General features: G+C 38.5%; 1 protein-coding gene across 1 annotated transcript; it reads left to right on the top strand.

The window, feature by feature from the left end:
* The first annotated feature begins 48935 nt into the window (after positions 1 to 48935).
* LOC145002812 (uncharacterized) lies at positions 48936 to 50182 on the top strand. The gene is made up of 6 exons (XM_078962003.1): positions 48936 to 49093; positions 49174 to 49365; positions 49441 to 49548; positions 49621 to 49690; positions 49778 to 49876; positions 50090 to 50182. Exons 1-6 carry the CDS (start codon positions 48936 to 48938, stop codon positions 50180 to 50182), a joined length of 720 nt encoding a protein of 239 aa, XP_078818129.1.
* Positions 50183 to 72089: the final 21907 nt, after the last annotated feature.

Below are 72089 nucleotides of genomic sequence, written 5' to 3'. Positions count from 1 at the left end.
TGTCGACTTGGTGATTACTGTAGTGAGCTGGTAAAGTTGATACAGTTACGACATCAATTTGTTATAACTCTCTCAACTTCTTAACACCCAACAATTATAATCTGAAATATATATTTATTTCATTTATTCATTTAACTCCTATATATCATCTATACCTTACATTTTTAATCACAACTCAATACTTTTATAATCATTATCAATTTCAATTAAAATGTCATCATCATCTTTGTATTCATCATTGGATGATCGGGCGCCAAATACATCGTTGTTTGTCGCGAAAATGATGAAATAAACAACCAACATTTTAAGAAATGATGACGTTGAAAGTTCACGCCCGAGAAAGAGAAACGTTCTTGCTAAACATAACAAATGTTTATTTGTCAAACTTAACATTTTATGTATTGGATTGTATTTGTAATGTTCTTGATGTTGCATGGTTGTTTTGGTAAGTTTTATATGATTATTTTGTTAAATTATTTTGTTCAAGGGTTGTTTGTGTGAGTCTGCTATTCTGGAGGGGCAGTAGAATAATTTTCTTCATATAGTTTGTAAAAGAACGCAGACTTTGGGTCGGTTCTTAAACCGACTACTTAAGCTACTTCGAAGGGGTTTGCAGCTCATTCGAGTTATTTACTTCACAAATATATCACGTGTCCCCTCTTGTTTCTCTCTGATTCACTGTAATTAGGGTTTGTTCATCTTTGTATAAATCATAATATATTAGGGTTGAGTGTTAAGTTATGAGAGTAGATTATGATGATTGTAGTGAGGTTTGTTATGCAAGTACTTGAAAACCATTTGTCTATTTATCCTTCATTGATATAATAGATGATAATGTTGATAATTGTAATGCCTGATTCCCGGTACATATTTAACTTAATTATTTATTCATCTTGGAAGGGCTACTGGACAAGTTGGTGGCCTAAACTCGTCGAGTAGAAGGCAGTATATGGGTGAGTTTTAAATGAGCTACTCGACGAGTCGCGGTCTTGACTCGGCGAGTAGGAGAACATGGATGAAAACCCTAATCTTTAGGGTGTGCACCCTAACCTCCACCCCAACCTCTATCACCTCCAAAACCTAATCTCGAAACCGTAATCCACCTTAAGTGTTCTTGAGCTATTTCTTGCCATTTTGAGTATTATTTGTTCCTTTTGAAGCTTGTGGAAAAATAAGAAGATAGAAGGATCAAGAAGGAAGAAGTAGATCCATGAACTACACTCCATTTTTTGAAGGTTTTGGTTCAAGAACCTTGGTCCTTGGGATTGGGACATCCCAAGTGACTTATATCTCAGATATGGGATCTAGAAAGGGCTCAATAGCATAAAGGTGCAAACTTTATGACCATGGAAGCCCCATGCAAGCTTTTAAGCAAGTATATGGACTATTTAGCCCTAAAAGACCAAGAATGGAAGGAAAGCTCGGGACTTTATGTGCCCAACAGATGTTAAAAGCCTAGATCTAGTATATTGTGCCTTGGTTTAGGGTGTTATGGTTTGCGGACCAAGATTTATGTTTTAAAGAAGTTAGGGTTTGGGATAAAACCCATTTAGAAGGACTAAGGACAAGTAAGTTGGAAACTTTACCCTTAAGAGTGTATTCCCAATATGTAGATGAAGTTTGAAGCATAGATCTAAAAGGTAGGAGCTTAATCCTTTGGGATGGCTCAATCAGACAGGGGAACTCTGCGAGTCCAGGGAAGGACTCGATGAGTTGAAGCAGGCTGTCCCGATCATTATGACATGAAGAACTCAATGAGTCTGTTAAGGGACTCGACGAGTTGACGCAGTTGACACGAGTCTGAGCATTCCGGGGACTCGATGAGTTGGGAGATAACTCGATGCATTGGGTTGACTGGGAGTTGACCTTGACTTTGACTTTGAACAGGACATTGACTTTGACCAAGGGTAAAATGGTCATTTTACCCTAATAAGATTTATCCGATTTTGATTAAGTGTTATTATGGAATTGATAGCCGGAGAGTCTCCGGAGCAGCAGACAGGGATTCCTCACTCGAGTTTTCAGCAGTCAGTCTTATGAGGTGAGTTTCCTTCAGTAGGAACGGGTCTAAGGCACCAAGGACGACGTGTAGCATGATATGTTAGTAGCTGAGTATGGGTGAGGCCCGTAACTCATAGTAGCCGAGTATGGGCGAGGCCCGTATCTCATAGCTTAGTTTGAGTATGGATATATGTCTGATTGATAGATTTAGTTATACTTGTCTGTCTGGTACTTATATGTTTGTTTAGTAGCTAAGTGTGGGCGAGGCCCGTATCTCATAACTTAGTTTGATTATGGATATATGTTTGATGGATAGATTCAGTTATACTTGTTGTCTGTGTGATACATGTATGTTTGTTTAGTAGTTGAGTGTGGGCGGGGACCGTATCTCATAACAGCTCAGTGTGGGTGGGGATCGTATCTCATAATATCCGAGTGTGGGCGAGGCCCGTCTCTTATAGTAGGCGAGTGTGGGCGGGGTCCGTATCTCGAAGTAGCTGATTGTGGGAAGGGCCCGTATCTCAGAGTCAGCGGAGTATAGGTGGGACCTGTATCTCCCAGTTAGCGGAGTATGGGCGGGGCCCATATCTCCATGAGTGTGGGCGGGGCCCGTATCTCTTAGTTGCATGTTATATGTGTATGGTATGTGGTAGTTTGGGGAGACTCACTAAGATTTGTGCTTACAATTTTCAGTTTTTTTTCAGGTACTTGTACTAGCAAAGGGAAAAGCTTAGGATGATCGCATGGCGCACACCACAGTTTCAGCCTGGGATTGTTTTAGACTTTGATATTTTCTCACATGATTTTGATACAGTATTTAACATGATGTTTTGAGATACATGGTTCTTGATTTTCTGTATAACGATGGATGATTTATGGTTTTACTATAAGATTTAAATTGAAATTTTTGTGCTGTATTTTTGGGATGTTTCAATAATGCTTGTTTCTTTACGTTTTCACATGATATCAAAGCGATGGGACTCCGATCTTATTTTTCGATGATCATCTGTATTTTGACTACTTGTATGACTTGAAATGTAGTTTTCACATCTTTTTCTTTTAGATTGTTATTTACTTAAAATCTTTAGTTCGTTGACCCTATATGTGAAAATATAGGGTACTAAGTTTTCGATCTATGGTTTTCCATTAGATTTCTTCGTAAATCGAAAACAATAATTGTGTACTTTGTTATATCTGTAAGATTCTGGTACTGCGAGTTCTTTTGTGATATTGCATATTTGTCTTCGAGTGGGGATCCTTAGTTGACGAGCTTCATAACAATTCTTTTCTTCAATCGGCCAATCCCTTCTCTAAAATAACTCTCCTAAGAACATATTTCATTACTGTTAACTCTTGTAGAGAAAGAAGTAATAGGATTCGATCTTTGTTGTTTCTTCGACTTATTGCTCTGTGAGCATTTATTGTTCCTTTCTACTCTTATTCTAGTTGTAGTTGTGGGAGATCCTGGTTGTCTTGTGTACACCAGTTATGTTTGTTGTTATTTGATTCCTCAAATGTTTTTTTACTCTATAATTCTTGTCTTTGGCCCCAACATACCCTGGTGACCTTCTAGATGCATAAGGATGACAGTTATCTGTATTTTCCTTATGTGTTTTCTTTGATTGCTTTCTTTGATTACTATACTAGCTATTTGGTTGATTTTGTATCTGCATTATGATTGGACATACTCCTAGTGAATCTACTAGTGGTTCTAAGATTAACCATGTGAATTATGATGATCCTTTATACATACATCCATCAGATAATACATTTACTACAATTATAAATTTCAAACTAACTGGGACCGTAAAATTTTGTGTTAGGCACAGTTCTATGACTAGAAGCCTTAAGGCCAGGAAAAAATTAGGATATGTTGATGGTACTGTAAAAAGGGATCTTAGTGATTCAATCACAAAAATAAGAACGTGCTAACATTGTTGTTTGTTCTTGGACCCTTGGGTCATTGTCTGAATCAATTTACTCTAGTGTAACACCTAGTTCTTGGTACGTATTCAAACTTCTAGATTATTCAATTTTGTAGAGAAACTCGATGATTTAGTAGCCCTAACTTGTCATGTTAAGATGTTATGGACCGCGTGTTTTAAGTGATCAACTCGACGAGTTGTCTGGAAGAAATGAAACCATAATTTCGGGGTTATGCACCCTATTTAAACAACTTAAGCTCCATAAGTTGGCCTCATTTATGTGACATCCCCAAATTTCTCGGCCAAAAAAGACAAATTTAGTTTATGCTTTTGAAATAAAATCATAGTTATCTTTTAAAAGATGTTGCGAAATTTGTCCCCAAAACAAAACATGATAAAAATTTATCAAAAAATTTCTTAAAGAAATATGTATCTTCATTATATATATCAAAACCTCGGGATGTCATGTTCTGATATAGACTAAAAGCATAAACAACATATCTTAAGCCTTACAACAATTATTTACCACTACTGGCCTATGATCTAAAAATCCCTCTTCATCATCCAAACTATGCTCTACGTCCACTACATGTAATATAAAAAGCTAAGTGGGTTAGGCTTGGGAGCCTGATTAGCATATAGGGGTTTCAACCCACAAATAATAAATTTATTAATTTCATCAACCACAATAAATTTATTTATTATGTTTAAACATCAAACAATCATCCCAATTTCCCACCCCATTATATTCTTTACTCTTAAGGACCCACCCTAAGAAATCAACTATTCCTCGTTCATTCATTCCTAAGGATTAACCTAAGAAATAAGCACGAAGTCCATCTTTGCCTATGGCGCAGCTGCCAATGTTATTTATTAGGCACAACTGCCAACAACATTATTTATTCTCTAATTGGTTATTTATTAGGCGCAGCTGCCAACAACATCATTTATTCTCTAATTGGTTATTTATTAGGCGCAACTGCCAACAACATCATTTATTCTCTAATTGGTTATTTATTAGGCACACCTGCCAACAACATCATTTATTCTCTAATTGGCACAACTGCTAATGTTGTTTATTAGGTGCAGCTGCCAACAACATCATTTATTCTTTATTAGACACAATTGCCAATGTTATATATTAAGCGTAGCTGCAATAACATCTATATCATCTTTCATCCCTCATTCTTTATCTACCCACGTTTTCCCCAACATATTTGTAGATATAAAATACATATATAGTTTAGAATATGTATAAAACAATATTTCATCTACCCATGTTTTACCCAACATATTTGTAGATATAAAATACATATATAAAGTTTAAAATATGTATACAACATTCATTCATCATTCATCTCAAATAAACAAACAAAATAAATACATAAATCATGTATTTTATATAAAATACTTCATATATATGTGCAAGATGAAAGTGACTATACACTCACTTGATTTAATGATAATCAGGCAATACTTCGTTTCTTAAAACGATCGTTTCTGATGAAACCAGGATGTTTGCTCAAAAACCGGACTTTACGCGGGTAGAGTTTCGACTGGAAAAACTCTTTTCTTGGGGTCTTCGGGTGTTGGGGTTGATACCGGAGCTTCGGGGAGTTTAAAAGTAGCTAGATAAGAAGTAGAGAGTGAGAGGAAGTAGAGTTTGTAAACAAAACGCGGAGGTCTTGCTTTTTATTTATAGGCTGAAAGTTCAACATTCACGTCGTGAACCATGTATGTTCACATCGTGGCTTTGATCCTGGTCATCCCCTAGGCTTGTTGTGTGTCTTCTAGGCTCGATTAGTGTCCGTTTGACTCCTCACGTCGTGAGAATTATGGCTCACATCGTGAGTCCTAAATGTAGACTTGCCATCTGCATTCTAGCCTTGAAAAGTGGCCTTTCGACTCCTCACATCATGAGAAAAGAGGCTCACGTCGTGATTCCAATCAGATTAGGGTTTCTGACACGTGTCTCAGACAACTACATCTTCAAAAGGCCATAACTTTTGCATACGATCTCTGTTTTTGACGTTCTTTATATCCATTCGTAGGTGGAGTGTAACATCCCAAAATTCAAGGCCAAAAATTTCGTTTTGATTAAGTTATAATAGAAAACCATCAGTAATAAAACATTCGTATTCATATCTCATGTCAAAACCAAAGTGTCAATAATAAAAGCATTTTATCGTAAAACCATATCAGAGTGTAATCCTAAAGATCTCATGTGAGGAAAACATAGTGTGATGCGTTGCGATCCAACCGGCTCCTTTCCTTTGAAAACGAGTACTTGAAACCAAAATGTAAACCGTAAGCACGAAACTTAGTGAGTTCCCCCATCATACCATGCGACAACCCGAAATTTCCATTAGGTCAAACCCTAAAAGTCAACCACTTCATATCATAAGTTAATGTAATTATTTCTTATTTTTAAGAAATATAAAGTTCGTTTGATTATTTTAATATTATTTTTAAACGAACGGGTGAAAGAAAGTGTCGTCTTGAGTTTTAAATTTTTAAAACCGCAAACACTTCGCGTATTAGAATCACCCAATCAAACTTTTATGTTTTGGGTTGAGAAATCACCCAAAAACGTGAACTCATACCTATGTATGAGCTTACTCCCCAAAAAGTCTAGTTATTGTGTTTACTCCCCAAATGTCAAAAGAGTAAACTCCAAAAACTCTCTCAAGTATCATCCTAGATTTAATTCCAAATCTTCAAAGTTGTAAGTGTTCTAACCATTTCAAGTTAGTAAAACACTTAATCTAGTGTTTGTACATCTATTCATCCATTCATTTATGTATTTTGTCTAGATTTCCAAAACACCAAGAACACCAAGAACACACACTAATGTTCTTGGCCTTTTAGCTCAAATCAAGCCTTCTAATAGTAAGTGCTTCCATCCTTGAGTGTTATTGAGCTAGTATTAAGTTTAACCATCAAGAATTTATGCCAAGAACACATGGGTAAAGGTGTTCACGATCCAAGAATGTTCTTGGGCCGTAAACACAATAAATGGCACCAAAGTGTGCCTAAGTCCCTTGTTTAGCCCTAGTTTGATGTTTAAGCCTTCCATGAATTGATTAAACCTTCCTTTGATGTATCTAAGCCTTGAAAAACACCAAAATCCAACATTTATAGGTGTTTACGGTTTGGGGATCTCCCAAAACCGTAAACACCCTAAAGTGTGTCTAAATGGGTTATTTTCCTTCCTTAGGCTTAGAAACTAGCACATACACTTACCTAATTGTGTTAGGGACTTGAAAACATGGCTATACACTTCTCCATAAGGGTTTACGGTAGTAAACCCAAAGGAAAATGCCATGAGGCCGTAAACTCCTCAAAGGAGGTGTTTTGTTGCCCTAGTCCATTCCAAAGGCCAAACCACTTAGTAGAAATGTTTCAATAGGCTTGCTAAACCACAAAAAAACACTTGGTCACTAGGACTAGAGTTTACGACCGTAAACTCTAGAGTTTACTGCCATAAAATCCCTAGGTCTTGACCATCAAAACCGTAAACTCCAAGAGAGTTTACCCTTGGACTCCAAACATACTAGTTTTGCCCTACTAACACTCGGATGCAATCCTTGTGATCTTTAGCACTTGAAACAAAGTGTTTTCATGTTCTAGGGTGTATCAACTTGATTTATTAGTCATAAATTGGCTAGTTAGTTATATATATGTTCATGATATGATAACTAGGCTCGTGCGTGTGTACAAGTCTTCATTTGTCACCTAGCACCGTACCCAACACTTCAATCCAATCCATTCACCACAAGTGAGTTCATAACCCTTTAACTAACCTTTGAAATACTTTTAAATGTTTTAAATGCTTTATGGGGGGGGGGGGGAGGAATACAAGTTGAATACTTATAGTTATTACATCAATCACATGTGATTAATAACTACAAAACCAATGATTTTACTACTATTCAAACTGTTTATCAAAGTTGTTTTACTTCAAACTGTTTTACGAACTCTTTTACTTATCAAATGCTTTTACTTAAACTTTGTTATACTTATTATAAATTGCATGCCCGTATATGTATAGTTATATAAGAAATGTTTAAAAGGCTTAGGAAAGCCGCACGCCCTATTTCCTTTTCCTCGATTTGGATGTGGTCTGGTGGGATATCGGGTAGCCGTCCGAAGGTCGTTTCAATATTAATTATATATCATGTGTACATATATAGACATAAAAGTGTGTCACACCCCGCTAAAGCGGAAACGCAAGGTGTGACAGCGATAACGGTTTCAATGCAAAAGATAAAGATACATCACCATAGCAGTATTTAAAAGTTTACAACCCATAGCTTCAAAAGAAACAAAATACAAGTTTTTCAACATAACATTGTTCAAAATATAGCTTCATAATAGCTTCAACACGATGCAGCATGCTCTATGATGATGAATCTTTACATCCACTTACTAATTACTTCCTGAAAAAGCATGTAAAACGAGCGTCAACTATGAAAATAGTTGGTGAGTATCACAAGTTTATAAAAATCGAGCGTATAATAAGGCTTTTCGTAAATACAAGTACATTGCTTCAATGATAAACAAGTTGATTGCTATTAATGAATACAAGTTTATTGCTATAACGAGAAATGAGTTTGTATGTGTATGAACAAACAATGAGTCTCAACCAAACCTATGACTGAAGCCCTATCGAGATCTATGCTTATCGTTCCATAGATGAATATGGTATCATGCACTCCAGCGATTCGGGCGAGTGAGGAGTTGTCAATTCCTAATAGCGCTATCCATAACGACCATTGGCTCAAAGAGTTAATGGTTAGAGATAAGGGAAGGGCCTTAGTACGATAAGTTCTCATGTTCCGTGTTGCATAGACATACATAAAGAAACATAGCAATACAATAGCAATCATGTTTGATACAATTCAATTTAAATACAACATGCAAACAGTAGTTTTTCTAGACATGCTTTTCCACCCCAAAACATAAAAACCGAAAATAGGGGAGTGCGTGAATACTCACGATGTTTTGTGTAGACACAAGCGGTACTTCGGGATGCACCAACGTCTTACTACCGGGATCCTACGACATCAAACACACGCACTAGTGAGTTTCCATGTCGATATCTAATGCTAATATACTAAACTCTACATATAGGGAAATGCCAATTTATGTTTTAGTATTGGATTTTATATCAATTAGTTACACTTTTTCTGAAGTAATGAAATTCTATATATCGGGCGATTAATTACAACCTTGGAATATAAACTTTCCAAAATTTTAAGTCCTTATTACAACATAAATTCACGAAAATAGCATTCGAGGGATAAAAATTCTCAAACTTTTTATTTAACTGTTATTACACAATACTAAGCTGGGAAAATTATAAAAATGGATTTCCAAGCTGTTTAATTATATTTTATGATTTTTGAGCATTTATTTCAATAAAAATTGAAATAAATAGAAAACAGTTTCCAAAATTACCCAAACTTTTTATTTAATTGTTATTATACATAAATAGGCTGGGAAAAATATAAAAGATATTTTTCAGTGGGTATTTCTATTTTTCCTTGCTTTATTCCTTTAAATAGTCATTAATTAAAGAAATAATATTAAACAGTTAAAATAAATCACCATAAATTTTTGTAACATCATTTACAGTATAAATATCCTGGGAAAAATATCAAAAGTGGTTTTCATAATGTATAAACTGGTTTTGGGTATTTATGTATATTTAAGTGTATTTTAGCGCAATTAACTTTAGAAAATAAGAGAAAAATAGTTTACAGTAGAGAAAAATATTCAAAATTTTTATGTAACCTCCTACTCTATAATATTATATCCTGGTAAATTTTCATGAATTTTGGATAATCAGAACTATTTCTCCCATTTTTAGACCATTATAATTACCAAAAATTGGGAAAAATAGTAAAACATGATGGAAAATCTTGAAATTATTTTCTGGAGTCACCCATCACAGGTGAGGTATGCAAAAATTGTTAGATACAATTTTCACATCCTATAAAGTGGTTTTGTAATTTATCATGTCCTAAATAAAAGAAAATTAGAAATCATATGAAACAGTAACAAAAATTGCTGAAATTTGGTGAGAGATCATTATTCCCCATAAGGATCATCCATGAATTTATTTAGGATTTATTGACCTCTGGAAGTATTTTATATGATTTATGCCCTTGGTTTTAGCAATAATTCTAATAAATCAAAGAAATAACAAAAGCTCTTGAAATTTTCCAGATTATCTCATGCATGCAAGGGATTTCAAAAGGAAAAATGTAAAAAAAATGTATTCAGAAGAGAAATGAGGGTAATGATTCCAAACAATTTAAGAAAAGTTGCATGCAATAATGCATGAAGTGTAAATGTGGCTGAAGTTCATGAATTTGTGTAGCCCATTCAGTGAGGTTTTAAGCCACGAAATTTCAACCATAATTCACTAGATATGTTAAGTTTCTAAGGTATTTTTCCTCAGATTTATGGTTGGGTTTAAGGCCATTGTTTAAGCAAGATAAAAATAGTAATCACAGAAAAAGAGCTGTATGCGCAACCTTTTTGTAAAATCTGCTAAAAATCGGATATTTAATATTTTACAGTGAGACCAGTTGGGTTTGAAAGTTAACTCGTGGAACTAACCAATACAAAAAGAATATCATGATTTGGTTAAGAAATGACTGAGTTATGACTGTTCAAAGTCGAACAAAGTAATCTGGCAGATTGCATGTTTGCTTGTGTGCATTATTAGGGTATTTCAACAAGAACATCATGCATGTCTTTGGTAAGGCCCGATTTCTAACACATGCATGGAATGAATGAGCATCCAAGATGTACTAGAAATGGTTTAAATGCTTTTGTTCATGCATGAACACAAAAGAAATGGAGAAGAACATGAAATATTAGGTTTTGATGTCACATGATCATATGTGCATCTTTTCCACTCCTTGCATGGGTTTGATCCCGGATTTTCACCATCTCTAACACATGCATTGTGTTATGGTGAGAATCTACAAACCACAAGGGGAGAATAAAGATTTCTAGCCATGGAAAGGCATAGAATCCGAAAAGTAGAGAAGACTAAGAAGAAAAAGAGGTTTAACCATGAAACTATGGAAGAAGATGTTGTTGTTTACCTTGGTTTTGACCTTGAGAGAAGTAAGAACACTTCAAGGGCTTCAAAATCTCGAAATTTTGCAGAGAAATGAGAGGATTTTCGTGAGTTTAGAGAGAGGGAAGAAGAGAGTGAAGTGTGTGAAGAGAGTGAAGTGAGAGAGTGAAGAGGGAAGAGGTGGAGTAAGGGTTTAAGCTTAATGATTGTGTTTTGGGGAAGAGAGAGGGCATGGGGAGAGGTGATGGCCGGTTTTTGCATGCATTTTGGCCTCCTCTCTCCTAAATTTTAAACTTTATAAACTTCCCTCCTATATTTTATATAAAAACATTCATTTTTATAAAATGTTTATTAAGCAATTTGATTTATTTAAAAATCTTGTTTTCAACAAATAATTTATGATTAATACTTGTAATTTATATTTCTAGTTCATTGGTATAATCCATAATTTGACTAATAAAATTTGATATTAGGAAGTTTATAGCCAAATTTTATAAAGTTTTTAAGCTTTATAATTTATAACTTTGGATTTTTGGCTCTTTAGGGTTTTTGGAATATTGTTTGATATTCAACAACATGTTGAAGTATAATTAGAATGTTTTAATTTATTTTTAGAGTTTTATACCCTATTTCAATTATAATAAAGCTTGAAGCTTTATTCTAATTATAGTATTGGCATTTCCTATTGTAGCTAAGCAACTTACTAGAATTGTAAGTATCAAGTATATTAGTCCTAAACCTTAGTTGTATCCTAGTTTATGCAAGATTTTTGACCTAATTTATACTACTAGGTCATGGCATGTTGTGCATGAATGGTTATTATAAAGATGCATGAGTCCAAGAATGACCTGAATTGGCAGTTGTCACAAAGTGCTTCCATATTCATGCATACTAGTTACATCATTAGTAAGTTACCATCGGGGTAGCACAGGATCATACTTATACTATTGCTAGATCAATGAGTCAGTTCATTCATGAGTCAATACTTATTACTATGAGAACATATACAACTATACTAGAAGAAGAACATATACAACTATACTAGAAGAAGAACATATACAACTATACTAGAAAGAGAACATATACAACTATACTAGAAAGAGAACATATACAACTATACTAGGAGAGAACATATACAACTATACTAAAAGGAGAGCATATACAACTATACTAGAAACAGAACATATACAATGATACTAGAACGAGTAACATTACATTACATATACATGAATATGTTAACCATTGTGATCTGAATCGAAGCATGACTTCAATGTCATGGCCCGTGTTGTAGCCAGAGTCTCTTGAAGGGAGAGCGTGAGTTTGCGTATAGATCTATACTGGATTGACTATCCTACACCTTTCTGCTAGCTACAGCCGGACCTGCAGGTCTGCGGGTGCCAAATGTCATTTCATTTTATGACATACATTTGTCGTTGTTTATCCAGTCGATAGTACGGTACAATTAATCACATGATACCTTAATATAAATCCGGTTTAAGGTAGTTAGTACAGTAGTAGTTCCTATATTGCAACACTACAGTACTATAATAATTTACCCTTTACATATATTTAGTGATTATTTTACTTAAACATTAATGTACAAACTATATTTTGTTAATGATAGTTACACTTGGGAAATTACACACTTTCACAACAAATGAACATACGAAACAATTAAGCCTTGGAAGAAGGCTAATTTTAATAGAAAATATAGGTTTTTCTAAGAGATTCAAACTATTACAAACACTTACAAACATTCACGTACTTACATTTCCAATGTTTACAAACTCGTGTTTATAACTACGTTCAAACATTTTGATACAAACACCGACACTAAAATACTTATGAACTCACCAGCTTAATGTTGATAAACTCTTTCAAAATAACTTGTATTCTCAGGTCATCAGTAGATAGGTACCGATGCCAGCTTTTGAGAAGATGGAGCACATTCAAGACTCATCTTATTATTTTGATTTACATTTTTGGTGTCTATAACTGTACGAAATACGCTTGTATTAAAATTATATATTTAATGCAATGGATGATGTTGTTTGCTTGTTTATTGTTATACTGTGTTGTGATACTTTACATGACATCCTCCGCCCCAGAACGTTTCCGCCGTTCTTCGTTTTGGGGTGTGACATACCACATACCATACAACCATATAATGAACAGCTAGAAGATACGGGCATCGCCCACACTCATGGAGGTACGGGCCTCGGCCACACTCCACTAGCTGCAAGATACGGGCCTCGCCCACACTCCACTATCTCTGAGATACGGGCCTCGCCCACACTCAGCTACTAAATCATAACATACAAGTATGTACAATCATATAATGAACAGGTAGGAGATACGGGCCTCGCCCACACTCATGGAGATACGGGCCTCGCCCACACTCCGCTAGCTGGGAGATATGGGCCTCGCCCACACTCCACTATCTCTGAGATACGGACCTCGCCCACACTCAGCTACTATCACATATATCATAACACAAACATACTATCAGACATACCTGGGGTGTCAGAACTACCCTTCGGTCCTAACAACCGAACTTGGGGACTATTCCCCTCCTACTACCACTATCACATATAACATATCATGCCAGCATATAAACATATCATCACATACTGTCAGACATATCTGGGGTGACTGACCTACCCTTCGATCCTAACAACTTAACTCTACTACTATCACATATAACATATCATGCCAGCATATAACATATCAGGTAGTAGCAAACCTAGATGATATCACAAAGACAATAATCTTATATACAACTCCTACTGGTGGGCCGACATTGTGGCCGTAGACCCACCGCTACTGGAAGGTAACTCACCTCACACTGCTAAAGTCCGGAGACACAATCCCACACTTGCTGAAGTCCCGCAGACATAATCCCACACTTGCTGAAGTCCCGCAGATTCGACCCCAGCTGCTGGCTGACAGATTCCCGAACTGTCAACACCAAAATAAGACCCAATTAATAATTGGGTCCCAATACATAACCATAAGTATATTCTTTGGGTAATTACTACATTACCCCTAACTTGGCTTATTCAAGCCCAAGGCCCTATCCCTAGGCACTATACATGGTCTCATTCTAAGGCCCAACATCATATAATCATTAAGGCCCAAACTATGTCCCATCTATGGCCCAATTTTCCAAATTGGGCCCAAGCCCCTTACATGGGCCTTACACTAGGCCCATTAAATTACTCTAGACTATTTGCTTGATCTTGGATAGCCCATTTAAGTGAAATTAGGTTTTCACATAAAATGATGATTAGGGTTAAGTTTCCTACTTAACCCATTAAGGACTTACTCCATTAAGGACTTAATCCATTAAGTCCAATATTGCTTAGATTAATCTTTTCCAATGATTATTATTTAATATCTCAAGTTATTAAATAATTCTCGTGTGTGTGACCCGATTAATTCTTAAAGTTAGGTTTTCATTGGCATTAGGGTGTTCCAATCCAAATATTAGCCCATTTATCAATTTGTTGGCCTTTTATGACAGTTAGGGCTTTATTGGGCCTAATAAGCCCACTAAAATCTTATTAAGCCCATATGGGTTTTATTGGGTCCATTAGAGTCCATTAAGCTTCATTGGGGCATTAGAGCTCCTTTGAGCCCATTAGGGTTTCTAGCAACCCAAACGAATCTATCACAAGAGGCAAAGCGCACCGTCGCCCGACACGGTGGCCGGTGGTGGCAGGAGGCGGTAGCCACCACCTCACGGTGGTGGTTTTTAGTTTCTTTCTCATCATTCCATTTCAAATTACATTTTACAAGGCTAAATGTCAAGTAAACACACACACCTACTAACACACACACAAAAAAACACGGTGGTGCATGGTGGCAGCCACCACTCCACGGTGGTGGTGATGCCTTGTACTTAGAACTCCGGCCAAACACACACTAATGAAATCACACACACAAAAAATTAACCCATACATCAGCAAACCCAACCGTTATGGCATTCCTTGAAGTGGCAGCCACCATGGTCAGCTGCCATGGTGGTTCGTTACAGCTCCCATTCGATAGAACCCACACACAAACGAAAATTAGCACAATACAGTAGCATCTAAACCCGCTTGGGAACTACGAACTCAGCCACACCAACTAAGGAATGACTACACCACACACACCTACACGTCCTTACTCGGAGATAAACATAACCACCCACCTTACGGTGGTGTACGTAGAAGACAACGACACTGGAAGGCAGCCACAACGACATCTAACGGCGATGGCTAGCGGTCACGAATAGGAAATAGCAACAGGAGAATGGATGAGGAGGATGAGCAAAGACCACCTTGGACTGAAGCACCATTGACCACCGGCTAGCGGCGCCTCCGTCTTCAACTGTGGGAGTGCGAGGGGCCGACAATGACACAATAGCGAGATGTGCCTTCGCCGGTAGCCAAGCCATGACGGCATCTCGATGGTGAGGCAGCAGGCGGCGTCATTCGGAACTCCATTTGGTCATCGACTGCTGCTGGGGAGAAGTAGAAGGAGGTGTGCCGGAGATGGAAGGTGTAAGGTGGAGGGGGTGACGATTGTAATATGATTTAGGGTTAGGGTTTCTTAAACAATATATACCCGATGCCTTTCCAAAGTTGCTGCCAATGGTAGAAATGGCCCCTCTCCAGAATTACATTGTCAAACTAAATCCCATATTTTACCCTTGACTTCACAAATCTTTACAATTAGTTCCTCGAAATTACACCTTGCTTAATAATTTTTTATTTTAGGGCTATATTACGATCATTTATTTATTATAAAAAAATAAACGAGTGTTACATGGAGACGTACTCTACAACTTTCATTTAGGTCACTAAGGCTAAAAAGTACTCTATCATAAACTCATTTTTTATGATTCCCGGTGTCATGGCGGTTTTGTCGTGAAACTTCGAAAAGTCATAACTTCTTCGTTATAACTCAGATTACGGCGTTATTTATATATTCGGAATCCTTGTCACAACCATGACAGCTTGGTTAAGACTATTCATTCTAAATAATCTTCTATCAAAAGGTCATTTTTGACCCTTATCATCTCCAAATTGACTAGCTTGGATCTACAGACGTTACAATTATCTCCCCTTTAAGATGATTACGTCCCTGAATCATCAACGAAATAGGGCTTGTATAATGGTTCCATATGTTTTCTCTTCAACCTAGGTAATAACCGTGACTTCTTTGTTCCTTCGAACGAGTATCTAACTTTTTGACTTCTTGAACGCATGCAATGTTCAATCCTGCACATGCTCCGCGTATTATGTCGGACAAGATTTGATATGACCACTAGGGTCAGATTAACAATCATCTCCTTAGTCGTTACCGAAACGATGGTAACGATATACTTGAATAAAACAGAATCAATTACTAGCTTCTTGGTAACCTTGTGACTTTCCCTGATCCAAGCATGAGTCTTGTGCTTCTAGAAGTATTGGCCTGTACTACTATTCAAACCTACTCATACTAGTCGCAAGTATTGTCTCGCGGTTGTTTTTCCAAGTCACCATTTAAAAACTTCACATAATCATTTGACACATCAGGTAACAAAACGAAGGTTTATATTATTTCTTGAAATGATTACAAAGATATTGTAGTTTAACCTACATTATGCCTCTTATAGGCTAAACCACCGAATACTATCTACATGGCTACGTTATATCTCGATTTTGGAACATATAGTCTTTACTCCTTATCCCTTGTAACCTCGCCTGCTTCATTAAGGATTATCGGGAATGCTATTGCCTTTGGTTTCGGAGGTACGTTTAACTTTGTAGCCCATTTCCTCTTTGGTGGTCTTTCTTGTAGTGCCCTTCTTTATTACATTCATAAGACACCCTTTTATTGAATGTACATTCATTGACGTAATGCCCATACTTTCCACATTTGAAACATGTCACCTCGGTTCCACATTTTCCTACGTGTTTCTTCTTGTACTTATCGCACCACCTTGCTTCACCTCCTCCTCCTCCAGACTTCGAGAATTTTCTCTTCTCGTTGGACCTTGAAGTTCCTTCAAACTTCCTCTTCTCACCAGCTTCAACCTTACTGGCGGTTCTTCCCTTGATCATCTCTTTAACAGATGTGGCAGCCCAGATAACTACCTACAAAGTATGTGCCTAATGCACTGGCACCGCATACTCCCATTGAAGTCCCGTTGTGCACCTGTCAATTTTTGTTAGCTCATATGGGACAATACGTAAAGCAAACTCCATTTTGTCTTTAAAGTTATTGGTGTATTCGTCAATGGACATGCTTCCTTTATTTAGTGTTAGAAATTGGTTTTCCAGCTCAAGCAGATTTTGGGCCGAACAATACTTGTGTTTGAATTGCACCAAGAACTCTGCCCAAGTCAGTTGCATTGGCTCATTAGGGCTTAGGGTCTTTCCGAGAGTGTTCCACCATCGAACAGCGCCACCTCTGAACTGACACACTGCAAATTTGGTTTGTAACTTGCTTGCAACCACATGTCATAAAGGCTAATTCCATTTCTGAGATCCAGTCCATTACTCTGAAAGGATCTTCTTTTCCAGTGAAATTTGATGGCTTGCAAGTCATAAAATCTTTGTAATTACATCCATTTTTCTTAACTCCTTCCTCTTTGTTATTCCTTCTATCAACAAACGGTTCAATTTGACCAACAGATTTACTGTAATTTCCCTCCTCTGATTGATCCTCATTTAATTGAGGTTGTTCAACAGGCATTGAAGATTCATTCCTGTTGTTCAACAATTGTTGCCTCATTTCCTCCCTTTGTTCAGCTATCATTGCCTGAATCATGGCTTGTACTCCAGCCATGGTGATGGGTTCTAGTGCATCTTCTTCAATAGGCACATGTTCCATCACTTGGGGTTGAGGTTGTTGATTTCTATTTGCATTTCCAGCTCCACTTCGGGTTCTTTCTATTATGATCTATACACCAAATTAGGTGAATTTAGATCTTCATTCATGATAGATACCTAAATTCTTCTTCTCACTCCGAAACGTTTACATGCTAGTTCTAATATCGTAGTCATACACTTAGAATCCTGAACAAATAAGGTTTCCAGATCCGGTTGGCAACAGACCATATATCCGAACAAATAATATCATATATGGCAAACATATAACATTTAGAAAATAAAAGCATTTTAGGCATCTTCCCTAAAATATACTAGTGCTCGTGTCTAAAATATGGTAAACACTCATCTCACGATCATCACTTAGCATTCTAAGTTTAAGTCTAGAAATCTTACCAATTATGACATCCCCAAACTTCTCGGCCAGAAAAGAGCGATTTTGTTTATGTTTTTGAAATAAAATCAATGTAATCCTTTAAAAGATGTTGTGGAATTTGTCCCCAAAACAAAACATGATAAATTATCAAAGCATTTATTAATGAAATATGTATCTTCATTATATATCAAAACCTCAGGATGTCATGTTCCGATACAAACCAAAAGCATAAACAGTACATCATAAGCCTTACAACAGTTATTTACAACTACTGGCCTATGATCCAAAAATCCCTCTTCGTCATCCAAACTATGCTCTAGGTCCACTACCTATAATATAAAAAGCTGAGTGGGTCAGGCTTGGGAGTCTGACGAGCATATAAGGTTTTCAACCTACAAATAATAAATTTATTAATGTCATCAACCACAATAAATTTATTTATTATGTTTAAACATCAAACAATCAGCCTAATTTTCCACCCACATTATGTTCTTTACTCTTAAGGACCCACCCTAAGAAATCAGCTATTCTCGTTCATTCATTCCTGATGATTAACCTAAGAAATAAGCACGAAGTCCATCTTTGCCTATGGCGCAGCTGCCAATGTTATTTATTAGGCACAACTGCCAACAACATTATTTATTCTCTAATTGGTTATTTATTAGGTGCAACTGCCAACAACATCATTTATTCTCTAATTGGCTATTTATTAGGCGCAACTGCCAACAACGTCATTTATTCTCTAATTGGTTATTTATTAGGCACAGCTACCAACAACATCATTTATTCTCTAATTGGCATAGTTGCCACGTTGTTTATTAGGTGCAGCTGCCAACAACATCATTTATTCGTTATTAGACACAGTTACCAATGTTATTTATTCAGCGTAGCTGCCAATAACATCTATATCATCTTTCATCCCTCATTCTTTATCTACCCACGTTTTCCCTAACATATTTGTAAATATAAAATACATATATAGTTTAGAATCTATATAAAACAATCTTTCATCTACCCATGTTTTACCCAACATATTTGTAGATATAAAATACATATACAGTTTAAAATATGTATAAAACATTCATTGATCATTCATCTCAAATAAACAACTAAAATATAAACATATAGCACATATTTTATATAAAATACTTCATATCTATGTGTAAGATGAAAGTGATTATACACTCACTTGATTTAACGAAAATCGGACAACACTTCGTTTCTTAAAACGATCGTTTCTGATGAAACCGGGGTGGTTGCTCAAAGATAGACTTTATGCGAGCAGAGTTTAGACTCGAAAAGCTCTTTTCTATGGGTCTTTGGGTGGTTTGAGGCTTGCTTCGGGTGTTAGGGATGATATCGGGGCTTCGAGGAGCTTAAAAGTAGCTAGAGAAGAAGTGGAGAGTTAGAGGAAGTAGAGTTTGTAAACAAAACTCGGAGGTCTTTCTTTCTATTTATAGGCTAAAAGTTCGACATTCACGTCATGAACTATGTATGTTCACATTGTGACTTTGATCCTGGTCATCCCCTAGGCTTTCCGTGTGTCTTTTAGGCTCGATTAGTGTTCGTTTGACTCCTCATGTCGTGAGTATTAAGGCTCACATCGTGAGTCCTAAATGTAGACTTGGCATCTGCATTCTAGCCTTGAAAATTGTCCTTTCGACTCCTCACGTCGTGAGAAAAGAGGCTCATGTCATGAGTCCAGTCAGATTAGGATTTCTGACACTTGTCTCAGACAACTACATCTTTGGAAGGCCATAGCTTTTGCATACGATCTCCGTTTTTGACGTTCTTTATATCCATATGTAGGTGGATACATACTCTACAACTTTCGTTTAAGTTACTAAGGCTAAAAAGTACTCAATCATAAACTCACATTTTACGATTCTTGGTGTCATGTCGGTTTTGTTGCGAAACTTTGACAAGTCATAACTTCTTCGTTATAACTCGGATTTCAACATTCTTTATATATTCAGAATCCTTGTCACAACCAATAAAACTTGGTTAAAATTATTCATTCTTGATGATCTTATATCAAAAAGTCATTTTCGACGCTTATCGTCTCTAAATTGACTATCCCGGATCTACGGGCGTTACCATTTCCAGCCTTCACTGTCCTACACCCTATCCTTAACACCCTAAGGCATCTTTGAGTGATTGTGAGCCGTTTTTAGTGATTTATGTGTGTTTGAATCCATTGGAAGAAAGGGGAGATTGGAGATACAAGAAGGAGCTGCTAGATCTCGAATCCTTGCTTCATTTTCAACATCTTTATGGTAAAAAGTCTCAACCATGCTTTGTGGTTGCTTAGATCTTCATCTTGGTGTTCTTTTGCTTTTTTTTGTCCAAATGAAGTGGTCATTGGGAGTTGGATGTCCCATATGGACAAACCCTTTCAGATCCAGGGTCTTAAGGAGCTTTCATGGCATAAAGGTGCCAACTGTATGGCCCTAAGTGCTCCATGTACCTTCTAAGCCCCTGTTTTGGCTTCTTAAGATTCTTTTGGCGATACATGTGAGTAAAGTTGAAGACTTTATGTGACCTTTTTGACTTTAAGGTCTAGATCTATGTTCATGAGTTCTATCATGAAGATATGGTGGTTTTTGGATTAATGCATAAGCCTTTTAAGATTAGGGTTTCAGCTTAATGCCTTTGGGGGTGGTTCTTTATGGGTAAAGTTGGAAACTTTACCCTTTTAGATGCATTATCAGTCTAGATCTGGAAGATATGGCTTCAGTTTGATGAATAGTGGCTTAATGCATTAAGTGGGTTGGCTGATCGAAGAATTCGATGAGTTCTTAAGGGAACTCAGCGAGTTGGGTTGGGGTTGTCTTGATTCTGTTGAAAAAGGAGGAACTCGACGAGTTGGATCGAAATATCTCGATTATGTGCTTGATGGAAACTCGGCGAGTTGTGGGATAACTTGACGAGTTGAGTCAACTCGGAGCGTTGAATTTGACTTTGGCCAAGTTTGACCATTTATGAGTTTTAAAGTATGGATCGGTATCTAAGGAATTGTTTCTGTTTAGGGATTGAGTAGAGCTGTTTCTGGGGCTGGGGATTTATCCAGTTATCTTTCAGCATTCGAGGTGAGTTTCCTTATCAGGTTTAGCGGGCCAAAGGCACCAAGGCCAACCCATGTTTACATTATGTTGTTAGTGTGCTAGTTGTCTCCATGACTCTTGCATGTGCTGTTTTTATATGTTTTTCCGAGTCAAGGCCCGATGTCGGGCAGGGCCCGATGGATATCTGTATGCTATGTATCTTTGTGATTTTTGCATGTGTATGTCTTTATTTGATATATGTTATTGTATGTTGGGCGGGGACTAGTTTACCGAGATTAGCTCGATGTCGGGAGGGACTCACTATTTGCTTATTGTATGATTTGTATGTGGTATTTTGGGGGAACTCACTAAGCTTCGTGCTTACAGTTTTCACTTTATGTTTCAGGTACTTCTGGTTCCAAAGGGAAAAGCTCGGGATGACTGCATTGCACATACCATTGGGATTTTGTTATGATGTTATACACTGATTTATGACAATTGTTACACCGGTTTATTTCGAATATTTGGATGGTATGGAAAATACTATTTTATCTATTATTAAAATGAAATTTTTGGGACCATACTTTTGATGTTACAAGTTGGTATTATAGCCTTGGTTTGAGGGATTCGGGCACATCCTCTGGTGTGTCTAAACTCAAACTAAGGATTTGGTGGAAATTTTCAAAAGAAAATAATTTTTTTAAAAGGGATTTCAAAAGGGAAAAGGGTGTGGTGCATGCAATCAGCCGAGCTCAACTAAGTTATCCCAAAATACCCATGCATGTTTATAGATGATATGAATTGTGAATTGTAAATCGCATGCTAGAGTAGGGCTAAGGATCTAGGAGAGATACATTTTATGTCTGTTATATGAGCTTATAGATTTGCATGCTAGTATTGATCAGTTAGTGATAGGATGACCTGATTAGGTTATGCTCAGTTTTGTTTACTAGATGCTCAAATGTTGCTTGCTTTGTGCTCTTAGGAGTTCTTGCTAATCTCAGCTAGTTAGTAAGCGAATATGCTAAGTTACATATTATGGAAACTAAATAATTTCAGAAGGTTAGGTTTAGCTCTATTGTGCCGCTCTTTTCTGAGTCCAACCGTTGTTGGGAGAGACCTCTCATTCGAAGAACTATCTAGTTTTTGTAATATGTAATTGTATTCGTGAGCTAGTAAGAGGTGGTTAGCATGAGTTCCTTCTGCAACTGATGGCAGAGAATGGAGTGGAGTCTGCCCTAGGAGAACCTAGGATGAGATTTAGTGTTGAGAGCCCTAGATGCGAGGGATATGTTGGTTATAGAGTAACTTGGCTGAATGAAGGAACTTCTTGAGGAAAGTACGAATAGATGTGAAAGATAGTATTGGCATATACTACTGGAAGCAGAGCATCCGTACTCGATTCAAAGAGGGCTATAATGAAGCTAAGGAGCTTGTGTAGTTATGATTTCCCCTTGTGCACTGATGCTTGTTCTGATAGTTTTATGGTCTATTTTCAATATAGTGGTATTGCGAGGCAGGCCAATGGCTAGTTCTAATGTCGGGGAGGGATCAGGCACGGGTTCTAGAATCCGTGACAACTAGACAAGGGAGTTAATATCATTTGATATTACATGCAGTATCCTTGATCAGATTCCTGTGATTTTTGGCTCGGTCAAGGAGGGCCTTCTGGAGCTTCTTAATGATAGATTGAGCACTTTTTGCGTTGATATTGTGGCTTTGATTGGGACATGCTCTATGACCTTCAGGGAGTTTCGGGCTTGTGGAGCGCCAGACTATCATGGGACTAGGGACCCCATTGCGAGCAGTAGGTGGTTGGCAGATGTTGCCAACGCCTTCCGTACCATTTGTTGTCTCGAGTGGGACACGGTCAGACTAGCATCTTGCCTCCTTAAGGACAGGTCTTGTGATTGGTGGGAGGAGGTAGGGCATGTTGTGGTAGGTGATGCTATTGATTCGATGACCTGGGGTGATTTATCTACCAGGTTCCGAGCTGAGTTTGCACCAATGATCGAGGTGCAGTAGCTGCCGTGAGAGTTTCAGGACTGAGACGATGACTGAGATCACCACTATGTTCAGGGAGAGGGCACTTTTGGTTCCATAGTATGTGGCAGATGAGGAGATGAAGAAGGCCCGGTACGACAAGATGTTGAGGAGCAATATCCGGTAGTTTGTGAGCCAATGCAGCTGCAAGACACTGGAAGACATGATAGCGAGGGCTAGAGAGAGGGACATTTGTTTGGAGATGGAGAGGAAGAGGAAGCCAGATTTTGTTGTGAGTGTTGAGGGGTCAGGAAAGAGGCCTAAGGTATCTGATTCTAGACATAGAGGCTAGCAGGGTCGTAAACGCTATGGCAAGTGCGGCAAGTTGCACGAGGGGACGTGCAGTGGGGTGGGTTTTGGCTACGTCAAGTGTGGCCGAACTAGTCATATTAGCTTACATTGTACTGTTACCAACCCCGTAACTCCGGTATCTGATTTGATTTGCTTTTAGTGCAATCAAAGGGACCACAAGAAGGCCCATTGTCCGAGTTTGGCTACGATAGGACTGATGTCAGCACCCACTCCTGCGACATTGAGGATTACTGATGGCCGTCAGGGTCAGGCAGATGCGCCAGCGGCGAAGAGTACGACATTCCAACTGACGACAGAGGAGGCACATGCAGCTCTTGACGTTGTGACAGGTATGTATCTTCTCCTTATCTCTTTATTTATATTAAATTGTTGCTTATGTTTCTGTGTTTCATTTTAGGATCGTTCCTCGTGAACAATATCTCTGCCTTGGTATTATTCGATTTGGGGGCTACCCGATCTTTTGTATCTCTTACGATTAGCAAGAGATTTGTTAGGGCTCCAGAGGAGCTGGATAGTCCTCTTGATGTGGAGATTACTGATGATAGGATGGTTAGGGTCGCGAGAGTTCATCGGGTTTGCATTCTTCAATTGTTCAGCGAGCAATATCCATTGGATTTGGTTCTCATTCCTTTACGCAGGAACATGGTTATCGTGGGAATGGATTGGTTGAACCCCATTGGGGCAGTAATCGACTGTGAGCAGTAGTTGGTTCGAGTTAGGACCCCTAGTGGTGGAGAGTTGGTGATTCAGGGTAGTGAAATTGAATGATATATGGCTAGACTTCTAGCCAAAGGCTACAATCAAAGAGAATGATTAGATTATCAAGAGACTTTTTCTCCAATTGCAAAAATTGTAAGTATTCATCATGTAATATCTATTTCTATTAAGAATTCTTGTCCTGTTTATCAATTGGATATAAATAATGCATTCTTATATGAAGATGTTTATGAGGATGTGTTTATGACACTTCCTTAGGGATATCACACAAAAAATGATACAAAGAGTTTGTAAATCAGTGAAATCATTATATGGGCTGCAACAAGCCCCTAGAAAGTGGAATGAAAAGTTGTGTACATCTTTGTTTAACTTTGGTTTTCAATAGAATATTAATCACTATTCTTTTTTTTGTTAGGAATATGAATGATTTTTTGATTATATTGCTTGTTTATGTAAATGATATAATTTTAACTGGTAATGATATAGATGAGATAAATAGGGTAAGGATTTTATGAAAACTTAATTTTTGATAAAAGATATTAGAAAACTGAGTTATTTTCTTGGAATAGAAATAATAGATATTGATAATGGTGTCTGCATCAATCAAATAAAATATTGTCTTGAATTACTTCATGAATTTGGCATGCTTAGTTGTAAACATGTTAAGACTAAAGGGTTTTGAGCATTCTAACACTCCTATGGTGTACATGCAACCCTAGATGTTTTGGATCTATGTTTTCTCTATTATACATGCATACATTCAATATTCCAAAGCATCATCCTAACTAGCATACACTGGAGTATAAACAACATGAAATACAAGTTAGATAACATACCTTTTAGTGTAGTTGAAGCCTTGGACCTTTAAGAACTTAGTTCCCCAAGTGTTGCACCTCAAATGGAATCACACATCACCACCAACAAATGGAGGAACTTGAGAAGATGTCACTTGCACTCATAAAACCGGCTTGCCCTCTTGTGTTTCCACTAGTCACTCCTTAGTGCCACTTAAGTTCCAATTTCATGAGCTAGAGGGGTTCTTATATAGTGTGGCAAACTAGGGTTACACCTGTAAACCCTAATGACTTTCCATATCCCTCATGCTCCATGGGTTAAAACTTCCATGGAGTATCCATGGGTTACCACATGGGTAGCCCAACATGAAGAACTATAGATCATAAGCCCACTTTATTAGAATGAATGATTTACCAAATCAACTCCTTATATTTAATTAGTCTCTTTTGATCACAAAATTAATTCCAAATTAATTCTTGATCAATACTAATTAAATAGTATTATTTCATATTAATATATTAGAACTTATAATATATTAATAAAACATAAATAACCTCTTCTCAGTTATCCATCCTTCAGATTGTTCTGGTGCCATACAACCCAAATGGACCATGCTACTCTCGGGTCAATTACACACCAATAATAGTTATGGGCTTAGACACTTAATCCAACAAAGACACCATTAGAAGCTAATTTTTTGTTAATCGAATTTTGGATAAAAATGATTATCTTCTTGATGATATTACTGAATTTCAAAAGTTAGTAGGTAAATTGATTTATTTGACTGTAACCATGCCTGATATTTCATACTGTGTTTAAGTTCCGAGTCAGTTTATGCATAATCCTAAGAAATCTCATCTTCTAATTTGATTCAAATTACTTAGATATCTAAAATATAATCCTGGTAGGGGCATTGCTTTAACAAAGTTTGGTGATTTTGTCTTATCTAGATATGTTGAAGTTGATTGGGAAAAATGCTTAAATTTTGGAAGGTCTGTTACGGGGTACCAAGTTTTTATTGGTTAATCCTTAATTTCCTTGAAGATTAAGAAATAATCCACTGTTTCTCATTCTTCCATTGAATCTGAATATAGAGCTCTGGGTTTTATAACTTGTGAAACTTTGTATTTTAAAGCTTTTGTATGTGTAACACCCTATCCTGAATCGTTACGCATTTGGGTGTAGGTGATGTAATGTAGATGATTCGGGTGTTCAGATTTTGTATTGGAGCCAAGGAGTATTTTGGTAAAATAGTAGCAGACTTTTATGAAATTAGATTTTTTTCGGGAAATTTTATGGCAAGTATGAGTTGATAAAAGTGTAGAGCTTCTTGTTACATTTTCATGGATATAATGATCGATGAAATATGATTTATAACGAAGAAGTTATGGCCTTCAGAGTATTTTAGGGTTTAAGAGGAAAACCTAGTACACGGGGAGTACATAGCGAGTATGTAGGGCGTACTAAGGCAAAGGGAAGTATGCTGGGGGTACATTGGTGTATGCTTAACGTACCCAGAAGGAATGATCGCGAAGTCTCGGCCTCGTATGCTGGGTGTATGAGGAGTACGTTGGGTGTACGAGGGGTGCTAAGTGTACCCTATTTAAGCATCTTAAGTCTTTAGGTTTGGCCTATTTACCAGCCCCTAAACCTCCTAAAACCCTAAATCGACCACTTAGTCTCTTGGTGGTGTTCTTGAGTTATTAAGAAGACTTTGGTGCCCATTTTTCCTTTGTGAAGGAAGTAGAGAAGGTTGAAGTTGCCTTGCTTGGTGAAAAAGTTTTGGATCCTGAATTATCATCTATTGGGAAAGCTTTATGAGGTATCAAGTTTAAACCTTGGCTTGTAGATGTTTAGATCTCCTTATAACTTATTTTGTTATGCTTTTGGTCCTTCTTGGGTTGATGGAAGAGTTAAGACGTTTTGAGGGCTTGTCCTTTTAGATCTGAGTTTGTATTAGATTCCTTAAGCATAAAGGTGCAAGATTTATGGGATTTTTGGTCACATGCATGCTTTAAGTCACTTTCTAAGTCCTTATTCAACTTAAGAGCTTCATTTAGCCATGCATGAATGTAAGGTTAGCAACTTTACGTTATAATCCAGCTCAAGGAAGTCAGATATATGTTTTTGGAGCTTTGTCTTAAGGGATTAAGTACTGAATCAAGTTTTAGGCTGAATAGGGTGAGTACGTTGGGCGTACAAGCTAGTACACTTAGCGTACAAGCCTCCAAAGTTAGTATGCTGCACGTACATTTTGAGTACGCCCCCACGTACTCGGTCTATTGGGTCTCGCTTGTTTGGGCTATATTTTAGGCTTGGTTGCTTGGGGAATTGTTGGTCCATCTGAGAATAAGTGTTCTGGACTAGGGAAAAGTTATTGAGCTTTAGGGTAAGGCCATGTAAGGGTTTGTGCTTAATTTGGAAAATTAGGCCATAAGTGGGCTTTGGATGATTATTTGGTTTGTGGGGCTCTTTTATTGTGTGTTTGTGTCTTAGTCTTGGACCAAACTAGTTGAGGGGTAAAATGGTCTTCTTATCCCATATAATATATGTATTGTTGGATTTGGATTGGAACCCAAATGTTAATCGGGTGTTATTTGATATTGATAACTCTGGGAATTATCGGACCAGCAGCTAGGGATTATCAGTGTGATTCAGCAGTGTGAGGTGAGTCTCATCAATGCACTATTGGGTTGAAGGCACCAATTCCAACATATTGGTTTATGTATTATAGGAATATCAGGGGTAACCCTTGGCACTTGTATGAAAGACCAGGTTGTGGCTCTTGGAAAATCTATATGCAAGACCAAAGTTTGGATTATGGCAGTTAAGTAGATAAGTAGTTGTAGATTGTATGCTAAATGTCTTTGTGATGCTTGCATGGAAGACCAGGAGGTGCCTCCTGGCACTTGTCTGTAAGACCCAGGGTTTTGATCCCCAACTTGGCAAGGAAAGACCATGATACAGCACGTGTCATAATGGCAAGACTATGGTTGGCACATAGCATCTCCTATTGCATGTTTGATATGTATGACTCGTATGTTATGTATGGTATGTGGTATTTTGGAAACCCACTAAGTTTTTTGCTTACGGTTGTGTTTATGGTTTCAGGTACTTCCGGTTCGAAAGGGAAGGGCCCAACTTGATTGCAACGCATAAACCTATATTTTCTGCAGCCTTGAGATTTTGGGATTGTACTATGATAACTGTTTTTATTATAAAATATCTTTAAGGATTTGTTTAAATGTTAAATTGGTGTTTTGATTGTTTAAAAATGAAATTTTACCCTCGTATTTTAGGATGTTACAGTATGATTTGGGTATTAATGGTTTAACTCATGTAATTTTTTTTGTGACAATGATTTTGCAATCAAACTTGCACATTATCCTGTTTTCCATGAAAAAAACTCTTTGAAGTCGATTTATATTTTATTTGTGAGAAGTTTTTCAGTGATTTATAAAATTTCTTAAAATTAGGCCCTCTAATCAAAATGCATATATCTTGACTAAGTCTTTGGTTAGTTTACAACATGAATTTCTTTTTAGAAAAATTGGTCTAGTTGGTCCTTTTAACAAAAATCAAGTTGGTCAACTTGTTAAGATTGAACGGGGTGTTAAAAATAACAAATGTTTATTTATCAAACTTAACATTTTCTATATTGGACTGCATTTGTAATGTTGTTGATGTTGTAGGATTGTTTTGGTAAGTTTTGTATGATTAGTTTGTTAAGTTATATTGTTCAAGGGTTGTTTTTGTGAGTGTGCTATTATGGAGGGGGAACATAGTAATTTTCTTCATATAGTTTGTAAAAGAATGCGAACTTTGGGTCGATTCTTGACCCAACTACTTAAGCTGCTTCGAAGGGATTTGCATCTCATTCGAGTCAATGCATTCTCTTCTTTATCCGTCAGTCCTTGTCATTTTTCCTTTCCTTTTTCCCTATTTTTTCCTTTTGGGTCAACTTGGGAAAAAACTCTTCAACGGGTCCTTCATAGGAAGAATCAGTTGACTCATCAACTAGGTGGCCTGGTTCATATTGAATATTATTTTGGTGTTGTAGATGGGAAAAAATTGGGTTTCTTGAATCGACTCAAACAAATCAAGATCGAAATTTGGACAAGGTATGGGTTGGGATTGGAAATTAGTTTGGGGTTGGTTTTGGTAAAATGGCATGGGTTGAGATTTGAATTGAGTAGAGTATGGATGTAATTTGTAACAACCGATAGTTCCAAGGTATTATTTAATTATTTAATCATTTATCTAGTTGTTTAAATATGGAAGTTGTGTGGGCTTAGTGGTATTGGTCCGTATTTAAGTGGGCTTGCTGAGGCTGTAAGCTGGGCGTAAGCCTGGTGTACACAGGGCATAGTGGTCCATTAAGGAACGTGAAGGCATGAATGTACGGTTAGCATACGAAGAGGTATGCGCAATGTACGTGATCAAGACCAAAAACCCTAATTTTTAGGGTTCAAGCCCTATATAATGTCATTAAGTCCCATGTGTTAGCCTCCTTATCAGCCTCTCTTTTACAGAAAGCCTAAAATTGACCCCTTTATCATCTTGGTGAGTTCTTAACCTTGTGGAGTGCATTTTTGGTAGTTTGGTGCATTGGAAAGAAGAAGAAGAAGAAGTTGGTGAAGGAGAGTTGCTGGAGTTACGCTTGAAGATCCGGGTTATCTTCATCATTTGGCACACATTTGAGGTGTAAAGCTCAGAACTTGCTTTGTTAATGCTTAGATCTTCTTTGTTTACGTTTTTGGGTCTTTTTGGTCCTATATATGAGATCTTGTGAGTTATTGTCATTTCTAGAGCTTAGAGTTGCTACTCTTGGTGTTCACCTGGTCCTTGAGTCATAAAGTTGCCATCTTTGAGGCTTTGAATCATTCATGCATGAGTTTGGATTCATTTTATAGGATTAGTGTTTGATATTTTGAGATTTGGTTCATTTGGGGCATGCAAAGCCACCAAGTTTACAACTTTATGGTTTAAGACACTTCATATACTCAGATCTGTGAGTGGAACCCTAGGTCTTAAGGATTTAAATGCTTTTTGGGTTTATGGCTTAATGGGTGAGTACGATGATTGTACAAGCCGATACACATAGCATACACGCCATGTAGCTTGTACGCTTAGCGTACAGTTGAGTACGCCCAACACACTAAATGGATTTGGGTTTCGTGTCTTTTTGGCCTTGGATGGGCTACTTTCTTGGATTTTGTGTCTTGGGCCATAGTAGGCCATGTGGAATCGAATCTTTGGGCTAGGGAAGCATTATTGGGCCTTAGTCTGAGGCCCATGCGAAGGGATTGAATCTAATTGGAAATTGGGCCATATGTTGGGCCTTGATGGAATGTTTAAGTTTTAGGCCATTGGACTGTGATTTAGGGTTTCATTCTTGGTGTAACATCCTATTTCAGGTCGTTTTCATTTTTGAATAGTGATCAAGGATTGGGTATTAGTAGGGTTAGAATCCTTGAAGAAGTTAGTTATGGGCTCATTTTGGAGGTGGATGCTATGATTTGGAGCTAATAGGGTAATTCAGTATTATCAATTGGGTTTTTATAGAAAGGTGATGTTGTTCGGAATTCCTTATGGTTGGTATGATTAGATTATAGTGTAAAGCGTATCGATACCTTTTCATGGATATAGGGATAGTCAAAATCAGAGTTGTATCAAGAAAGTTATGGCCTTCGGATGGTTTAGGGTTTGGGGAAAACCCTAGTACGCAGAGCGTACCGTACCTAGGCAAGGAAGGTTACACTAAGCGTAACTAGAGGAACACACAACATAAAGGTAAAGTTGGGTCGGGGTGCGAGACCTCGTATGCTAGGCTTACGAGGGGCAGATTAAAAACCCTAATTTTTAGGGTTGTGCCCTATATATGCATAATGTTAGTCATTTTTATTCATTTCCACACCAACCTCCATACCCTAGAAACCCTAAATCGATTTTGTTTCCTCTTGAGGGCGTTCTTGAGCTCTTGGAGGGATTTGGTGCTCTTTTCTGCTTTTAGGAAGGAAAGAATAGGATTTTGATATTGCTTGGCTAGATGGAGAGCCCTTAGATCTAGAGCCATATTCTTGTGGGGAAGCCATTTGAGGTATCAAGTTTCAATCTTGTCTTGTGTATGATTAAATCTCTGCATTGCTAGTTTATTGTGATTTTGGCCTTCTTTTTGAGTTAATGGATGAGCTAAGTTGTTTAAAGGTTCATCCTTTCAGATCTGAGTTTGTTTTGGTATCTTTGAGCATAAAGATGCAAGCTTTATGTGTATTATGGGGTCATGCATGTATTAAGTCACTCATTAAGTCCCTTTCTAGCTTAACAATTTTATTGGGTCATATGTGGACGTATAGTTGGCAACTTTACATGATATTCCAGCTCAAGGTGGTCAGATTTGTGGTTTGGGAAGCTTTGTCTTAATGGATTAAGTGGAAATAAGGTTTAGGCTAGATAAGATGAGTACGCTAGGTGTACAAGCAGGTACGTGCATCATACAAGCCTCCAAGCGTGTACGCTTCACGTACATGCTTGTACACCCCACATACTCTGTCTGAGTGGGTTTGTGTAATTGGGCTTCGATTTGGGCTATATTTGGGCCTGGTCGCTTGGTGCTTTGTTCGGTCATCTGGGAAGGTGTGTTTTGGTTTAGGGTTAAGTAATGGGCTTTAAAGTAAGTCCCCAGTAAGGGTTTGGGCCTAATTTGGAAAATTGGGCTATTAATGAACCTTTGTGGATCTTTTGGTCTCTGGCCTTGATGGGCCTGCTTAGTTGGGCCATTTGGTGTCCTAGTGCTCAGGATTAGCCTTGCTTAGTTATTGATTATGGTGTTGGGTTGTTTAGCTCAGTTCGAGAGCCATTTGGTAACAACAGCGACAATGTGGGATTACTCGCGTAGCACTTAAGGTGTGTCTTCTCACTATACTCACTTGTATGGAAATGCATGTGTGGCCGGAGGGTCTTATTCGTGTTATTGACCGGAGGGTCTTATTCATGTTATTGACTAGAGGGTCCTTTACATATTGTTGACCGGAGGGTCTTATTTGCTTATACTGATATATATATATATATATATATATATATATATATATATATATATATATATATATATATATGTATTATTATGCATTCTGTATTTGTGACTTATGTTGTTATAGTATTCTATGTATATGTTGAGTTATGATTGGAGGGTCCATACCATGACGTGAGACCGGAGGGTCTTCACTGCGACACATGATCAGAGGGTCCTTATCAAGATTTACCCATGAGAGGCTAATTATTTGTCTATGTGGTATTTTGGGGAACTCGTTAAGCTTCGTGCTTATAGTGTTTATTTAAATTTGTTTCAGGTACTTCTGTAGATCTTGGAAAGGCGGAGGCATGATTGTACACATTCGTTGGCTTATGATATGTTATGGATTTTGGGATACTTTGATATTGTTTTGATAATAACTTATAATTTATGTGATGACTTGAATTTATGAGTAATGTTTGGTGAACTAAAAACGAAAAATTTGTCTTGGAGTTTGAGGTGTTACAGTTTAGTATCAGAGCCTTGGTTTGAGAGATCCAAACACATCCTCGGGTATGTCTGGACTTAAACTGAGGAGTTGATAATTTTTCAAAAGAAATGAGTTTTCATCACACGATTTTCCAAGGAAATTAATGAGTTTTGAAAGCTGGTCCGAAGTGGTGTGTACAATAAGCCAGAGCCCGAGCGGTGATTTCCCAAAATACCCTTAGTTGATTATGTGTTGTTATTATAAACTGATAGAATTAGATGCTAGTTTAGGGCTAGGAATATGCTCAGTATGGTATGCTAGTGCGCCTGCTTAGGAGAGATGCCTTTATGCCTGTTATGTGAGTTGGTAGTGTTGCATGCTTAAGATTAGTGATCTCTAGGAGTTGTGAGTTCTGTGATTAGAACGGTTGGGGTTGCATGCTAGTGTGGGCTAATGTGTTGTTTTGGATATCTTGGTTAGGTTATGTGCTAGTAGAAGTTGCTTGATGCTCGAATGCCGCTTGCTTTGTGTTTTTAGAGACGTCCATTAAAATCAACTAACTATTAATTGAATACGTTAGGTTGCATGTTACAAGGATTAGATAATATTAAAAGGTTAGATTTAGCTCTATTGTGCAACTCTTGTTTGAGTCTATCTGTTGTAGGGTGGGATCTTATAGTTGAAGAATTATCTAATGCATTTAACATGTAACTATATTTGAGGAGTAGTTAGTACGTATTAAAGGGAGTTCCTTTTGCACCTGATGGCGGAGAGAGGAGTGGAAAGAATCCTAGGAGAGCCTAGGAAGTATTTTCTGTTGATGAGTATGTTGTTTAGCGGTGAGTATTTGCTGGAGGGTGGGTATGTGGAATTAGGTTGGTCGATAGTGGAGTTGAGCAATTACTTAGAAAATCTGGAATGATTCTCGAAGAAGGTATGGATAGATATGGATGGTAGTTGGGCCTATACTACAGAAAGCAGATGATCCATATCCGAAATGAGGATAATTCTAGAGGTTATGAGAAGCAGGTTGAGGGAAGATAACATGGTTTAGGTACCATGATTCGTGGAAGAGTGTGTTACTCTCTTTACCGATTATCCGGCTATGGTTGTTCAAACTGAAAATGGGTCGGGTGATTGTTGGGCTCGAGGGCCGTGTCGGTCAAGTTTGGATGGAGTAGTCCATGCAAGGAAATTGAGTTTAGGTCTCGAGGAATTTGACTGGTGAGGTGCCAGTTGGAGTCACATGACTCAAAAGGAGGTAGAGGTGATGCGATGTTGAGGATTGCAGTCTGAGTTGAGTGATCGGCTGATGGTTTGTGATGTCATTTTCTATGACAAGGATCACATTATGAGAGAACCCCTTCTCCAAACTTTACAATATTATTACTCCAAACATGCTATATACATATTCATAATATAGTTTACAAAAGTCTAGATACAAACCAACTATTGAGATTTTTACAAAGTTTTATATATATTACATAACTTCATAAGAATTTATACACTAAGTACAAAAGTGATAATATTAACTATTCTACATCTTCTAAAAGTACATGACTATACGGAATACTTATCACCTACAATAGTTAAACACTGAAATGGATAAGCGGGTGACGCTTAGTGAGTTCAAAAATAGATACAATATAACACTATGCCATATATATATATATATATATATATATATATATATATATATATATATATATATATATATATATATATATATATAACAATATGACATAATCAAAGAGGGAAAAAGCACTACAAAGGCATATGTGTATCATATGATAAGCTTTCCATATCAACCAATGATTTGATTTAAAGATTTACAATCAATGAGATACATCAATTTCAACGTGATATACATCAATAAGACTTCAGCCCAAGTCGCACATAAAATAAACAATTTCTGATTATCATTTTGCTAGAATATACAGGCTTTCAGCCCTACCTAGCCTGATGCCAATACCAAAAGTGATACGGGTCATTCTCTACATGGCCAAAGTCACAAAGCCAATACCAGAAGTGATACGAGACATGCTCTACATGGCCAAAGGCATAAATCCAATACTAGAATAATACAAGACATGCTCTACATGGCTAATGGCTCAATGCCAATACCAAAAGTGATACGAGACATGCTCTACATGATCAACGATATAAAACCAAAATAACACAGAAAAGCACATTGAACATATAACACATAACATACAATTGACCCTATATTGAACTCACCGTGAAATAACCGAATGATAAAATGATAATTTGGGCACCACTTCGTTTCTAAAAATGAATTTATTTGACGAAACCGGGAGTTTTTGTTGAATACCAGGCTTTGTGCCAGAAGAGTTTCGACTGAAAATATTATTTTCTCGGTGTCTTCGGGTGCTCCGGGGCTTGCGTCGGGTGGTAGGGTAGTTCCCTAGGCTTCGGGGGGTGTTAGGAGAGTTTGAGGGATAAAAGAGAGTTAAAGAGTATGAAAATTGTAAACAAAATTCAGAAGGCTCTCTTTCTATTTATAGTAGTTCGAAGACTCTTTGTATGCTGGGCGTAATTCTAGTACGCGGGGCGTACTGTTTGGTATGGCTCTATGCTAAGTGTAAATGAAGTACGTTGCGCGTAGAGTGATGTGTGACGTCTGATGTGTCTGCATGCAAAGGAAAGGTGACGTGGCTGATTCCTGACCTTGCTTCCGAGTACGCGAGGCATAGTCTAAGTACGTTGGGCGTACTGCTTTGGATAAGCTTCGAAGTTTGTGTCTAAAACTTCGGGAATTCATATCTTTTGCATACGGGCTCTGTTTTTTTACTTTCGTTATATCCACACGTAGGTGAAATTATACTCAACAACTTTCATTTATACTTCGTCGGCTAAATTTGATTTCATTTTAATTTTATATTTTTAACAGGCCGGGACACGAAAAGTCTGTTAAAAATTCATAACTTCTTCATCCGACGTTCGTTTTCGTCTGTCTTTTTACCGTGAACTACTATTGACGAGATCTTTGATTCTCGTTTAGGTTGTGTCATCTAAAAATTGGTCGATCTATAATTCGAATTTCGAGCTGTACACTGCTATGCCGAATCTTAGAAAAATCATATCTTCCTCATACAAAGTAAGATTTGGACGTTCTTTTTATGAAAGTTCTCAGTTTAACGAATGCTATAACTTTCATTTATATCAGTAAAGCTAAAAAAATAGTTTATCGTAAACTCACTTTTTACATCATACGACGTCGTGTCGGTTCTGTCGCGAAACATTGATAAGTTATAACTTCTTCGTTATAACTCGGATTTCGATGAGGTTTTCACCTAAACGTTTCTAAAGAGATAATTTAGTACTTTCTATAACATTAGTTTTACTTATTTCCAACTTAAATGTTATTCATTAATTTCGATAATTAACTTTTTGATCGGAATCATATAAGACTTCCCATCACTTTTCGAAAGATTCTAAACATAGTTTTACTTCAAATCTCATAAAGCTATCTTGTTAGAACTCAACGCTCAAAATCATATATTATATAATAATATTCTCTTTTAAGCTATCAAGCTTACAAAACACGATAATTATACAAGGTTATTAACGTGTATGTTACATATTATTCTCGCTTTCCGTATTGGACGGAAGGGAGAGCGAGCTTCCTGTTTTAGAGTTCGGTGGTAAACCTCATGGGGTAGCAGATAGTTGCAGTATTTTCACCAAGGGATTTTGTAGTATGTCTATCTTGAGGTGTTTCTTATGCTGTAAGAAAGTAATCAGTGGTGGCTGTGATAGATGAGGATAGGGATATGCCTTATTTAGGTATAGTAAGGCGTACTTTAGCCACAATTCCAGGTAATCAGGAAGAGTATATCGGGACGACGACCCTTGTTGTCATTGCTGCGAGTCGACCGTAAGAGTGAGGTCGCCTATTTCTATGTCGATTCTTGCGATGGGGGTGTTGGTTGAGGATTCAGAGAATGAAGTGTGTGATTGTTCATATTTCCCAGGTGAAGTGTCAGTGCTATTTTAGGACTGTCCAAAACATATTCTTGTGCAACTATATGAGATTCTTAGAGATTGGAGGAAGTTGCTTTGGGAAGTTTACGAGGTCTCCATCTGAGATTCAGAATGCTTAGAGTTGATTGGTCTTTACCTGGAAGGTCATCGAGTGTTGCGTGGTACTCTCCAAGAGTCATGTATGGTATATCTGGTGAGACAATTTGATGTGCAGTATGTTTGGAATGCCAATGGGTGGTAGTTCGAACCCTAAGTGGGGGAGGGCTGAGTATTCTGTTGAAAGCATCTTCAGTCTATTCGAGTTGCAGCTTCAGAAGATTGGGTTATAGGGATCGGCGGTCCGGGTTATGAGACTTAGGTCTAGCTGTGGTTAAGGCAAGGTGCAGAGCGATATGATGCATGTTGTATGTGCACGGGAATGAATGATCATCTTCAGGATAATTTTCATCGAGAGTAGTATAATGCTTAATATAGGTAGGTGTGTGCACCTATGAATGTTTGGTCATGGAGCACGAGTCCATTGAAATCATTATGGTGATGGGTTGATAATGAGATTGTGGGATGGTTTGGTAATATGGCGGTTATGAGGGTGTAAAAGAGTGGATGGAGCCAAGTGGGGGTAATCACTTGGGGCTGAATGGAAAGACCGTGGGGTGAGCCCATGGCGAGTGAGGGAGTGTTGTAAGATAGAGGGGTGTCGTAGCATTCACTAGCCAATGGGGGGAGTTTTGTAAGACTACGGGGAGCCGTGAGATTCATTAGTCAGTGTGAGATGCTGAGCGGTTTTTGCAAATCAGGAGGATTAGGGTGTAAAGCATGCGTAGTTTTGTGGATCTTGGGTCATGAGTTGAGTATCAGGTTAGATATGGGTGGTTTCAATTTTTGTTGTCAGATCAGGCTCTTGTGTTTGAGTTTGGCTCTATCTGTGTAGGGGATAGGCAGGTTGGGATTTCAGATTTTCAGATGGATTTCAATTTGAGTGGTCATGGTTTCCATCCGAAGTATTAGACCTGGGTGGGTCGGTTCATTAGCTGGGGGAGGTCTACAACATGCATGGAATTAGTAAGTGTTAGGCAACAGAGGTCGGAGGTGATGTGTGACTACAGATCGGTTGTAATATTTACTTGAAGTAAAGCAAACTTAGTGATTACGTGTGCAATGTGATTGATTAAGAGAGCTCTGTTGGACTGAACAACTATTGGAGTCATTTTGACGGATGGGCTAGGTTAGCCTTTAACGGTTCATCTTTTGGTTCGGGAGTCAATCTTGTATTCGGATTTTGTGCTAAGCATTGGAAAGTAGTTAGGGCTTATGTTTGTGAATATTTGTGGATAGTTTCGGTAGGGCTTGGTCATTCAGTTCGAGGTCAGAGCTGAACCATCCTGGGTTTGGTATTGGAATGGTTCTGTCTGACAGGAGGTCAGACATAGTGTACAATTTCAGCTTCCATGCGGATCGGCAAGTTATTCTTTTAAAGTATGAGGGTAGAGTATTATGGTTCATTCTTCTAATGGGTTTTGACAGCAGTATCGGTGGTTGGTCTTCGGTGCAAGGTGGCCCCTTTGTTTCTTTTGGGTTTCGATCAAGATCGACAGGTATGTCTAGCATAAGTGTTCTGCAGCTGATTGTGGTCAACGACTTGTTTCCATCAGTCGCATCAAGATCATCAGGGTTGGAAGTATTTTGTTTGTTTTGTTATTCAATGAGGATTTAACATGGTGATGTTTTTCATGGGAGATGTATCGGGGAGTCAGACCAATATATAATTCAGGTTTGGAGAGGTAGAAATGGTTCTCCAACAACTAAAGGTTCATTCTTCTTTGAGTTGGAAGTTTCTGTTGGGTCCATTTTTCTTCGGGAGATCGTTTAATGTTCTAAATTTTCAGTTGCGTTTATTACACTACTAGAAAAAAGGCCTTTTACGATGCGCAAAATACGACGCTCATTGATCTATGTTACGCAAGAGAGAGTGACATTAGAAAAAGGTCATCTCTTCAAAAAATTTAAGTATATATGTCGCGTTTTATTGAGTGCCCTTAGAGTTAGTGTCTAATGTAAAAAACTTAAAAACACGGAGGGCACTTAATGTAAAATGTGCGCCGTCTCAAAATGTCGCATTATAATTTTAGTGAAAGGCGCGCATCTCTTCACAAAAATCGAGGTTACTAATAAAATATCTAACACTCACTATTCATCAGTCACTTCACTCTCTACGATTCTATCCTCGACTCGTCTCCCCTTGCAGACAACGTCTCCTCCTCCGATCGTTAGGTTACTTATGTGGCTGATTTCGCCTCGCCGACGACCGTGGGCTCAACTGACATCATTGGAGACTGCTTAAATTTACGTGCCCTAGGTCCGATTAAGGTGTTCCTGTTGAACCGATTTAGGCGAAGTGAACTTCTCGGTTGGCCAGAGAACGTTGTAACAGAAGAGAAAGAGCAGAAGAAAGTCGACACAAGGAGAAGAAGCGCCTGGTAGCCATGAATCTGATGCTAAGTTGAACACATTCAAGGGTTTCTCACCTACTGAAGCTTCTCAAGTCGAACACAAGGTAAAATCTCAAGCTTCTCAAGTTATATGTAATGTTTTTATCCCCTTCTTTCATCTTGAGAACATTTTCTCTGCTTTTTATCCCAAACTTTCACCTTGTCCTCAAGGTGAAGAAAGGATTGGCTAACCGTGTATATATAATGTCAGTTGCCTAAGACAAGAGTCGAAAAATCCCTCAAAATACTCTTAATCAAACTCCCCTGTGAGATGTTTCTCTTCAGGTTCTTCGAACCCTGGTCTGGTAGAACGTAATTTTTTATGTTTTCTGATTGTACTTATGAAATTATGAAATTGTGTGGTATCTTTCATTTCGATTGGGGGTATGTATGGACGATTTGTAATAGGGATTGAGATTATGAAATCATGGTTGAAGCATTCATTAAACCCTAAATGTAGATGTCTGAGTCGAGATTTATTTTTGAACTGTTGAGAAATTCTGCAAGGACACTTGATCTTCTCAAGATCATAGATAAAAGTTCTAAGTTGTTTCACTTAATTAGTCAAAAAGCATATTATTTTGGAACCAAAAGACTTGTTAGAGCATATTAAACATTGAAAGTGTATGTATTTATGAAATCAGCCATTGATTCATTTTACATTTTGATCATCACACAACCTCTTTGATAGAAACCAAAATCCAATAACAGATAAATGAAACTCAAATATGAGATATATAGATCTAGGAAGCTATTGGTTACTAAATGGAAATAAGAAGAAATCAGAAAGGAAATCCAAATGATTATCCTCCTGCCCTAATCAGAAAAGTTCTCTCAAGAGAAACTTACTGCCCAAGCTAAAGCCGATACTCAAAGTTACAAAATACTAAATGATTCAATACTCTTAAGAATTAAAAATCTATACAAAGCTTGCCTGTTTGTTTAAAGCATCCAAAGTTTCTTCATTGAGGTCATTACCAGCAGTGATTCCAGTCTTTCCAAACCTCGGAACTCCAAATTCCATTCCAATTGTTTCAAAGAACTTTCTTTTCTCACATGAAAGATAAGCAAGATCACCAAAATCCAACCGAATTCCCCTTGCTTTATACCTATACAAATAAATACATCAATTAACATATTAATTATTATCATTAAAGTTTAAACCTTTTGTATCATAAAATAGAAAAAGACAATAATACCCTAGATCATTTAGTGCTAGAAGAACAACACAAAAGTTAGGAACACCACTCTTCATCACTTAGGAAAAAAAAATATTTGATAAGTGTTTGCTGACATGCAACCTACGTGGCATGTACTTGGCAAATTATTAAAAGGTTAAGGTCATATAATAGCTCACGTATTTGTACTTTCTTACATATATTTTTTTGTTAAAATACTTCAGGCCTGAAGTATTTTATGCAAAAAAAATAATCCCTGTCAATTTTCATCACATACAAAAAATTTCAGGAGTGAAAATGTAACACCCAACGCAACAAAGACCCGATTACCCTTTGCCTAATGCCTACCTTTTCTGATGACTACCTTCAGCATTTTGTTTTGTTTTGTTTCAAATAGGTGCATAATTTTCAAAAAAAGACAAACACAAAACTGCTGTCTAAAGAAAAATTTGATTTTATTGCAACAAATCTTCTGACTACAAACAAACAAAACATTCATCTCATCTTGTTAAAAATAAAGTCGATTCTTTTCTGTACACCTGTATCAAACCACTGCCATCTGTAACTTGAAGCTTCTCATTTAACATTGTCTTGTATTCATCATCTCTATCTTCTAAACCACACATTAGTTCAACCTGTTCAATACAAACACCACATCATTTGTTGGTAATCAACATAAATTTATGATGTTGTGTCTTGTCCTAATGGGGCCCACATCATTAGAGCATATTAAACATTGAAAGTGTATGTATTTATGCTTCTAACTATTTTTGCTTGTAGGACTATTGGCAAGAGGATTAAAAGTGCATTGATCTGGGTGGTAACTACACCAGTATGTGGCTTGGTGCTGTGCATCTTACACGGTTAGTATCTCCTCCACTTATTAATTTATTCCTACAAGAAACATTTTCACTTATGATCAAATGCAATTAGGAGTAGAACCTACTTTTAGTCATTTAGAAGGTTGATCTCCTTGGTTTCCCATGCAAGTAGGTATGATGGGCACTGCCAAAAAAATTAGCTTACATGGCAAAAATTACTATTCTAGCTTTGCATTTTGTATACTTATAATAGGATTGATGAATGAGATGTTTCTAGGCTTTGACATAATCTGACTGTGGAGTGTTTCATGGTCACACTAAAGCATAAATGGGCATGATTTCTGAGTTGACAGCATTGCTTGCTTTATGAAAACGTGATATTTAGTTACTTTAATGAAGTCTTTTCAAGAAACTTACAACATTCGAGTTTTAGAAAGCTCTTAGGCGATTTTAACAACTAAAAAGTTTTTTTAATTGGATTTATGAGTGATTGTGCATTGCAATATGCATATAGTTACAATGAGTTACAATTTTTTTGTTACTTGCTGCAGGCTCAAAGGGTGATAAAGCAACAGTTTCTGCTATAAATTACACTGATATTCCACATACTCAGGTAAGAAAAGGTATTTATTTTTAATCTATCTATTTTTTAGGGTACATAAAGGTATTTATTTTTAATCTATCTATTTTCTAGGGTACATAAGTTTTTTATTTTTCATTTTCTAATATAGATTCTATTATATTATTTTGATTAAAAATTCATTTTTGTGAATATTCGTTTATAACATATAGCTCAACAGAATGAGATTAAAAAGAATGTCATCCAAAAAGCTTCTTGCTACTCTACAAGCAATACATATAACACCTGCACCTCTTCTTTTCTAACAGATCCATCATGTTCACCCTTTAATATGATTCATACAAATCAATTCAATCATATTATAACAAAAACAATAATTAATCTATAACTAAAGTTATTACAGATAATAAAAACAACCTTGAGAAACAGAGAGTTTACCTTTCACAGAAACAGATAATAAAAACAACCTTTTCTAACAGATCTTTTATAGATCTTAGGTACTCACCCTTTCACAGGATTCATACAAATGAATTCAATCATCTTTAAATAATAATAAAATGATAATTAATCAACGTGTGATGAAAATTTTACTAACCTCAATCTGCCACATTAAATCAGGAATGGAAACAAGTAGAAACATCAACTCATTAACCAACAAAGACAGAAGAGAAAGAAAGAAAGAAAGAAACAACAAAGAACAGCCATACCTATAGGAAGTTCTTATGCAGTATTAATCACAATTAACATCAAACATAAATATTTATACATTTTTAGAATATAACTGTCAACTGACAGTTAATACCTAATTATGGCAGTTACTTTCTATCTAACTAACACAACTTTCACTAATTCCCATTCTTAAAAATAGGTGAAACCAAATATCAAATGCATGTATTTATATTTGTAAGATTGGGCTTGGAGCAATCTGTATTTATTAAAGAAAATATTACAGTTAGCTAATTACATATTGAAAAATAAAGCTAAGTTTAAACAGATTGACCACCCAAGGGTAAAAAGGTCAAACACATAAATTATGAAGTAACGGGTTTGCAGGTGGTTTTGTGTTGGACACCTGTTTAGCCCATTTCTAACTTTCAAATTTCTGCAAAAGATCATATTCAAAGTTTTAAAAGTATTTCTAATTTTCAAATTTTTGTAAAAGTTCATAAAATTTTATAACAAACACATAAAAATATTCAAACAAGCTGAAAAAGTAACTGGATGCTGAAAAAGTAATTGATAACCTATACAGTTTTGGTCCCTGCTTCACTTTTGTCATTGTACAGTTTTGGCCCCTGTACAATTTTTTTGTCCCTGTATAGTTTTGGCCCTGTACAGTTTTGTTTTTGCATAGTTTTTATCCCTAAACATGCGTAATCATTATTGCTTTATATGGTAAATAATTATGTAGGTTGGCAACAAATGTTTAATGGATAAATCATGGATATCCTCTAGTAGATTATCAAATGCATATGATGAAGGTGTGAATGCTTTTCTAGAGTTTGCACAAACTAATAATCCAAAGTTAGATGTTATTCCATGCCCTTGTGTAAATTGCATCAATTTGTGTCACCACTCAATTGACAATGTCCGTTATCATTTGTTTGCCCACGGCTTCGATGAGAATTATAAGATTTGGTCTTTCCATGGAGAAAAACAACCCAATAGTGATTCTAGATGCCCTAACAATTCCATTCCTCCTGATGCTATTTATACAAAGGATATGCTTCATGATGCCTTCAAATACGTAGACGATGAACCTGATTCGTTGAAATCACTTCTTGAAGAGTGTGATAAGCCACTTTATGTAGGGTCGAAGTATAATGCACTTAGTGGATTATTGAAATTCCAACATTTGAAGGGTCAATTTGGATGGTCTGATGCTATTTTTGATGCTTTGTTGTCTGTCCTAAAAGATATCTTACCATCAAACAATACCATCCCTAGCTCGATATATGAGTCCAAGAAGTTGCTAAAAGCAGTAGGTCTACAATATGAGAAGATTCATGCATGTGAAAATGATTGTGTTCTATTCTGGAAAGAACATAAAGATGCTTCTCAATGTCCAACTTGTGGCACTTCTCGTTGGAAGAAGAATTCCAAAAACGTACCTTCAAAAGTTTTGTGGTATTTTCCTATCATTCCTAGATTTAGAAGAATGTTTTCAATACCACAAATTGCACATGACTTAACTTGGCATGCACAAGGTCGGGTCAATAGTGGGAAGCTTACTCATCCTCGCGATACCCCTTCTTGGAAGCTTGTTGATAACACGTGGAAAGAATTCGGACAGGAAAAACGAAATCTTAGATTAGCCTTGTCTGCTGATGGTATCAATCCACACAAGTCATTAAGTTCCAAGCATAGTTGTTGGCCGGTTATCCTAATAACATATAATCTACCCCCTTATTTGTGTATGTCAAGAAAATTCATGATGTTGACTCTGTTGATATCCGGGCCAAACCAACCTGGTAACAATATTGATGTCTACTTGGCACCATTGATAGAAGATCTAAAGCTCTTGTGGGAAACTGGCGTTGAGACTTTTGATTCTCATAAGAAAGAATACTTCAATTTAAGAGCAATATTACTTTGGACTATAAGTGATTTTCCCGCGTATGGTAATCTTTCGGGTTGTGTTACCAAAGGTTATTATGCTTGTCCAATATGTTCAAAGAATACTTGTTCACAATGGCTGCCAAAGTCCAAAAAAGTATGCTTCCTTGGGCATAGAAGATTCCTACCACTTGAACATCCTTTTCGCAAAAGAAAAAACATTTCAACAATCAACAGGAGCACAATTTTATGCCACAACCATCATCAGGTGAAGAGATTTATGACTATCTGGCGGGATTTGAGACTACATGGGGTAAGAAGATAAAGCCAAAGAAGGTAGGATCAAAGAAGATAAAGTTAAAGAAGATAAAGTCAAGGAAGGGAGCGTCAAAGAAGGAAACACCAAAGAAGGAAAAGACAAAGAAGAAAAAGAAAGTATCGACAAGAGATCTAAATTTTGGCATAAGAAGTCAATTTTTTTTGAACTTGAATATTGGAAGAAGTTGCCTGTTCGCCATCAGTTAGATCTCATGCACATAGAAAAAAATGTGACCGAGAGTGTTTATGGGACAGCGTTGAATTTGCCTCACAAGACGAAGGATGGATTAAAAGCACGGCAAGATCTTGAAGCGTTGGGCATCAAGACTGAATTACGACCTGAACCAAAAGGGGATCGACATTGGTTTCCGCCTGCCAAGTACACATTGAATTCCGCAGAGAAACATCTATTTTATGAAACCCTGTCTAACATAAAAGTTCCTTATGGGTATTGCTCTAATTTCAAGAATCTCGTGTCGGATGATGTTTCAAAGATGAATGGTTTGAAGTCTAATGATTTCCATGTACTAATGCAACAACTTCTTCCATTTTCAATCAAAGGGGTGTTAGATGTGAAGGTGCGGAGAACAATCCTAAGCCTGTGTCATTTTTTCAATGAGTTGTGTAGTAAAGTTGTTGATGTTAGTAAGCTAGGCAAGTTGCAAAGTGACATCGTATTAACATTATGTTTGTTAGAGAAGTACTTTCCTCCTTCATTTTTCGATGTCATGACTCACTTGATGGTGCATTTAGTTAGAGAGGTGAGGTTGTGTGGCCCGGTTCATTTTAGGTGGATGTATCCATTTGAGAGATACATGAAAACACTTAAAGGGTATGTAAGAAATCATCATCGACCCGAGGGTTGCATTGCAGAGTGTTATGTGGCAGAGGAGGCCTTAGAATTTTGTTCAGACTACTTAAAAAACAAGAAATCAATTGGCAATCCTCATGAGCGTGTTGATGAAAGAATCCGTAGTGGCAAGCCTTTATCAAAGGCTACAATTGATGCTGTAGATGCTCAGTTACTTGATCAAGCTCATCTTTATGTATTACGAAACACTGCTGTTGTGGAGCCGTATATAGAGTAAGAATTACATGAAACTGTATACTCTTATACCATTATCTATCATATAAAACATTCTTTTAACTTGTAATACACTTCAGGCAACATATGTTGGAGTTGAAGGATCTGAACCCCCGTCATGCTCGCAAGAGTACATGGTTGCAGAGCCAACATAGTCGGACATTTATTAGTTGGTTTAAGAAAGAGGTTTTTTTTTTTAAAATAAGATTGTTAGAATTACAATATTTTTAATTATTTTTTTGAATTACATTAATTATATATTTTTCTATTAGGTTGGAAAACGTTTGGCTAACGGGGAAGATATTTGTGATGATGTTCGTTGGTTGGCCAAAGGGCCTAATTTTGCTGTTACTAAATATAGCGGTTTTGCCATAAATGAATATCATTTTCATACAACATCTCGTGATGAGTCTAGAACAACTCAATGCAGTGGAGTGTCTTTAGTTGCACATACTATGCAGATTGCTAGTGCAAAAGACTCCAATCCTGTGTATGGTGCTGTTACTTACTTCGGCCGTATAAAGGAGATATGGGATCTTAATTATCACATGTTTAGTATTCCTATATTCATGTGTGATTGGGTTGATAGTCGTGGAGTAAAAAAGGATGATTTAGGATTCACGGTAGTTAACTTTGATAGGCTTGATCAAAAGTCTGAACCCTTCGTATTAGCTAGTCAAGTCAAACAAGTTTTTTATGTTCAAGATCAACAAGATGAGAATTTGCATGTTGTTGGATTCACACCTCATAGGATGTACAAGTATGGATCAAATGGTGAAACTGATGATATGTTGGAATTTGATGTTACTTTTGATTTAGCACAAGATTCCGCTTTATTAGACCTTGATGATGATTTTTTGTGTACGCGTCCGGATGGCGAGGGCATATTAGTGTAAATGTTTTTTTTGCAGAACAATAAAGTTTTTGGTATGTTTTTATTTCAGATTTTGAATGTGATTAATCAATGTCCAACTACAACAAATAACAACGTACTTAATTTAATTTCAATCTTGTTGAAACAGGTTGTGTTTTTGTGACATGGAATCAGATTCAGCTTCTGATCACGATGAGGAGTCCAAACAAAGAGGTCCGACAACAAAGACAAACGCTAATAAAGTGAAGCTTGTAATAACTTACAATAAAAAAGGTGTCCCGGTTGGAAAGGAAGCCACAAAACTGTCTACTTTTGAGGGTTTGGTTGCAAGAACAATGGTTCCCATAACCTATGACTCGTGGCTGGAAGTTAGTGAGGAAGTAAGGGAAGGATTATGGCAATATGTTTTGGTAAGTCTCTGTTTTCTTCCTGTTATTACCTTTGTTCAGATCTGTTTTTGTCCCTGTTTTTGTCCCTGTTCAGATTTGTTTTTGAACCAACCTTTTTTTTATGTTTCAGGAAAAGTTTGTAGTTGACCCAAAGAGTCGGAAGCAAATTCTCCAATCGATCGGGAAGAAGTGGAGAAACTTCAAGCATTATCTATATGCCAAGTTCATTAAGAACCGAAGTAAAGATACCAAGGCAAATCTATTCAAACCTCCGAAAGATTATCCGTTTATAAAGAAAGAAGATTGGAAAGTTTTTGTATCCCATAGAGTTACAAAGAAGTGGGAGGTTTGTTAAACTTTTATTATATGCATTTGTAGTTACAATTTTAATGTTTGTATTTATAATTTTAATGTTTCTAATGCAGGAGAAAAGTATGAAAGCTAAAAATACTCGTGCACATCATAAATACAATCATCGTTTGAGCAGAAAAGGATATGCTGGACTCATTAATGACATTGTATGATTCCCACTGAATATTGATTATTTTATTTGTATATATATATGTTAATTGACTTTGTTATTCTTGATAATTTAGATGCAAGAAACCGGCAAGACAGAAGAGGAGATTGATAGGACACTGCTGTGGAAAAAGGCAAGAGAGTTGAAGACAGGAGGATACGATGCAGATGTGAAGACGATTGTTGATAAAATTGTAAGTTTCATTAATTCCCAAATATAAAAAAAAAATAACATTTGTCCCATTTTATTTTTCTAACATTTGTCCCATTTTATTTTACAGGATGAGCTTCAGAAATCGGGAAGCTTTGGAGAGGTTACATGTGGAACACATGATGTGCTTACAGAGGCGTTGGGTACTCAGGAACAACGTGGGCGTGTACGAGGGATGGGTAGATTTATAACGCCACAACAATACTTTTATTTACCCAAGAATGTTAAGTATTACTTGGAGATTGAGAACGAGAGGGTGGATAAACGGATCAACAAACTTGAAGATGAATTGGAGAAACTAAAAAGAGGTGTACTTAATGTTTCTGAAGCTACAAGTTGCCAAATAGGGGGCGTCATTGAAGATTTTGAAAAACAACCACATAATGAATCACTTGTAAGTCCTTGAAGACAATTATGAAAAATATATTTAAATAATTTTGTTTTTCTACAAACTAACATACTATATTTTTCAGGATAATTCATGTCTTCTTGCGGTTGAATTTGCTGCAAATGTAGTTGCTAAAGGAACCATAATGAAAGCATCGGGTATTTTGAAATATATTTGCATTATTATTATTTATATATTTTCATTTTTTAGAAGATTGGATCTTAATTATTTTTTATGTTTATGTAACAGATGAAAACATTGAAGTTATGATTGAAACAATTTTGCAAGGAGAAGCTTTAGTACCCTTTCCACTTGAAGAGGAGTTCATTGTGATGGTCAAAGATGCACTGGGACACATACTAAGTTGGCCAAGACACTTAGTTATTCGATGCTCTGACCTGGTAATACTATTTGAACATATTTTCCCTTGGTTATCTTAATTTTTCTGATATTTGAGTGAGTTCTTAATTTTTCTGGTAATACTATTTGTATTTTTGATTGCATTTGTAGGGAAAAGTGGTGGCGAAATCTGTGAAAAAGCATGCAACACCAGTGAAGAAAGCTGCAACACCAGTGAATGAAGATGTAACACCAGTGAAGGAAGATGCAACACCTCCAAAAGAAGAAATAGGAAGTAATAAGAAAGAAAAGGGGACAGGAAAAATGGTTGATGGAGAAAAACAACCATGTGATATGGAAGGAGGGACTGATATGGAAGAAGTACTGATTGGAATAGAAAAGAAGATTAAAAAGGAGAAACAAAATGTGACCATGCAAAGAAGGTAGACCAGAGCACAGATGAAGACAAGGATAAGGATTGAGAACAGTAGTATTTTGAAAATGACTGCAATGATGGCTGATGGACAAGTTACAAAGGTTGATTCTATAAGAGTGCAGAGTGAGAATGATCTTTTTGGGTACGATAGTTACACGTACTTAACTTGGGATGATTTTGAAGCAGTTCTTACAATGAATGAGCTGACCGGTGCTGTTATTGTGTCTTATATGATGTAAGTGCAAGAAATTTAATTTAAATAACAATGTGTCTTAAAAAAATGTTTTAATGAATTTAGTGTTTGTATGATAACAGGGTGTTGTTTAACAAATTGAAGTATGGCTCCCCAGAAAAAGACCATGGAATTTGCTTTGTGAACCCGCCAGTAATCTCACCAAGTACGCGTAAAGGGAAATCTAAGAATATTGACGATGCAAGCAGAGGTTTAGCAGATCGGTTGTCTAAAAGAAAGGGCAATGACATCATCTTTATGCCCTACAATCCCGGGTATTGTTATTTGACATTTTATTTTTAAAATGACTGCAATTATGTTATTTGACATTTTTTTTGTGGTTTTTGTAGAAGACATTGGGTATTGGGTGTACTAGACATGAAATCGGATACTTGCTATTATCTTGATTCCTTGAGCTCTGCCAATTTCAATATGCAGTTAAAGCAAATTGTTGATTCGTAAGTAATATAAATTATCAAAACACTTGATGTGAGTAAAATAAACACATATTTGTTAATGTTTTTTTATAGGGTGATGGTTCTGTACACTACACAAAGTGGATCCAACAAAAGGGTTAAACTAAATTGGGTTAATGTTACGGTCAGCACTTAATTCGTTATTGAAATTGTAGTTTTAACTTTATTTTTTGGATCAATTGAAATGATCATTTTATATGTAATTGTGTAGTGTCCAGTTCAGCCCGGATCTACTGAATGTGGCTACTACATGCTAAGGTTCATGAAGGAGATAGTGGAAGAAGGAATTGAAGTGTTGGTCAAAGACAATGTAAGGATATAGCATTCTACTTTCATTACTATAATTCATGGCATCCTTACTGTTACAGAATATGTGCTTTCATTCATTTGAAAGTACAATGCTCTATTAAGAAAGAATAATTTACATTTTATGCTTAGTTGTTAAATATATCAACTTACTATTACAGAATATGTTAATATGCTATTTTTTATTAATAAAAACAATATGCAAATGTTTTCACAGATCGGGGATGGCAAAGTTGAGTACACAACTGCTGATATCGATGAGATACGTGAAGAATGGTCAACGTTTGTTACAGGCTTCATTTATCGATGATATGTATGATCTTTTGACAATGTATCCGCAAAACAATGTTATGGTTAACCACTAATGCTAGGTATGGTCTTTTGACATGTGTAATGCTAGGTAGTCTTTTGAGACACATGTACAATTTTTTGCTAACTTTTAGTAATGTTACTTAAGGTAACATGTAGTTACAACTTAGGTAATTCAACATATATGTAAAGTTGTTTGACAATTAGATGAAAATGAATGTTTTGGTATATTTGTCATTTATTATGTGTATTCACGTTGTAAATGTGTGTTTTAAATGCACGTTGTAAAGGCGCGTAGTAAAAACGAGAGACGTAAGGTTAGGACATGCGAATGAGCGTCGTCTTTCTTTATGACATGGCCTTCCTTGACATGCATTGCGTATCATAAGCGCGCGTCGTCTACAGATGACGCGCATTTGAGCGTCATCTTCCTTTATGACATGGCCTTCCTTGACACGCAATGCGTATCATAAGCGCGCGTCGTCTACAGACGACGCGCATTTGAGCGTCATCTTCCTTTATGACATGGCCTTCCTTGACACGCAATGCGTATCATAAGGGCGCATCGTCTCTAGACGACGCGCATCCGCACGTCATCTATACTTATGACATGGCCTTCCTTGACGCACATTGCGTATCATAAGGGAGCGTCGTAAATGCGCGTCGTCTATCTTTATGACATGGCCTTCCTTGACGCGCATTTGCGCGTCGTCTGAGCCTTTTACGACGCGCAATGAGCATCGTAAAAGGCCTTTTTTCTAGTAGTGTTAGGTTGTTTGATATGATCTGAGGGTTGTTAAGGACCAATTTTGAGGGCGAAATCTAATTTAAGTGGGTGAGAATTGTAACATCCTGTTTTTAGGTCGTTTTCATTTCGGAATAGTGATCAAGGATTGGGTATTAGCAGGGTTAGAATCCTTGAAGAAGTTAGTTTTGGGCTCATTTTGGAGGTGGATGTTGTATTGGATGATCCGGGTATTCAGTTGTGATTTGGAGCCAAAAGGGTAATTCTGTAATTTTCAGTTGGGATTTTATGGAAAGGGGATGTTGTTTGGAATACCTTATGGAGGGTATGAGTTGATGATAGTGTAAAGTGTCTCGATACCTTTTCATGTGTAACATCCCAGAAATCAAGGGTAATAATTTCATTTTTATTATAATCATAACACTATTGTAACTTTGCTCAAAAATATTGAAAAGCATTTCGAATAATACAATTATCAGAGTCCGATCCCGAATATCGCATATTGCGGAAAACATGGGTGTATGGACTATGATCATCTTGAGCTTTTTCATATCAAAACAGGAGTACCTAAAACAAAAATGAAAACCATAAGCACAAAGCTTAGTGAGCTCCCCAAATACCACATACCATACATAACAAATGATCCACACATGTCGTACAAAATCGCAAGCCATACATATCATTCATATATCATAGTCAATAAGGGTGCTATGTGCTATTGTAGCATCCCAATTTTCAAGACTAATTTTTTTGGTTACGTTATATACACAACAGTTTACTGAAAAACCTCATCAATATCATGTAAATCCATAAAACAATAATCACATGTCTCAAAAATCATATCATCAAAAGTAATAATGTCAGAGTACAATCCCATGGATCTCAAAATGTGGAAATCATGTGTGTGCGATGTGCTGCTACCGTGCCGATTTCTTCCCCTTCGACGCACAGGTAATTGAAACCAAAATTGAAAACCGTAAGCACAAAGCTTAGTGAATTCCCCCAACATACCACATACCACATAATGCCTATTCCTCGGTATCTTCCAACCGGTATCTGTCTGACATAACTGGGAGCTCGGATCCCCTTCGTTATCTTTCAACCTGTAACCAGGAACTAACCTCCCATTCGATATCTTTCAACGGGTAACCAGGAGTTAACATCCCCTTCGGTATCTTTTAACCAGTAACCGGGAGCTAACCTCCCTTTGGTATCTTTCAACCGGTAACCGGGAGCTAACCTCCCCTTCGGTATCTTTCAACCGGTAACCGAGGATTGTTTCACCCCTACCACGATCTCATAATAACATATCATAAACATGCCGATCACGTAATAACATATCATAAACATACTGACAGGCATGCATGGGTTCTATCTACCCCTTCGGTATCTTTCAACGGGTAACTGCCTTCGGTATCTTTCAACCGATAACCGGGGACTATTTCACCCCTACCACTATCACATAATAACATATCACGATCATACTGCTAGACATGCATGGGTGCTATCTACCCCTTCGATATCTTTCAACCAGTAACTAGGGACTATATCACCCTTACCACTACTAACACATATGTCATAACATCTTAGCACATAAATCATATCAGATAGTAACATACTAGAAAATTGTCACAAAGACAATCATCTCTACTATAATCTCTTAATAGGGGGTTACCATTGGTGCCTTAGACCCACTTCTACTGGAAGGTAACTCACATCAATGTCGTGTAGTAACCGAACTGTCCTCGATGCTGGGATCAACTCCTCTCAATTCCAACACATAACAACCTTCCTTAATTTACCATTCCATACTCTTAACCCTTACAAGGGTTACTCAGGTCAAAGCCAAAGTCAATGTCAACACCTTGGTCAAAGTCAACTCTGGGTTAAAGTCAACATCTACTTGAATCAACTTGCCAAGTTGACCCAACAACTTGCCAAGTCCCCAAATCCTCAAAACGCTAAAACCTCGTCCATACTCGCCGAGTCTTGCACGCACTCGCTGAGTCCCCCTTCATACAAGGTGGAGACTTTTTACAACTGACACGTCGAGTTCATCCTTGAACTCGTCGAGTCCTTCTTCATGAAAGAAGACACATTCAGTCCTGAAAGGGGACTCAGCGAGTGCGTGCAACACTCGGCGAGTAGGGACTTGTCTTGAACTCATTGAGTTATGTTCTTGAACTCACTGAGTTCCATGGTCTCCAGGTCCAGAATGAGACCAACTGGCTGAGTGTTCTTCTAACTCAACACATTGTCCATTATCAAAAGGGGTTTAGGGGAAAGTGCGACCTGAATCACCGAGTCGTATGAGCGACTCTTCGAGTCCCTCCTTGTCCAACAGTATTCAGTCGATTTCAGTTGGTCTTAATGCATCCAAAACAAAGGTCTAATCTCCTAGGTTCTATATTATACGTAAAGTTACAAACTTTACGTGCATGAATGGGTCTTTAAGCTTAAAAGACCCAAAAATGAGGTCCACAAGGTGCATGGGGCTCTTATGGCAGTGAAGTTGGCACCTTTGTGCCATAAGAACCATCCTAGGTTCAAGATATGAAGTTATGACGCCATATTATGCTCTAAACCCGAAGGTGACTTAGAAATGCCCCCAAAATGATATGATTTAAGCCCTAAGGAAGATCTAACAAATGGAAAGTCAAGGTTGAAGCTTTTTAGCTCAAACACGCTGGAAATGCAACCAAGACTCTGGATCTACTGCCTTCTTCTTGAACCTCCAAGCCTTTCCTTCTTCTCTAAGCTTCAAATCACAAAAATGGCACCAAAATAGCGCAAGAATGCTTACAAGTCACAACTGATTAGGGTTTCGAGAATGGGGTCTGAGGGTGAGGGGGTTGGAGTGGAGGCGAGTTAAAGTGTTTAAATAGGGTGAAAACCTTCAAATTTAGGGTTTCATCCAGACTGGTCTACTCGTCGATTCAGGGCTTCCAACTTGAGGAGTAGACACTTCCACCCGCGTCCCAAAACTCGCATCTACTCAACGAGTAGGGCCTCTAACTCATCCAGTCCCTGTGTAGAAATGCAAGAATTTGAAATAAAAGTACGTACTGGGAACCAGGTGTTACAGATCTCCCTCACTTATTTTAGATTCCATCCTTGTATTCTGCCACTACATCCGGAAAAAGCTCGGAGTAGTGCTCCCTCATCTCGTCCTCCGGCTCCCAAGTCCATTCCGAGCCCTTACAGTGCTGTCATTGCACCATCACCAGCTTGACCATCTTGTTCCTCAAATCCTTTGAATTCCTGTTGAGGATAGCTACTGTATGCTTAATGTAGTTTAGGATGTCATCCACCTGAAAATCCTCTAGTGGTACCACTGTTGAGTTATCTACTAGACACTTCCATAGCCGGGAGACGTGAAAGGTACTGTGAATCTAGCTAAGCTCGATTGGAAGATCCAACCTATAAGCCACTTTGTCCACTTGGGATGCACCCCTAAAAGGACCGATGTATCTGGGGCCCAACTTTCCCCGCTTCCTGAACCGGATGACACCTTTCCAAGGTGACACCTTCAGGAGGACCATATCTCCAACCTGGAACTCTAGGTTCGAACGACACTTGTCAGCATAACTTTTCTGCCAACTCTAAGCAGTCTGAAGCCTGCTCTGAACCAGCTGAATCCTCTCCGTCCTCTTGAGTACCACTTTGGTACTCCTCATGACTCTCTACCCAACCTCACCCTAGCATATCGGGGTCCTGAACTTCCTCCCATACAACATCTCGAAGGGAGGACAATTGATACTTGCGTGGTAGCTATTATTGTAGGAAAAATCTGCCAAGGGGAGGTAGGTATCCCAGCTACCACCAAAGTCTAAGACGCATTCCCGTAGCATATCCTCCAAAGTCTGGATGGTCCACTCGCTCTGACCATCCGTCTATGGGTGAAAAGCGGTGCTAAAGTGCAGACGAGTACCTAACTCGTCATGAAATTTCTTCCAGAATATGGAAGTAAACTGCACGTCTCAGTCTGAAATCACAGAGACCGGCACTCCGTGTCGGGCTACGACCTCTCGGATGTAGATATCAGCCAGCTTCTCGGTCGAGATGCTCTCCTGGATCGGTATTAAATGGGCACTATTGGTCAACGGATCCACGATGACCAATATGGAATCCACTCCATGTGCAGTCCTGGGAAGCTTTGTAATGAAGTATATAGTGATATCTTCCCATTTCCACATAGGGATATCAAACGGTTGCATCTAAACATGAGGCCGCTGGTGCTCTTCCTTGACCTTCCTGCATGTCAGGAACCTCTCGACGTACGAGGCTACATCCCGCTTCATGCAGGGCCACCAGTAGTCAGGACAAAGGTCTCTATACATCTTCATCGCCCTGGGATGAATGGAAAACAGGGACTTATGCGCCTCCTCCAATAGCACCTGACGCACACCTCCATGATACAGAACCCAACCCTATGGTGTAGTGTTAACAACCCAGTACTATCGTAGTCGAAGGAGGACACCTGCCCCACAATATACTGGCTCTTCCGATGTTCCTCCTTCATAGCCTCCTGTTGGGCCTCTCGGATCTTCTCCAATAGGGAGTCACTACTGTCATCTGCAAGAAAATGTATCTGATTGAGGTAGCCTTACGGCTAAGAGCATCGTCCACCACATTGGCTTTCCCCAAGTGGTAGAGGATCTCACAATTGTAATCCTTCACCACATCTAGCCACCGACGTTGCCTTATGTTTAGATTCGATTGATCCATGAGGTACCGCAAACTCTTGTGGTCCGTGTAAATGGTACACCGGACCCCATAGAGGTAATGTCGCCAAATCTTAAGGGTGAAGACGGCTGCCCCTAACTCCAAATCATGCGTCGGGTAGTTCTCGTGAGGCTTCAGCTGCCGTAAGGCGTAGGCGATGACATGCCCTCTTTACATCAATACTGCACCCAAACCCGAAATGGACACATCACAGTATACCACAAAATCCACCATTCCCTCTGGTAGGGCTAGAATCGGCGCCTCACATAGTCTCTGTCTCAATGTCTCAAACGTTGCCTGCTGCTCAGGCCCCCAACAAAAGACCACAACTTCTTCGTTAACCGGGTCAAGGGTACTACTATCTTGGAGAAGTCCTAAATGAATCTCCAACAATAGCTTGCCAATCCCAGGAAACTCCGAATCTCAGATGGAGACTTCGGAACCTCCCATCTCATCATGGCCCCTACATTGATGGGGTCAACCAAAATACCGTTCTGGTTGACAAGGTGCCCAAGAAACTGCACCTCGTGCAACCAGAACTCACACTTGGAGAACTTGGAGTACAAGCTCTCCCTCCTCAAGGTACCCAACACCTCTCGTAAGTGTTCCTTATGTTGTTCCTGTGTCTTGGAATAAACCAAGATAACATCAATGAAAACTATCACAGACCGATCCAACATCGGTCTACGTACGTGGTTCAAGAGATCCATGAACACGGCAAGAGCATTGGTGAGCCTGAAGGGCAACACCATGAATTATAGTGGCCATAGCGAGTTCGAAACGCTATCTTCTGTACATCCTCGTCTCTGAACCTCATCTGATGGTAGCCTGAATGAAAATCTATCTTGGAAAACCAAGATTCCCCCTGTAGTTGGTTGAAGAGATCATCAATCCTCGGTAGTGGGTAACGGTTCTTCACCGTTACCTTGTTCAGCTCCCGGTAGTCTATACACATCCGATGCGACCCGTCCTTCTTCTTCACAAACAGGATCGGGTCTCCCCAGGGTGAACTACTCGACCTAATGGATCCCTTGTCTAATAGCTCCTGCAACTATGTAGACAACTCCTGCATCTCGGGAGGAGCTAACCAATATGGTGCCTTGGCTATCGGAGCCACACCAGGGACCAGGTCGATCTTGAACTCTATATGTCTATCCGGAGGTATTCCAGGCAACTCCTCTGGAAATACATTCACGTACTCTCGCACCACTGGTACGTTACTCACGGTTGTCTTGCCCGCATCTCGGGTATCCATAACATAGGCGACATACCCTCCACAACCTTGCTGGAGGTAGCACCTAGCTCGCACTGTTGAACATAAAGCTGGTCCACGTTGTGACCACTCGTCCTGAATCACCAGCTCTCCCCCACTTGGAGTCCTGACCCGTACCAACCACTAAACACAATCGATTGCTGACCCATTAGGGCTCAACCAATCCATGCCTATAATAACCATGTTCCCACGCAACAGAATGGGAACCAGGTCTACTAGTTAACGTTCCTCATACAGTCTCAAAACACAGTCACTAAAAACCTCTGATGCTTGTACCGATCGGTCGTCAGCAATCTCGACCTCTATAGGGCAATCTAACATGCCTGAAGACTCAGGGTACCTCTTGCTAAGGTCAAGAGAGACAAATGATCGAGTAGCCCCGGAATTAAATAACACCTGGAGTAGAATACTGTTCACATGAACGATCCTAAACAAAACACACAGTATGGTACAGAAATATCATAATTAACATATAATAAAAGCTAGGGAGAAGAGATCATAACCGTTACCACATCAAGTGCGACGTGTGCCTTCTCGGTAGTTAACTGGAAGGCTCGGATCCTCACCACTGGAGCCTCTGGCTTACCCTGCCTGCAATCAGTAATCCGCAGGGTCGCTGGAGCTGGCGCCACCACTGGCACTACTACTGTCAATCTCGGGCAGTTGGCTTTCTTGTGGCCCTTCTGATTGCAATCAAAGCAAATTAGGTCTGATGTCTGAATGATGGGGATATGGGTAGTATAGGACCTACCAAAGTTCCCAGTCTTGTTGCACTTATAGCAGCCTGATCGTGACCCAGTGGGGAAAACTCCCTCATGTGACCAGCCGCATCACCCACCGTGGCCTCGGCCCTGCTGGCCCTTCCACCTAGAGTCTAATCCCTTGGATTTCTTCCCAGAAACACCTGTCACCTGCCCTTCCTCCGCTTTCCTCTTCCTAATGTGCTCCGATTCAATCTCCCTCTCCCTCGCCCTGGCAATCATGGAATTCAGGGTCAGGCATGCCGAGTAGCTGACATGCTCATGTATATCAACTCTCAAGATGTCATGATAGCTGGTCTTCCGTATCTCCTCATCCCCCACATACTGAGGCACCAACAAGGCCCTCTCCCGGAACTTGGTGGTAATCTCCGCCACTGTCTTTGTCGTCTTTCTCATGTCAAGGAACTCTCTGGCTAGTTGTTGAAGCTCCACAGATGGTGCAAACTCCGTACTCAATGGATGGGGCTCCCAGTGAGTCACCCACTGACTCCCACCAATCTCTAGCTCTGTCTCTCCAAAAAATTGCAGCATATCGAACCTTCGACCCCCAAGGGCAGAAGCTCGTCAACTGTGCAGACTAGATGTTTGCAATCCATCACCTGGCCATGATGGGGTCCTTTCCCCCATGGAAATCCGACACACCACTCCCCCTGAAGTCCTTGAAGGATAGTGTACACGATCCTAACTGGATAGACACCTAATCACTCATAAGCACCTTGAGGCGATCCTGAATTGGCTCGATAATCCATTCCTTGATCAACCTGAATATCACTGGGGTCGCCTCAAGGATGCCTCTCGTAATCTCTGACGCGATGAACTCGTGTAGTCCATCATCAACCTGCTCAGATCCCGCACCCAAACTTGGTCCTGATCCAGACCCTGAACCTCCCGCTCCGTGTCGTGTCACCACCATTCTGAAACAAACACATAATCCTTGATCAACCCGAAGATCATTGGGGTTGCCTCAAGGATGCCTCTCGTAATATCTGATGCGATGAACTCGTGTAGACCATCATCAACCTGCTCGGATCCCGCACCCGAACCTGATCCTGATCCAGACCCTGAACCTCCCACTCTGTGTCATGTCACCACCATTCTGAAACAAACACATAAGTGTCAGCATCATATAAAACCTCGAGAGGTCTCAAACATTTTACAAGCTCCCTGGTTCTATCTCAGCCATCCTTGACTCGAGTACGGATCCTTTGCTTTCAGTAGTAAGGGCCCATACTACCTTCCACATCTATCTGTACTTTCCTCAAGGATTGGTTTGACTTCACCAAGTCCCTTCTACTATTACTGCTCGCTACACTAATCTCATCCTAGTCTTACCCTAGGGTAACTCTCTAACCCACTCTCCGCCATCAGCTGCATAAGAAATCCATGTTATCTCTCGGTAACTATCTCATGAATGCCATTACATATTACTAAGACCAGATAATTCTTCAAATGAGAGGTCCTACCCTACAATAGTAGGACTTAGACAAGAGCTACGAAATACGCTAGACCTAACCTTCTGAAATTATTTAGTCCTCATAATATGTAACTTAGCGTATTCATTTACTAGTTAATTAAAGATAACTAGAACTCCTAACAGAACAAATCAAGAAACATTCGGGCATTGAGTAACCCGAACCCTACATATCCTATCCAGGCCATCATATCACTGACTAATCAGTACTACCGTGCAGCTCAACAAGCACATATAACAGGCATAAAAGGCATCTTCCTAGATCCTTAGCCCTAATATAGCATGTAGTTCCCATACACATACCATAGGCATAAAAGGCATCCTTCCTTGATCCTTAGCCCTAATCTAGCACGAAGTTCTCATAATCATATCATATTATAAGTTATAACATAAAATGTATGGGTATCATGGGGAAAACTTACTTGGGCTCGGCCGGTAGCATGCATCACACACCTTGTTATTTCTCAAAACTCTTTACTTTAACTTTTAGAAAAACTTATTTTCTTTTATAAAACTATCAATCCCTCGATTTGAGTCCGGACACCCCCGAACGTGTGTCTGAATCCCTCAAACCAAGGCTCTGATACCAACTTGTAACATCCCAATTTTCAAGACAAAAAATTTTGATTTTAGTTCTGTTATTTACACAACAGTTTACTAAAAAAATCATCAATATCATATTAATGCATAAAACCATAATCACATGTGTCAAAAATATATCTTCAAAAGTAATAATGTCATAATATAATCCCATAGATCTCAAATTGCAGAAATCATGTGTGTGTGATGCGCTGCTACCGTGTCGGATCCTTCCCTTTCGACGAAGAGGTACCTGAAACCAAAACTGAAAACAATAAGCACAAAGCTTAATTAGTTCCTCCAACATACCACATACCACATACTTTCTATCCCTCGATATCTTTCAATCGGTATCTGTCTGACATAACTGCAAGCTGGGCTCCCCTTCGATATCTTTCAACCAGTAACTAGGAACTAACCACCCCTTTGGTATCTTTCAACCGGTAACCGGGAGCTAACCTCCCCTTCGGTATATTTCAACCGGTAACCGGGAGCTAACCTCCCCTTCGATATCTTTCAACCGGTAACCAGGGACTATTTTACCCCTACCACTATCTCATAATAACATATCATAAACATATTGATCACGTAATAACATATCATAAATATACTGATTGGAATGCATGGGTTCTGTCTACCCCTTCGGTATCATTCAACCAATAACTGCATTCGGTATCTTTCAACCAGAAGTCATGCACTATTTCACCCCTACCACTATCACATAATAACATATCATGATCATACTGCTAGGCATGCATGGGTACTATCTATCCCTTCGGTATCTTTCAACTGGTAACTAGGAACTATATCACCCCTACCACTACTAACACATATGTCGTAGCATCCTAGCACATAAATCATATTAGATAGGAACATAATAGACAATTGTATCAAAGACAATCATCTTTACTATAATATCTTACTAGTGGGTTGACGTTGGTGCCTTTGACCCACTTTTACTGGAAGGTAACTCACCTTAATGTCGTGCAGTAACCGAACTGTCTTCGATGCCGAGATCAACTCCTCTCAACTCCTACACATAACAACCTTACTTAATTTACCATTCCATACTCTTAACCCTTACAAGGGTTACTCAGGTCAAAGCCAAAGTCAAGGTCAACATCTTGATCAAAGTTAACTTTAGGTTAAAGTCAACATCTGGTTGACCCAACTCGCCGAGTCCCTATGTCACACCCCGAAAAATGAAGGTGGAAAACATTTCTGGGGTTGACTACCACGTTGAGTATCAAATCCAATGCACATAGTAAGTAAAGTAAAGCAACCATACATTACATAATAAAGTTTTACAGTTGTTTCAAAAGTAAAGTTTGTACAGCTGTGATACATAGTATATATAAGCAAAAGAAACAAATCTTCATGTATACCGTCTTCAAGCAAAAAGGATCTTCGAGTACCTATTCTAACGCTGACCTGAGAACACAAGCGGTTTGAAATTCAGCATAAAGCTGGTGAGTTCATAAGCGGTTTTTGTTTGTGAATTTTTTTTCGAGTTTCCTTTCTGTTTCTGAAATGTTATATGCACCAAGAAAATCCCTTATTTTCTTAATAGTTGGTTATTGTTTCACAAATGTAAAGTATAGTAAGTTTGTACATTGAAAACATGTTTATTCATGTGAATATGTATAGTTGGTTATCTAACTTGTTAAACTGTTCTGTTTACTTATCATGTGTTACCAGGAAAGTCCCATACTTTCCTTATTGTATGTTACAAATTGTAAAAGATGAATGTTATCCAGTTTGTTACTCTTTCTAGTTATGTAAGTGATACCCAGGAAAGCCCCATGCTTTCCTGCATGTTGGTTTCTAATGTAAACGATGTTAAAGATGTAAAAGATGTAATCGTGATTAAGTTCCATGTTTTCCCCAGGAGAGTCCCGTACTTTCCTGAATGTTAGTTACAGTACGTGAAAGATGTAAAAGATGTGAAAGATGTAAAAGATGTATCAAGTGGTTCATTATTACTATAAGTAAATCTCTGTTATCCTAATTGCGAGTTCCATAACCATACAATAGACTAAAACCTGTGGCAATAAGTAGTCCACATGTGGCAATAAGTCGTCCACATACTTATGACTTTCGTCAACCTTGAACCATTTCGGTTCGGCTGTAGCTAGCAGCCAGGTGTGGGGTAGTCAGCCCCGTATAGATCTACACACTCAAGTCACGCTCTCTAAATACCACAGATTCTGGTTATGGGTGTAGTCCTCCACTCGCGTATCTCGGTGGAGTGTTCTCCGAGGACGTGTCTCCAATCATACAGGATTAACAAATTTACTAGTAATAATATGATAGTCCTCCACTCGTATATGTGTGTGGAGTGTTACCGAGGACAAAACAGTGTACAGATATTATGTTTAAATGTTTAATGTCATGCTTTTAACTGATAAGATGTGAAAAAAAAACATTTGTGAAATATATGTAAAACATAACAGTTTAAAGACCTATTTCACAAATATATGTTACGTGATCAGCATGTTCAAGTGGTTATCAGTTAAGGTGATCAGTAATAAAAGCATATGAAATATGAAACACACATTTAAAAATATGTTTTGAGTACAAGAATTCCCTTGTACTTTGCTTGTGTTCCCCCCTGAAAATAGTGAAAACAGTGAAAAAGGGTAGGGGTATGAACTCACTGGACTCGGAAACGTGTCGGTTTTGAATTCTAGACGTTGGTTCGGGGTTTGATTACTCGCGATGTCCCTACGTAAAATGAAATAATGTCCATATATATACAATTAGAGATACATTCACTAATCATATGAAACATTACACTCCAATGAGGTTAAACACCTCAAAATGAGCGTTTAGGGTGACCCGGGTGACATCTTCGGACGTGTAATGGCACTAGGGACTTGGGACTTGAGTTTACTCCCCAAGAGTAAACATTTTAAGGAGTTTACAGCCATTGAACACATACATACATGAGTTTACGGCCGTAAACTCATGTGGGTGTGATTTTGGGTGTTTAAATGGCTTAAATGGACATGGGGATTGTTGGAATGGATTTCTAAAATGCCTTGGAATTAATTGAATGAAATTATAACACTTAAAAGGGAGTTTACGGCCATCCCATAAGAGTTTACGGCCGTAAACTCACCTATGGCCATGGAAAAGTTGATTTGAGCTACAAAGGGCAATCACATGTGATTCTAGTTAATTTTCCAAGCCTTGTTATGAATTTAAAACATCATTTAACACACTTATTGGAGTTTACGGCCTAGAGGTATGTTCTAAGACCGTAAACTCTTCTTTACCCATGAAAAAGATGGTTTTTGATGCTCAAAACAATCACATGTGATTCTAGAAATTTATACAAGCCATTTGAGTGTATTTGATGCATCATTAACATAGTTTTATGAGTTTACGGCCAAGGGTATGCTCCTAGGCCATAAACTCCCATAAATGATACTTTTGATATGTTTCAAACCCTTAAACTATTTTTAGATGCATCTAGATTTTACCACAAGGCCATTGGTTGAGTTTCAAGGCATTTGGACATGCTTTGAGGCTCTAAATCCCCAATTAAGAGGAGTTTACGGCCCAAGAATATGTCTTGGCCGTAAACTCTCTTTTGTCCCTCAAAAATCATGTTTAAGGTGTTTAGATGCTAAAACCAATGTCCCACAAGTCATATCTAAGTCCCAACTATGATTTGGAAGGGTTAATTGGCTCAAAAACCCCTTGAATATGAGTTTACGGCCCAAGAATGTGTCTTGGCCGTAAACTCACTTTTTTCACTTAAAATCAATGTCTTAATTGTTGTAAGTCCCTTCCATTAAGTCATTAAGCCATTACTAATGTCTAACATTGCTTAGGATGGGTTTTAGGGCTTAAAAACCCTTGTTATATGAGTTTACGGCCCATGAAGGTTCCATGGCTGTAAACTCATGAATGTAGGCTTAAGTCATGCTTTGAACTCGAATTTGAAGGCTAAGGAGGTTACAATACAAGCTAGGGAAAGTACCTTAGAGATTTGAAGCCTTAAATTTGAGTTTTGATCCCTTAAACTTGGATGAGGAGAGAGGTTGGAAGTGTTTAATGATAAATTGGCCAAAGGATTCAAATGGAGTCTTAAACACGTTTATATAGTGTTTAAGTTTTGGACACGGTGGAATTCTACCCGATACCGGCGTTAAACGAGGTTTTTGGTCGTACCCGATTGACTTACCGTAACCCGATACGGTAATTTCTATAATTATTCCGATCACTAAGGTTGGGTGTTAAAATGATTTTTAATTGTATTAAGACACCCATTAAGTCATTTTAAATGTGTACTAATTAATGACTTAATTATACGGAAGATCGGAAATCGAATTTGGAATGACTATTGGTTGCGCGAATTGTACTACGAAAGAGTTACAATAAATGATACGGAAATTTCGGGTTGTTACACCCTAAATCCTCAAAACGCTAAAACCTCATCCCTACTCATCGAGTCTTGCACGCACTCGCGGAGTTCCCTTCATACAAGGTTGGCACTTTCTACAATTGACTTGCCAATTTCATCCTTGAACTCGTCGAGTCCTTCTTCATGCAAGAAGACACATTCAGTCCTGGACTCGCCAAGTTCTGTATGAACTCATTGAGTTTGTCTTCATGTGGTTGGGACTTGTCTTGAACTCTTCCATTCTGTTCTTGAAGTCACCGAGTTCTATGGTCTACAAGGTCAACAATGAGCCCAACTGGCTTAGTGTTCTTGTAACTCAATACATTGTCCTTTATCAGAAGGGGTTTGGGGGGAAACTACGACCTGACTCGCCGAGTCGTATGAGCGACTCGCCGAGTCCTTCCTTGTCCAACACTATTCCATTGATTTCAGTTGGTCTTAATGTGTCTAAAACATAGATCTGACCTCCTAGGGTCCATATTATACGTAAAGTTACAAACTTTACGTCCATGCATGGGTATTTAACCTCAAAAGACCCAAAAATGAGATCCACAAGGTGCATGGGGCTCTTATGGCAGTGAAGTTGACACCTTTATGCCATGAGAACCATCCTAGGTTCAAGATATGAAGTCATCACGCCATATTATGCTCTAAACCCGAAGGTGACTTAGAAATGCCCAAAAAATGATAAGATTCAAGCCCTAAAGAAGATCTAACAAATGAAAAGTCAAGGTTGAAGCTTTTTGCCTCAAACACGCTGGAAATCCAACCAAGGCTCTGGATCTACTACCTTCTTCTTGAACCTCCAAGCCTTTCCTTCTTCTTGAACCTCCAAGCCTTTCCTTCTTCTCCAAGCTTCAAATCACAAAAATGGCACCAAAATAGTTTAAGAACACTCACAACTTATTAGGGTTTCGAGAATGGGGTCTGAGGGTGATGGAGGATGGAGTGGAGGCTAGTTAAAGTGTTTAAATAGGGTGAAAACCCTCAAATTTAGGATTTCATCTAGACTAGTCTACTCGTCGAGTCAAGGTTTCCGAATTGGCAAGTAGATACTTCCACCCGCGTCCCAAAAATCACATCTACTCGAGAAGTTGGATCTCCAACTCGTCGAGTCCCAGTGTAGAAATGCACAAATATGAAATAAAAGTACGTATTGGGAACCGGGTGTTACAGTCGCACATAGTCTTGCAATTTTGCCACGGGCCGCCTTGTGGTCTTCCTTGCCAGGCCGGGGGCCACAACCTTGGGTTTTACAGACAAGTTCCAAGAGCCATCTGCGGTTCTTCCATGCAAGCATCACAAAGAAAACAAGCATACAAGCTACAGTACTAAACTAAGTACTTCCAGGCTCAGACCCTGGTCTTGCATATAGTGTGCTAGGAGCCACCTCATGGTTTTTCATACATTATGTCAAGGGAAAACCCCCTGGTCTTCCTATAATACATAAACTAAACACGTCGGCATTGGTGCGTTCGACCCATACAAACAGTTAAGAGACTCACCTTGAATGTTGAAGCTTACTAAAAGATATCCCTAGCCGCCACCCTGGTGACACCTCCAATCTAACAGATCGAAATAACACCCAATTAGCAATTGGGTTCCATTCTAAGTCCCACCATCCATACTTGGGGTAAAATTGACCATTTTACTCCTGACCCCACAATGAACCAAAACTAAGGCCCAATTCCAATAACCAAAAGGCCCAACACTAAAAGATCCACAAAGGCCCACTAATGGCCCAAATTTCCAAATTAGGCCCATTCCTATATGGGCCTTATACTAAGCCCATATTTTCCTAAATACAATTCAGATTACCACAAACACCCCTTGAGACAAACTAGGTCAAAAACATAAGTCAAAATTCAAAGTCAACGACCCAAGTTGGCCTAACTCGTTGAGTTTCCTTTATCAGACTTCAAATTCGAGAAGAACCAATCCAACTTGCCGAGTTCACCCAAAAACTCACCGAGTTCATCAGGAACCAAACATCTTAACCCATTAAGCCCACATAAATGAAACTAGCAGCTTCCCCATTCAGATCTTAAGTGAAATAACATCTAGAAGGGTAAAGTTTCTAACTTTACCCCTAGGGACCAACCAAGTGGGCTCAAAACTCAAATCGTAGGCATAAAAGGTTAAGGGGTTAATCAATAATCACTTAACTACCAAGACAAAGCCCAAAAATACAGATCTGGTCCTTTAAGGCTGCATGGTCACGTAAAGCTTCCAACTTTACACTCATGCATGGCTAGGAGAGGCTCAAAGCTCATAAGAGACTAAAAGAAGAGCTTAATAGATGCATGATCCATTAAGACCATAAATTTGGCACCTTTATGCCAAAAGAACTCATGAAGGTCATAGATCTAAAAGAGTAAGCACTTGGGACTTTTACTTCCCATCTATGGCTAAAAGCATGCAATTTAACCAAATAAGACATCTACGAAATTATTAAGCAAGTTTAGAACTTTATACCCAAGATGTACTGGAAATGAAGCAGAGAATCAAGATCTGAAAGCTCCTACTTGAACCACCACCGTTCACCAAGCTTTTCTTCCCCTCAATTAGCTTCCAACGCACCAAAATACACTCACAATGAGCTCACAACACTCATGGAGTCTCTAGGGTTTCAAGATTAGGGTTAGGGGCTATGGAGGCTGGGAATGAGGCCAACACTTGGGACTTAAGGTGTTAAAATAAGGTGCAAAACCCTAAAATTAGAGTTTTTCAAACAGCTTCCAACTCATCGAGTTCCTCTCAAAACTCGATGAGTTGGTACTTAAAAACACCCGCCCCAAAAGCTTCTAGCACGTCGAGTTAATGCCATAATATTGAGGAGTTGGCCCCTAAAAATGGAATTCATTTCCATAATTGACCTTCTAGATTCCAGATGTTACATCATGGATATAAGGATGGTCAAAACCAGAGTTATATCAAGAAAGTTATGGTCTTTAAATGGTTTAGGGTTTAGGGAAAACCCTAGTATGTATGCGGAGTACCAAATAGGTACGTAGGGTGTACTGAGGCAAGGAAGGTTACGCTAGGCGTAACTAGAGGAACGCACATCGTAGAGGTAAAGTTGGGTCGGGGTGCGAGACCTCCTACACTAGGCGTACGAGTGGCAGGTTGAAAACCCTAGTTTTTAGGGTTGTAACCTATATAAGCATAATGTCAGAGCTTTTTCTTCATTTCCAAGCCAGCCTCCATACCGAAGAAACCCTAAATCGACTTTGTTGCCTCTTGAGGGTGTTCTTGAGCTCTTGGAGGGATTTGGTGATCTTTTATGCTTTTGGGAAGGAAAGAAGAGGAGTTTGAAGTTGCTTGGCTTGATAAAGTAACCTTAGATCCAGATCCATCATCTTGTGGGGAAGCCATTTGAAGTATCAAGTTTCAATCTTGTCTTGTGTATGAATAAATTTCCTTATGGATAGTTAATTGTGATTTTGGCCTTCTTTTTGAGTTAATGGATGAGCTAAGTTGTTTAAAGGTTCATCCTTTTAGATTTGAGTTTGTTTTGGTATCTTTGAGCATAAAGATGAAAGATTTATGTGTATTATGGGGTCATGCATGTATTAAGTCACCCTTTAAGTCCCTTTCTAGCTTAAGAGTTTTATTGGGTCATATGTGGAAGTAAAGTCGGAAACTTTACGTGATATTCTAGCTTAAGGTGGTCATATCTGTGGTTTGGAAAGCTTTGTCTTAATGTATTAAGTGAAAATGAGGCTTGGGTTGGATAAGGTGAGTACGTTGGTCGTACAAGCAGGTACGCATAACATACAAGGCGCATACATGCTTGTATGCCCTACATACTCTATCTTGGTGGGTTTGTGTAATTGGGCTTCGGTTTGGCCTATCTAAACGGGCATGGTTGATTGGTGCTTTGTTCGGCCATATGAGAAAGTGTGTTTTAGTTTAGGATTAAGTAATGGGCTTTAGGGTACGGCCCAAGTAAGGTTTTGGGCCCAATTTGGAAAATTGGGCCGTTAGTGGACCTTTGTGTATATTTTGGTCTTGGGCTTTGGTGGTCCCAATAGATTTGGGTCATTAGTGGGCCTGGTTAGTTGGGTCTATTTGGGCATAGTGTTGGGGATTAGACTTGCTTAGTTATTAATTATGATGTTGGGTTGTTTGGCTCAGTTCGGGAGCCATTTTGCAGCAACAGCGACAATGTAGGATTACTCGTGTAGGGGTTGAGGTGAGTCTTTTCACTATACTTACATGTGTGGTAATGCATGTGTGACTGAAGGTTGTTATACGTGTTATTGACTGGAGGGTATTATTCATGTTATTGACCGGAAGGTCCTTTTCGTATTGTTGATCGGAGGATCATATTTGCTTATATTGATATGTGTTATTATGCATTCTGTCTTTGTGACTTATTCTGTTATAGTATTTTGTGTATATGTTGAGTTATGACCGGAGGGTCTATACCGAAATGTAAGAACGGAGGGTCTTCACTGAGACACATGACCGGAGGGTCCTTATCAAGATTTAGCAATGAGAGGCTATTATTTGTATAATTGGTATTTTAGAGAACTCACTAAGCTTCGTGCTTACGATATTGATTTAATTGTGTTTCAGGTACTTCTATAGAACCTGGGAAGGAGGATGCATGATTGTACATATTCGTCGGCTTATGATATCTTGTGGATTTTGGGATAATCTGATATTGTTTTGATGTTAACTTATAATTTATATGATGACTTGAATTTATGAGTAATGTTTGGTGAATTAAAAATGCAAGATTTGTCTTAAAATTTAAGGTGCTACACTTGGACCAAGTTATGATAGGGGTAAAATAGTCTTTCTACCCCATGTAGGGATTTTTGGGTATGATGTAGATCCCAAATGTTAATCAGCTTTTATTTGGTAATTGATAGCTTGGGGAGTTGTAGCACCAGCAGTCATGGATCATTCTTTACGTTCAGTTTTCGAGGTGAGTTTTCCTTACCGGGTTTAGTGGGTCTAAGGCACCAAAGCCAACCCTTGATGATTATGCTGATATACTTGTTGTCTGTGTGATACTTGTATGTGTTTGTAGTGGGTCTAGGCGGGGGCCGTATTGTGAAGGTGGGCGGGTCCCGTTATGCGAGTGCGGGCTGGGTCTATATCTCTTTAGGCGGGGCCTGTTGTGTGATATGTTTGATATGCGGTATCTTAAGGAAGTCACTAAGATTTGTGCTTACGTATTTTAGTTTATGTTTTAGGTACTTCCGGTTCCAAGGGGAAGGGCTCTAGTTCACTCACCGCACACACCATGGCGATTCCGCATTTGATATTACTCTGATTTTGATACATTTGATACATTGATTTTGTTGAGATGTATGGCTTATATTTGAAAATACTATTTCATCTTTTATAAAACCGAAATTTTTGGGACCATGTTTTTGGATGTTATAAGTTGGTATCAGAGCCTTGGTTTGAGAGTTTCGGGCACATTCTCGGAGGTGTCTGAAATCAAATGAGGATTTGGTAAGTTTTAAAAAAAATAAACATATTTAAAAAAGTTTTTATAAAATAAGAAAGGGTGTGGTGCGTACAATTAGCCGAGCTCAAGTAAGTTAACCCAAAATACCCATACATGTTTATAATATGTTTGATCTGTGAATTGTGATTGCATGCTAGTTTAGGGATAAGGATCTAGGAGAGATGCCTTCATATGCCTACTGTATGAGCTTATAAATTTGCATGCTAGTACTGACCAGTCAGTAATAGGATGTCCTGATTAGGGTATGCTTAGTTTTGATTACTTGATGCTCGAATGCTGCTTGCTTTGTGTTTTTAGGAGTTTTAACTAGCTTCAGCTAACTAATAAACGAATATGCTAAGTTACATATTATGGGAACTAAACAATTTTAGAGGGTTATGTTTTAACTCTATTGCGCAACTCTTGTTTGAGTCCAACTATTGTAGTGTGAGACCTCTCATTCAAAGAATTATCTATTTTTTGTAATATGTAATTGTATTCGTGAGCTAGTTAGAGGAAGTTAGCGGTAGTTCTTTCTGCAACTGATGGCGGAGAGTGGTGTGGAGTTTGACCTAGGAAAACCTAGGATGAGATTTAGTGTTGGGAGCCTTATTTTTGAGGGAATTGTTGGATATAAAGTAACTTGGCTGAGTTAAGGCACTTCTTGAGGAAAATACGGATAGATGTGGAAGGTAGTATGGGCCCGTACTACTGGAAGCAGAGGATACATACTCGGTTCAAGGAGGGTTGCAATGAAGCCAGGGAGCTTGTGGAGTTATGATTTACCATATGTGTATATTGATGTGTATTCTGTTGGTTTATATGGTCTATTATCAATATGGTGGTATTGCGAGGCAGGCCAGTGGGCAGTTCCGGTGCTGGGGAGGGTTCAAGCTCAGGATCTGGAGCCAGGTAGCTTAATGACCAGAGGAGGGAGTTTATATCATCTGAGATTTTGTGTAGTATCCTTGATCAGACTCTTGTGATCTTTGGCTCGATCAAGGAGGGCATTATGGAGCTGCTTGATGAGAGGTTGAGCACCTTTCGCGATGAGATTGTGGCTTTGGTCGGGACACACTCTCTGAATTTCAGGGAGTTTCGGGCATGTGGTGTGCCAGACTATCATGGGGCAAGGGACCCCATTGAAAGCAGTAGGTGGTGTGCAGATGCTGCTAATGCCTTCTGTACCAGTCGTTATCCCAAAGGAGACAATGTGAGTCTAGATTCCTACCTCTTGAAGGACAAGGCGTGTGATTGGTGGGAGGAGGTGGGGCGTACTATCAAAGATGATGCTGGTATTGATTCGATGGCCTGGAGTGATTTCTCGACCATGTTTCAAGCCGCGTTTGTACCAGTGATTGAGGTGCAACATATGGTGCGAGAGTTCCAGGATCTCCGTCAGACTACTGAGATGGTGGCTGAGATCACCGCTATGTTTTGGGAGAGGGAACTTCTGGTCCCACAGTATGTGGCAGACAAGGAGATAAATAATGTTCGGTACCATGAGATGCTGAGGAGTGATATTTGGTAGTTTATTAGCCGATTCAGATCTAAGATGCTGGAATACATTATAGAGAGGGCTAGAGAGAGGGTGATTGATTTGGAAATAGAGAAGAAGAGGAAGCCATATTTTGTGTCCAGTGTTGAGGGTTCGGGAAAGAGGCCCAAGTTAGTTGATACGATGGGGAAGAGCCAGCAGGGCCGAGGCTGCTATGGCAAGTACGGCAGGTCGCACGAGGGGATGTGCAGAGTGGATGGTTCTAACTGCTTCAAGTGCGGTCAGACTGGTCATATCAGCAAGGATCGTATTGCTACCACCACCATCACCCCAATATTTGATCTAATTTGCTTTCAATGTAATCAGAGGGGCCACAAGAAGGCGTATGGTTTGAGTTTAGCTATAGCAGGACCAGTGTCAGCACCCTCTCCTATGACATTGAGGATTACTGATGGCCGTCAGGGCCGGGCAGATGCGCCTGCGGCGAAGAGCAGAGCTTTCTAATCGACAGTAGAGGCGACGTATGCAACTTTCGATGTGGTGATGGGTATGTATCTTCTCTTTTTCTGTTTATTTATATTAAATTGTTGATTACGTTTATATGTCTTATTTTTAGGATCATTCCTGGTGAACGGTATCTCTTCTTTAGTACTATTTGATTCGGGGGCTACACGATCATTTGTATCTCTTGCTCTTAGGAAGGGATTTCTTGGAGCTCGAGGGGAGCTAGATTGTTCTTTAGATGTTGAGATTGCTGATGATAGGTCTATTTAGGTTGCTAGGGTTCATCAAGGTTGTACTCTTCTGTTATTCAATGAGTGGTATCCGGTGGATTTAGTTCCCATTCCTTTGCGGGGAAACAAGGTTATCGTAGGCATGGATTGGTTGAGCCCTAATGGGGGAAGTGATCGACTGTGAGCATCAGTTGGTTCAGTTTCGGACCCCAAGTGGGGGAGAGTTGGTGATTCAGGGTGAGAC

This window comes from Lactuca saligna, chromosome 6, assembly GCF_052625555.1.
Source record: "Lactuca saligna cultivar CGN05327 chromosome 6, ASM5262555v1, whole genome shotgun sequence".
NCBI classification, from domain to species: domain Eukaryota; kingdom Viridiplantae; phylum Streptophyta; class Magnoliopsida; order Asterales; family Asteraceae; genus Lactuca; species Lactuca saligna.
This window is presented reverse-complemented; position numbering and strand designations above follow the sequence as displayed.

Coding starts and splice junctions, on each gene's coding strand:
- LOC145002812 (XM_078962003.1), top strand. CDS start 48,936: ATGGCTGATGGACAAGTTACAAAGGTTGATTCTATAAGAGTGCAGAGT. Junction 49,691..49,777: donor TAAATTGGGTTAATGTTACG/GTCAGCACTTAA, acceptor GTAATTGTGTAG/TGTCCAGTTCAGCCCGGATC. Junction 49,877..50,089: donor AAGTGTTGGTCAAAGACAAT/GTAAGGATATAG, acceptor ATGTTTTCACAG/ATCGGGGATGGCAAAGTTGA.